Source organism: Lynx canadensis, chromosome A1, assembly GCF_007474595.2.
Source record: "Lynx canadensis isolate LIC74 chromosome A1, mLynCan4.pri.v2, whole genome shotgun sequence".
In the NCBI taxonomy this organism is placed as follows: Eukaryota; Metazoa; Chordata; class Mammalia; order Carnivora; family Felidae; genus Lynx; species Lynx canadensis.
This window is the reverse complement of record NC_044303.2, coordinates 136,751,561-136,823,649: the sequence shown is the minus strand read 5'-3', so window position 1 is coordinate 136,823,649 and position 72,089 is coordinate 136,751,561. Positions and strand designations below refer to the sequence as shown.

Below are 72,089 nucleotides of genomic sequence, written 5' to 3'. Positions count from 1 at the left end.
TCCTTGGGATGCTCTCTCTCCTCTCCTCTCTGCCTCTCCCCCACTTGCACAGGTGCTCTCTCTCTTTCTCTCTCTCTCTCTCTCTCTCTGTCTCTCAAAATAAACATTTAAAAAATAAAAATAAAAAATAAAGGGGCACCTGGGTGGCTCAGTCCGTCAAGCATCCGACTTCAGCTCAGGTCATGATCTCACAGTTCATGGGTTTGAGTCCCATGTTGGGCTCTGTGCTGACAGCTCAGAGCCTGGAGCCCGCTTCTGATTCTGTGTCTCCCTCTCTCTCTGCCCCTACCCCACTCGCACTCTGTCTCTCTCTCAAAAAATAAATAATAAAAGCATTTTAAAAAATAAACATTAAAAAATAAAATGCTTTGACCCCTTCCTGTTCGTCAGATAATGCGATAAGCACTTCACCTACAGCTCCTCACTTACACAGTAACCCACGCGTTTGGTACCATTTTTTATTTCCATTTAACAGAGAAGAAAACATGCTTAGAGAGAGCTTAAATAACTTGCCCAAGATCTTAGAGCAAGTAACTGGTAGAGGCAGGGTTCAAACACACATATCCTCTTAACCACTATAATGAAGTATCCTTCAGACCCAGGACTCAGGATTTTCTCAGGCACTGCTGAAAACACTCCTTATATTTGCAGGATGAATGAAATGGGATAATTCTGCCAGATAAAGAAGGTGCTGCTCAGAGCCCTCCTGAGTGACTGTGTACGTGGTGAGAAGAAGAGGTGCATTAGCATCAGGCACCACCAAATCTTCCCCCTTCTTGAACAGCACGCACCCAGGGTAAACCCTTTGCCTTAGTCTTCACGCACTTGACGCAGTTACTGACCCATAGTCCTCATTCCCAGCGAGTTTTCAAGAGACTGACAGTAATTTTCTCACACCATCCATGCCTGACAATTGATTTCTCATGGTTATTTGCCAAAGCACCACTACAAATGCCATTAACTGGTAATAAAACTAGCCAGCCGTTTCTAAAACCCAGTGCTGGTGACAGCTCTGTGGTCCCTGGGGATCCTTGTTTTACCGCATCTTGCTAAAGCAAATATTTCTTTTTGATGTTAAATGCCAAAAGAGGAAACGTATCTTTTGCTCTTCCCAAAATTTATAGAACTATGAGAGTCAGGAGTAAAGAGACAGCCTTTTAAAAATCACAGAAAGTATTCAGGATTCCTGACTCTAAAAAACGACCCATTAGCCTCAATATATAAATTGCATACATTTTCCAGATAACACTTCTTTTAAAAAAAAAAATAAGTAAGAATTTAATAATCATTCATTAACCATCTTTTGGGTTCCTGACACGGTGCTACACACCGTAAATACAAGAAAAGGTCACTGTGCCTGCCTTCAAGGTGCTTATAATCTAGTTATGGAGACACGACCCACATATGAAGCAACTTAAGAATAAGACAAGGCAAGACACAGTCAGTTGTGAGACGGAGAGGTACAGAGAGTGGGCACTATCATGCTCAGAAATGGAAATGGTCAGCCTCATAGGAGCCATCAGAGAAGAAGCCCGCCAGTTCTCCCACTCGCTAGCCCCTGGCCTTATATACATCCCTGGACCTCAGTGCTCAGATCTGTAAAATGGCAGAGCTGAGCCACCCGTACAACAAATTTGTTTTGAGCACTCACTGTAAGCCAGGCACTATTTGCGGTTCTGGTGATACAGCGTTGAACAAGATAATGGCCCCACCCTAATGGATTTTATGGTCTGGCGGAGGGAAAGGGGAAGGCAGATAGATGAATGTATAGATACATGACATGGCAGGTAGTGATCAGGACTGTGAAGAAAATCAAGAAATCAAGAAAATCAAGAAAATCAAGATAAAGTGATAATGAGTGACAGGGGGCCACGTCAAGAAGGTAATTTGGGAAGGGGTCTCGCCCATCAAGTCACATTGGTGGGTGGGCGTGGAAGGTGTGAGGCGGCGACCCAAACTGGTATTAGGAGAGCGTTCCTGGAAGAACGAACAGCAAGACAAGGCCCTGAGATAGAAATGACTCGAAACGTTTGAGGAGCAGCGTGAACACCAGTGTGGCTGAATCACGACGGGGGCCTGGAGAATGGGAAATGAAGAGAAGCCAAGAGCCAGACCATGAAGAGCCATAAAAGCCAAGGTAAGGAGTTCAGGTGAGAAGCCCGGGAAGGCTTAAGAATGTGTACCAGAGGATCCAAACCATCTCTGATCTGAAGGGCTGGGACCTAAGCAAGATGGTCCTGAATGAGTAGGATCTAGAATGAAGGAGTCCAAATGCCAAGTATTCACATTTCAGATGGTGTGGACCCCTGTGCAGATCAGGAGTGATTTAATTAAGGAAGTAACCGGGGCGCCTGGGTGGCGCAGTGGGTTAAGCGTCCGACTTCAGCCAGGTCACGATCTCGCGGTCCGGGAGTTCGAGCCCCGCGTCAGGCTCTGGGCTGATGGCTCAGAGCCTGGAACCTGTTTCCGATTCTGTGTCTCCCTCTCTCTCTGCCCCTCCCCCGTTCATGCTCTGTCTCTCTCTGTCCTAAAAATAAACGTTGAAAAAAAAAAATTTACAAAAAAAAAAAAATTAAGGAAGTAACCAGGCTAAGGAGAAAAAATACCAGGGGAAGAAGTCTGGAGACCAAGCAGGGTCCCAGGTATTTCATGGGAAAACGGTAAAATATATGGTGCCTCTGACCTGGTGCCATCCCTCTTCTGTCCAAAAACTCCCAATTTGGTGCCCTGTTAGGGCCTCACAAGGCCTCATTGCTCTAAACACCAACCAGCCGTTCAAAATGCACTAGTCCTACGGTTCATGGCCAGTGTTAGCTCTACTATAGGTAACAGGTGGGTGCTAATGTTAAATAAATCCATGCTAATTGGTTAGTGCTTCTCAAATTTCTTCCTTTCTATTTACTATTTCTTCCGAAGGCAGGAGAGAGAAAACACGTCGCTCCAGAATGTCTGCAAGATATAAAGTGAAGCAGCCCATCACAAGCAAAACGCTTCACTGAAGACTTGCACTTTATCTTAAAATTAGTGTGAGTGTTCCTTCGATTCCAGATTTACTTATAAGAACCCAATAACAATGTGTTATATTGTCCAAGGAGCAGATATGACCCTGGAAGAATATATGCCACATCTGTCCTGTGCTTTGCCAAATGCCTCGCACATCATCCCATATCCCCAGGGCTGGGGAAACTCACCTTGAAAAACGTGAATCACTAAACCCAATTAAAACACTCTCCTCTCTTCGAAGGACCCCGCGTAGTTGCCAATATCTGGGGTTTCAAGGATCATCACTCATTATTAGAGGCAACATACGAGGTAGAGGGCTCCTAAAAGCAGATTTGGATGTCTTCCTAAATGAAATCGCTAATGCCACCCTTATTCTACAGTTGTCCATCTTATAAAAGCACATTACTAACGCAAGCTGGAAATACTCTGCATCCCAACTATCTCTGAATCTCAGCGGACATTAATGGGAATAGCATGTGCCATATAGCCATTCCAGAGCCATTACAAAGACTGAGTAAATCCTTCAGTGCCACATGCTCTTAGGAAGTGACGCTCTCACTATGAGTAAGAAAGCATTCCCAAAGAAACTGGCACCTCTCCTGTCACTTAAACGGTAGTTTACAGCATCTCGGTGGGGGAGGCGATGTTTCTCATATTGTGTTTGTTTAATATTTGACAATATCTTGGCTCATACTGTGGTGGGTTTGAGATAAAATGATTATTTGTATATACACAGTTGCCCACACAGATGGGAAAAAATGTTTATTTGGAGGGGGAGAAAAAGAAATTAGAAGGAAAAAAAAACCCTCCATGATACATGCATCAATACTACTATGATTACACAATGCTATATTAACAATATTTTGAGGGAGTCCCTCTAAATAACCATCCTGCCTTCCAACTCAGAATCCACATAATTACAGCTTTCTGGCTACCAGAACAGGAAAGGATGCCATGTTGGATGCTGCCAGTGCTGGGGGGTTGAGCAGGCTGCTGCTGCCACCCAGTGGGGACTGCCGAAATGGCAACCGCAGGAAGCTTCAGCTACTTGCAACTAAACAGAAAATTTATGTACTTTCTAAGTAATTCCTATTTTCAATTCTCACATTCGCAGAAATTACAATAAATAACAAACACGGGATGATTTATGTAATTCTAGCTTCATTGCGTAGTACAAAATGTACTGAAGATAAAATACGTATAGAAATATTTCGTTTTGTCATTTTACCCACTCCTTAAATATCTAGTTTATGTTGTATTTACAGTATAGTTATTTTCTTTTTTTATTTTTTAATGTTTATTTATTTTTGAGAGGGGGGAGGGCAGAGAGAGGGACACACAGAATCTGAAGTAGCCTCCAGGCTCTGAGCTGTCAGCACAAAGCCCGATGGGAGGCTCAAACTGACGAACTGCAAGATCATGACCTGAGCCGAAGTCAAATGCTTAACCGGCCAAGCTACTTTCTTTTAAATTGGGGTCTGATAAATGGTTTTTATTCTTGATAAAAATGAATATCCCAAATCCAAAGACATTAGTGTTTTTGCCTTATGGTGCAAAAACACATCAATCTGTGATGACAGTTTTTGTTCTTTATTTTTTTAAGTTTATTTATTTTGAGAGAGAGAGAACACAAGTGGGAGAGGAGCAGAGAGCGAGAGGGAGAGAGAGAGAATCCCAAGAAGGCTCTGCACTGCCAGCGCAGAACCTGACATGGGTCTCGAACCCATGAACCATGAAATCATGACCTGAGCCAAAGTCAGAGGCCCAACTGCCTGAGCCACCCAGGCACCCCTATTTTTTATTAAGCTAAGCGTTGATTTTAGGTAGAATCCTCCAACTTAAATATTTTAAGAATGCTTATAAGTTAGAGAAATCTTTGTTTAACATAAAAATAAGTTTTCAAACTGGATATTATAAGAGTATCCTAATGATGGACTTCACAAATTAACAGAGGTAAATTCAAGGGTGGATTAGTTGGGCAAGTTTCCGGGAAACCAATCAGGATAGTGCTTAAAAATACAACATTTAGTGGGGAAAAAAACCTGTTTTGGAACATTGCATGAAAGATACTACCATTCATATAAATGTCAAAAATGCACAGCATCATTCCATATTGTTTACAGATTCATAGAAGTATATACATATGGGCTCGATTCACAGCCAAATTGACGATAGCATTTCCTCTGGGGAGAGTGAGGGGAAATGGGCCTTCACCTTTATGTGTAATATTTTATCTTATTTAAAAGATACAGAGATGGAGCCCATCTCTGGTACAGTCAGTTAAGCTTCTGACTCTTTATTTTGGCTCAGGTCATGATCTCATGGTTCGTGGGATCGAGCCCCGCGTCAGGCTCTGCACTGATGGCACAGAGTCTACTTGTGTTTCTCTCTCTCCCTCTCTCTCTCTGCCTCGCCTTCTCTCTCTCTCTCTCTCTGTCTGTCTCTCAAAATAAATAAATGAACTTTTTAAAACAAAGAAATAAAAAGAGAGAGAAGATATGAAGCAAATATGACCAAATATTCAATTTTTTTTTTGTTTCATATGATGGTTCCACAAGTGTTTTTCATTATCTTTTCCTTATTCCATTAAAAAAGCAAAACATAGTGCTCAAATTCATTGCAAGATCTTTGTTACACTGAGTATGGTATGGAAGTCTGGGATCAGAGCTAAAAAAACTAAACTAAACTAAACTAAACTAAAAACAGGGGTCTGAAGTGTCCTCCTTAGTCCACAGAGTGCTCAGCTTTTCCCCTAAATAAATTCAGGTCAAACACTTCAAGAATACTTGGTTTGAAGGTGCATCAGTTTCTACCCAGGGCACTGTCATGCCTCCTCCAACCCTTATATTAAAACATTCCTCTCAAAACTTAAGGGAGACATAATCATCAGCTTTTTTTTGGTCCAGAGCAGCCTGCTGGTATCCTGAAGCTCCTAAGTTAACAACTTAAATATTCCAATGATAAATTTTCAGAGGCCAAATGAAGAATAAAACAGAAGGGCAAGTGTTTTCCTCTAATACTTGTACTCCTGTCACTCCTAAACATAGCAGATTTATTAGGAATGGGAACTTGGCACACACTGATGGAGGAAATTTTTATTTAATTCACTACCATAAATTGCAAAAAAATATATGTGTTCATGCATTTAGAAACCCCCTAGAGGGAGGTCTAGAAATAGAAAGAAAATAGGGTTTAAGAGAAATGTGTTTTAGGTTATTCTCTGTGTAAGAACCTAAGCCTTGCCCCAAAATAAATGTAGTCTAGACTGCAATCTAGTGAGAATCAAGACCGCAATCTACCTATTCCTTCTGCTTTCACAATAGAACCACTCACAGTTGTGATGAGAATCATCCCAAATTATAAGGCGTAAAAACTGGCACTGCCTCACATATTATTAATCTATTTGCAGATGGCACCACATTTTACAACATGATCCCATTACAAGAAATGCTGATTCTGCAAACGCTCTGCTTGCAAGCGAGAATGGAGCAGTTAGAAGTCACGGCAATGCTGTATTTTAAGCTTTCCAAAATGTACACTAAAGCAAAAGTCCTTGAAGGTTGCAGAAAATAACTCCCTCGTCTTCAAACCATTGCAAAACTTTTCAGATCAAACGTGGACATAGACCGATAAATATCTTTGTTGGTTCTCTAATCAGAAACAAGTACACATAATTATTTCATAGAGTAGGAACTTAAAATTTGCTAATATGTTGAACAATTAGCAAAACATAGCCTGCAAAACTTTAATTGAGATTCCTCTGGCATAAAATAAAAAAATACTGGCTATGGAGTTGCCAAATCCAAAAACAGGCAATCTTACTGACAAGAGCAAGGCTGTTGGCAGATAATAGGTTCATCCTCAAAAAAGGAAAGATTCAAGAGTCCAATCCTTAGAGGTTTCTTTTCTCACACCTTACACATATGAGCTGCACTAAGTCTACAAGTTTAACATGAAAGCCAAAGTGACCAGTAAATTCCTTATATTTATATTTAATGTTTGGACAGATGGAAAGCTATCATATTCGATTCAACATACAGCTACTGAGGACCTGCTGTTCGCACAATGTTTTTTGGTGAGAAATATATCTGGATAAATCTTACCAGAATTTCATTACCTCCTTCAGTAAGTCTCTCCAACTGTATGCTTCCATTTTGTCTGATTTTTTTAATTTAAGTTTATTTTATCAGTATTACATAATACATGCTCGTCACAACAAACATGGAAAATATAGGAAAAGAGAATAAGGGGGAAAGCCATTCACAGTCCCACCAGGTAGAGACAATTATCAAAATTCATGGATTCCCTCAGAATATTTTTTTCTCATTCTGTAAAGATTTCTCATTTCCAAATCACAGTGAAAGGAACTTGAGTACTTTATCAATTTTGTTTTCTATTATATGCCTTAAAGACATAAGATATAAATATAACCTCACTACAAACTGGTATCTGACACAACAGAATAACATTTGCAAAATGTAATGTTGTAGTGACAATAATGAGGCTGATTGCTACAGACATGTTAAACTCTGAGTGTTAAATGCTTACATCTTATTTTTTCAGAACATTGATCCAACAACAAAGATAGACAACAGCAGCTGAAAATTTATCTCATTCAATGTTCTAAGATAAAAGAGCTAACCATTCATTCCATTATTTTCTGCAGATAAATCCTTTTTTCATACTGAAATCTGATAGCAATTAAATTATGATATTTTCCCAGGCTACTGTATGAAGAGGAAGCTGAAGGCCATCACTATACAGCATACTGCAACATAAAGACTCTTCTGTTCACCAATTCTGGAGCATTTCCAAAATATACCCAACAATCCAGTTTTATTTCTGTCCAGGAGGCTGTGTGCCAAGGATGGGATATAAGCACAGGAATATATAAGCAGCAAGATTACAGTCAACCGACTCTGAAAATTAAAAATGGCAGACATAGTGAGGCCGGCAAAGCCCCAGTCACATCCCCTTCAGAATATTTTGTTGAGAATTTCTTCATAATTTCCGTTATGTAATATATCCAAGATTGTACAAGCCAACTTTATAATGTATGACATCATAAAGCAACTAGACCTATCAGATCACTTTAAGAACACATTGCCCAAAAGTAGCAAACAATCTTATCAAGTACACATGGAACATTCTCCAGAAGACACCATACATTAAGCTGTAAAATGAGCCTCAATAAATCAACAAGATTGAAAATAGATTATGTTCTCCAACTATAGTGGAATGAAATAGAAATTGATGACACAAGGAAATTTGAAGAATTTGTAAGTGCAGAAATTAAATAACACACTCTTAAATAACCAATGGGTCAAAAAAGAAATCACCACAAAGGAAATTAGAAAATAACTTAAGATGAGTGAAAATAAAAACACAGCATATAAAAATTTGTTGAATGGAGATAAAGCAGTGCTCAGAGGGAAATTTATAGTAGTAAATACCTATATTTTTTTTAAATTTAATTTCAGATAAATAAATAATCTTCAATTGTAAGGAACTGAAAAAAAAAGAGCAAACTAAACCTAAAGCAAGAAGAAAGAGGAAATAATAGAGCAGAAGTTATTGAAAGAGAATAGAAAGACAACAGAAAATCAATGAAACCAAAAGCTGCTTCTTTGAAAATATCAACAAATTGACAAATATTTACCTTGACTGACCAAGAAAAAAGAGAGAACTCAAATTTCTAAAATCAGGAATGAAACATGAACTATAAATTACCCAATTTAAAAAAATGAAACGATTATAAAGAAATACAATGAATGATTGTATGAAACAAATTGTATAAAAGAAATGAAATGGACAATTCCCTAGAAACACTCTCACTACTGAAACTGACTCAAGAAGAAAAATACACAATCTGAGTACACCCATAACAAGTAAAGAGATTGAATTAGTATCAGAAACTACCCACAAAGCCCAAGACCAAATGGCTTCAATGTTGAATTCTATCCTATGTTTAAAGAAGAATTAACATCAGTATTTCACAAACTCTTCCAAAAGTTTGCAGAGTAAAAAACGCTCCCCAACTAATCGTATGAGACCAGTCTTGTCCTGATACCAAAACCACAGTCATGGCACAAATACAAACAAACAAAAACAAAGCTAAAGACAACATCTCTTATGAATAGAAGTGCAAAAATCCAACAAAATACTAACAAACTGAATCCAGCAACATATAAAAGGGATTATGCACCATGACCAAGTGGGAGTCATTCCAAAAATGCAAGGTTGGTTTAATATCTGATAATCAACCAATGCCATACACTCTATTAACAGTAAAAACCTAAAACCACATGATTATGTCAATTACTGCAGAAAAACATTTGACAAGGGGTGCCTGGGTGGCTCAGTCCCTTAAGTGCCCGACTTCCGCTGAGGTCATGATCTCATGGTCCCGTGGGTTCGAGCCCCGCGTCGGGCTCTGTGCTGACAGCTCGGAGCCTGGAGCCTGTTTCAGATTCTGTGTCTCCCTCTCTCTCTGACCCTCCCCCGTTCATGTTCTGTCTCTCTCTGTCTCAAAATAAAACGTTAAAAAAAAAAACCATTTGACAATGAGGGTGATGGATATATTTACAGCATAGATTGTGATTATGTTTCCATGTGTGTATACTTATCTCCAAATACACCAGGCTGTATGCATTAAATATTTACAGCTTTTTGTTAGTCAACATTACCTCAAGAAATTGAAAGCCAATTTCTCTTTCATGATAAAAAAAAAAAAAGAGACTCAAGAAATAAAGATGGAAGGGAACCTCTTCAACCTGAGAAAGAGCATCTTTAAAAAAGCTACACAAACATCACACTTAATAGTGAAAGACTGAATGCTTTCCCCTACAATTAAGGAAAAAAGAGATGTCCACTCTGACCACTTCTTTTTTTTTTTACGTTTATTTATTTGTTTTGAGAGAGACAGTGTGTGCACGCGAGTGGGGTAGGGGCAGAGAGAAAGAGAGAGAGAATCCCAAGCAGACTTTGCTCTGTCAGCACAGAGCCCTACACAAGGCTCCATAGCATGAACTGTGAGATCATGACCTAAACAGAAATAAGTAGTTGGACACTTAACCAACTGAGCCACACAGGTGCCCCTGACTCTGACCACTTCTGTTCAGTGTTGTTCTAGAGGCAAATATATCTGGGCAACAGAAATTAACAGCATCAAGACTGTAAAGGAAGAAGTAGAACTATATTCAGAGATAACATGATCTCATATGCAGAAATTCCTAAGGAACGCAAAAGAAACTCCAAACATAATAAAAACCACAGAATCGCAGGCTTTTATAGGGCAAATTTTATGGTATGTGAATTATTAAATTGAGAACATTTAGCATATAGTAATTTTTGAGCAGACTCAACAATGACACCATCGCATAGATCAATGACACACAAAGGGATTTGATATCTTATCTATCCCTGGATCATGTATTCATCTTTCTCAATTAAAAAATACTGAAGTCACTCAGGATGAATTATCTTATTTACTCCACTGGATGTCTCTTTCAAACTGAAAGGGCAATATATACTTGTATTGCCTTTTATTATGCACCAAAAATTAAAAAATTCCTAGAAGTACCAAATAAAAACCCTATAGTATTCTTCTCACCCATGACCCTCCCTCCTACCACCACCACTCCTTGAAGACAATGAATATTAATAGTTCAATGTCCACACTCTTCCCCATGTTCATCTCAATGCACACACATGAAAATATTCACACAAATAAAAGGTTTTTTCCTCTGATTTTTCTACATACATTTCTCTCCCACTTACTTCATGGTGGCCTTTCCTAATGGTCAGTGCCTATAAACCATAACTCCTCCTTGTTAAAGCCACACAACATTCCAGAAATATGGACATACCACAGTTAATCCAAGCACTCTCTGGTGACAGGATTCAAATTCTTTCCTTTTTTTTTTTTTTTTTTTTTTTTGGCATTCAATGTATTTCTTTACACATATACTTACAAATCAATTCTTTTACTTATGTATGATAAAATTGTCCAATCCAGATTTTAAAGATGCAGAAAAACATGACTTTGCTTAGCAAGAAAGAAAAAAAAAAGGTCATTATGTTTCACTAAACATCCTGCTTGGTGGAAGGGGGGAAACATTTATTTCTCAGTTCTGAGTCACAGCCCTGTGAATAGGTTAGATTTTGTTTGCAAATACATAAACAAAATACAAATTACAAGTGCTCACCAAACAAGGCGTCTTGTAATAGGGGCAAAGGGTGTGTCACAAGAAACACATTTCCTGGTGCAGGAAAATGAGCTGCAGAGGAAGGAAGCAGCCCAGGGAAACAGTGCTGGACCAAGCTTTATGCTTTGACTGCAAAACTCCCCTGACAACAACGAATCCAACAGGATTCCTGGGTTCAGGGCTCAGGTTAGGTTTGTGGTTAGGCTTAGGTTAGAACCATGAGTCATTTCAGACCACTGTTCCCCTTATTTACTGCTCTACTTTGCGCCTTCTCTTGGTTGACTGGAACAGTTTTTTCAAGAAGGAAATGTGGATGCTGTGATCCCCCTGCCCTTAGCTATCTAAAAATAGTTTCCTATTGCCCTGCTTCACAAAAAGACAACTTGACTTATTTTAAATGTCTGGGTCACAGCCTTTTCTTCTTCCAAATCCTGTACATACAGCAGCCTTAAAAGCCTTCCAGCTAACAGTGTTGCTGAAGACAACCTATTTTCGTTTCTTTGCTAGTGTCATTACAAGATATGAGACATCCTCATATTTGTGTGAGCATGTACACAGAATATAAACATAGTAAACTGAAGAAGCACTCTCTGTCATTAAAATGCCAGCAGCTAAACTGTCTCATCTGATATATTCTCAGTTTACTGATGTGAGAAGACAAGGAATGAACTCCACATGAACTATGCCTACAGCAATATGACCATTACATCAGTAGTTGTGAGTCTGGAAGGCACCAAACAGTAAGTCCACAGCAAATCAGCCCGAAGTGACAGCTTAGAGATTTGATTTGACTATTCTCTGGCTTTATGTCATTCAATGCCACCATCGGAAGGAGCCGTCCTACCCACAGTGTTCCAGAAGGCCTCATACCCTTTACTTTTGGGCATCAGCTACTCAGTTTGTGAGAGCACCACCTACTGGTGCATTAGAGAAGCATAATTTCTTCGTCCTCTTAAACTGTGGATTATTGGGACCTGCCCAGTGAAAGGGGATATAAAAACATTCTTCCTCATTCTGGCAGGTTCCCCCCACCACCCCCAAAAGGCTCCTCTTCCCTTACAGTCCCTTGACAAGTGCAGCAAAAGTGAAATTTATGGAAGGTAAATAAGAAAACTCAAAATCTAAAGGGAGGTTCACCAAAAGACGTGAAAAGACAGAAAATAGAGCCACTCCTGAAATTTCAGTTTCAGGAACTGACAGCGGACTTCAAGGTACTGCAAGTGGCGTGAATGAGCAGAAGCAATTGTCTTCTGCCTTTGTGTTACTCTGTGGAAGTTCCGGTTCCAGAGAGACACTGCTGTATTCGTCTCAGGTCACATTCTCACCTCTTGGCAGGTAAGGATACTGGTTCTTGACTGACATTTTGCTGTGCTGACTCTTGTGGAGAGAAGACAATTCCTCCAAAGAGTATCAGAGTGCTTTTAGTCAAAAAATGCTCACTGTGTCTCTCCAATTTGTAGTTAAATTGCCTTTTCCAAGAGGACGTTTTTAGGATGTTTTAAACTTGTGTAATTCAAAATTTTCTCTCTGGATAGATCTACATACAGATCTCTTCTGTTTTTATCTGAAATACAGGGAGCCCCCTTCAGCCCATGTACTTACATTTTATTCCGTCCTTTACTATTACTTTTAATCCTTAGTTATGCTATCCTCCCTAGGAACCCAAAGTAGTCGTATGGTAGACCTTTGCTCTCACTTCCATTTTCTGTTTCCTTTTGCTTGTGCTTTTTTCTGCATCCTAGAAGCACTTCTCAGATCTGTTCTCCACAATGTCCTATAATTTTCTTAGGGACCCTTTGGGCTCTTCAGAGATACAAAACTTCTATGAGATTCTAGGGGACTGTCCCCTATCCCTTTGTTCTACCGTAATTTTTATTTATTTGTTTAATGATTACTTATTTTTGAGAGGTGGGGAGGGGCAAAGAGGGAGACACAGAATGTGAAGCAGGCTCCAGGCTCTGAGCTGTAAGCACAGAGCCCGATGCAGGGCTCGAACTCACCAAGTGTGAGGTCATGACCTGAGCCAAAATCGGATGCTTAACCGACTGAGCCACCCAGGCACGCCTGCAGTAATTTTTAATGGACCCAAGTTTTGTTTTGTTTTATGTTCATTCATTCTCAAATGAGGCAGTATCTTTCCAGATTCATTGGTAGCTAACAGGCAACCATTTGCTCTTGACCCCACTCTGTCTACTTAGGTATCAATCAAATAACTTACCTACATCTGTAACTGAAGGATAGACCAATATGCCCAGTTCAAAGCTGATTTCCCAGTCATTTTGAGCAACAGTCTGCTAGTGAGGTAGTATATTTTTCTACTGCCACTGCCCAGTTCTCTAATAACTTTCAATGAGATATAAAATCATATTTCCCGGAAGTACCACCTAGTATCTGGGCCCTGTGTTTTAGAAAACCCCACACTGGCCCTCTTTTGATTATATCCTTCCCCGCCAGGAAGGGAATCTGTGAGACCAAGGGCATGTGCCCTCCTAGAGCCTTTCTAGACAAGGATTAGATGTTCAGAATCCTAAATTACCTACCTGAACAGCCTAAGCCTGTCCTACAGGCCTCATCCACAGGCCCACCCTCCTGATGGCAGACCATGCTACAAGTGTGTGCCTTTCCAGGCCCAACGAATGGCCAAGGGCAGCTATTTGCAGAGGCTCTGGACCTCCTGGCTGGGAGCCTCATGTGTTCAAGGCTGCTTGCAATGCAGGAGACAGCAGTAGGAAGAGAAGGGGGACAAGCTGGAGGCTAATGGACTTTGGGCAAACTTTCTCCAAATCACCAATATTTCAGCATGGGATCCAAGGAGTCTAAAAACTCTATATTTGAACCTGGAATTCCAGATTATTTTGAAGGTATATTTGTCAAGGTAAATAATAGAATTTACTTTATCTTTATTTACAGTTTTGATTCAGACATATGGTACATAGACTTGCATTTCTGTTCCTTTGGATCCTGCAGATATTAGGGATGGTCTAATAGCTGGCTTCCAAGCCTCTTCCTGCCTCTACTCCACCGTCCCAGAAGCAGCTCTATTTAGACACAGGTTAGTTCCAGAGGCTCTTTATAAGTCTGCCAGGAATCAAAAAGTAACCAAGAAGGATACAAGCCTGCAGCCCCTAGATGGATGACCATTAGCGTATGAGGTGGTCCTATGAAACTTTAAAATTGGATATGCTCTCCGTGCTTTACCTACATCCCATCAGGCATCTGTGTCTAAAATTGAGTTGCACATTATATATCTACATTGAAAATCTGTACAGACAGATTTCATTCCCCCGCCCCCTAAATTCCTTACTCCCTTAATACTTTTTCTTTACTTCCTGTTCATTATTGTCCATTGCACAGGCATAATGCTTTAAATATTCTGTATGATGTGTTCCTCATCCGTCGAAAACATTCTATTATTCAACAATCATCTCCTATTTACATGTACAGCTTGTCCTTTGCTCACCATTTTGAATTTGTGAAATTATCTTGATTTTCATTTCCATCATATTCCTATGCCTCCTCTCACCAGAAAGCTTAACCCTCTTTGCCTTTGCACTTTCAGACGTGGCAGTGTTAAAAAAAAACTTTTGTAAAACATCTCTACAATCAGCCAACACAGCCTATAGGATGCTATACCACAGAAGGTTGAAACCAAAACACCTGCTCACAACTTTTTTTCTTCCACTGCTGACCAGCAAAACTGACGTGGCTGTGTGTGTCTGTAGAAATTTATAATATAATGGAGTAGCAGTTAATTCATAGTGCAACTTGGATTTAATGGGGAAAAAATCTGATTTATTTTTGTCTATGATGAATCTGGTCTTCCTACCATAATCTCCCATTACTGGTTAGCAGAGGGAAATTAACTAAATGTCCAATTTCAAGTTCATTTCAATCCATTAGATAGTGTCAGCCTCTTAAACAAAACAAGCAACTACTTGGTCTCTCAGAAGGCCTCCCCTTTCCTTGGTTCTCCGGGGAAAGGATGTTTTTATGCCTTTCTTTGCTTAATTGCTTACTCAAATATCTTTTCCAAAAAATGATCCAGATTTTCATGAAGCCCCAAAAAATTTTCTTTGGGAAATGGAAAAATGTGTATTTGAACACCCAGCTGGCATTATGCCACAACTCTACAAACAGCTACAGTGGGTATTAAAAGTAACAGAAGACCTAAGCACCTTCATCTACCGATGAGGAAGTGACATCCCAGTGACATAACAGTTTTTGCCTTTAAACAATTCCTAAGTCTTTTTTACCTCTCACTATGTGGCTCTGGCACAGCAAACTCAGCCAGAAACTAGCACTCCTTCCCTTCTGTGTTTTTTAAGTTTTAATGTTTATTTTTGAGAGAGAGACAGAGTGTGAGCGGGTAAGGGGCAGAGAGGGAGACACAGAATCCGAAGCAGGCTCCAGGCTCCGAGCTGTCAGCACAGAGCCGGATGCAGTGCTCCAACTCACCAACTGTGAGATCATGACCCAAGCCAAAGTGGGACGCTTAACCGACTGAGCCACCCAGGTGCCCCTAGGCCTTTAAATAATAAATTTAAACCTCTAGTCCTTGTTTCATATACTGAGGATATATCTCTTGACACGTTACCAGGTAAAGTGAAGATATCAGCTGCCCTACCCTTCCCCTTCTCCTCTGTCCCTCTACCATTCCACTCCCTACCTTTTGTCAACCATGCAGTTTGCTTTAAAAAAAATTTTTTTAACGTTTATTTTTTTTTGAGAGAGAGACAGAGAGTGCGAGCAGGGGAGGAACAGGGAGAGAGGGAGAGACACCGATCTGAAGCAGGTTCCGGGCTCTGAGCTGTCAGCACAAAGCCTGACGCGGGGCTCAGACTCACAAACCGTAAGTTCATGATCTGAGTCAAAGTCATACACTTAACCGACTGAGCCACTCAGGTGCCCCAACCACGTGTTTTTCTTCCAATGGTCAATTATACCCAAAATTCATATGATTTTTAATTGTGCATTTATATTTAAGGATAGACTAGGTAACCACCAAAAATTTTGCCTGCTGTTTTAAGTGTAGGTCTGCTCCCCTATTAGGTCTCTCCCACCAATAGCACAATTGACAGTGTGTGTGTCAGTGGACCTTGACGACTACTTGACTTCACTTTAGGGAGGAAAGCTGGGGCACTAAATATGGGCATCTCCAAATGCCATTTGGGATTTAGACTGTAAATACTTCAATTGCTGTGGTAAAAAAGCCCATGATGATATACAAGGTATCATGATGTCAGACCAGCACTGCTTGATACCCCACTTCCCAATGTCCTATAAAACAACCAGCAACAAGAAAAGTACTATATTGGTAATAATACTGTAATCATAAGAAAAAAAAAAACATTCATGGAAGTACAGCTGCATCATCAGTAGAGATCAACTGAGTAATAAAATCAACTGTGGGTTTCATCAGACCCACAGTCTCTAACAGAAAGTGGAAGGCTCTGCCTTACTCTACTGTTAGGCATAGAAAGATTCCACTGACCAAAAAATAACGGACATCCCACTGCTACGCACAAACTGTCCTTTGAACTGGTGGGTGCCAGGTCCTTCCATTCCCTCTTCAGTCATGTACACTATTATACTCGTTCATCAGTTGCAGCCACTACCAAGACTGAAGAAGGTGGGGCGACTGGGTGGCTCAGCTGATTGAGTGTCCAACTCTTGATTTCGGCTCAGGTCATGATCTCATGGTTCATGATATCAAGCCCCACCTCGGGCTCCATGCTGACAGTGTGGAACCTGCTTGGGATTCTCTCCCTCTCTCTCTGTGCCTCCCCAACTCATGCTCTCTCTCTTTGTCTCTCAAAATAAATAAATAAACTAAAAAAAAAAGTTTAAGGAAGGTAACACTTCTGCCTATGCTAAGCCAAGCCAGGTGATCAGCATCACCAAAACACATCCTACAACCCACACGCACTTGGATGGTCCTGAAACAACATCCCAAGTACACAGTCAGGGATGAAGCAGATGCGAGAGAGAGAGAGAGAGAGAGAGAGAGATCCAGGTGTCATGGGCATGATACTTATTCAAGAGTCCTTAATGAAGTGACCGTTTTAGTCAGTTCAGTCTGGTCCAACAAACTACCAAAGACTGGGTGGCTTACGCCCAACAGAAATTCAGAACTGGGTTCTCCCAGTTTCGGAAGCAAGTCTGAGATCAGGGTGCCAGCCTTCTTCCAGGTTGCAGGCTGATGCCTTCTAGTTACATCCTCACGAGGCAGAAGGGGCAAGAGAGCTCCTGCGACCTCCTTTCTAAGGGCCCTGTTCCTGTTCATAGGGGCTCTACCCTCACACCTTACTTACCTCCCAGAGGCCCCACTTCCTAATACCATCACATGGCATTATGATTTCAACATATGAATTTTGAGGGGACGCATTCAGTCTACTGCAGTAATCAGGCATTACATACAAAAGAGTTAGCATACCAGAACTAGAAAAGGAAAGAAGTTTCAAATAACAAAAATCACCAGCTGAAACATCTATAGGAGATGTTAAAACCCACCAAAGCCCCTTGGCTTCAGTAGATCTCTCCTCGGAACAGTTGTTGCCTAGAAAAGATAAGCCCCCAGACAACATGCAATGTCCTCTTTCTGTTGCAAGAGGGCAGAGAAGGACCGGTCTCTTCAGTGCTAGCTACAGGACTTTAAGAGAATAAGACGACTCAAACCACACCAGTGTTTCAAGGCCACTGTTCAAAATGATGACCCTCTTCACAGCAGATTTATGATGAGGTTAAAAACTTCTATGAACCCAAAGACTGGGCCTGTTTTCCTGCTCTTCCTATGTGAGTCAGACTTTAATGAGCAAGAATTGGTGAAATAAACATAATCAAGGCCTGCCAAGATCTGTAATTCTGGAAGTGGTGAATCTTAAGGCTCTTGGGCTTGGGGTGGGAGGGACTTGTTAGGAAAGATATGAGGGGAAGATTTCCTGCTTCCTGGCTGTGGTACGATCTTCACATCTGAGCGTGATAACTTTACTCCCTTCTTACACACATAAGATTGTAGCTATAGTCCCTTTCCTTAGAATATCTCTGAAGGGGTTCAGAGAATGCCAGTCCAAAATATGCCACTCTGGTATAAGGATTATTTTGAGCTTGAAGGCAGTGGAGAAGAAACAAACACAATAACAACTCTCTGCACACCCCATATCTACCAGAAAGGGCAGGACGATACTTAATCACCAGAGACAACTCTAGACTCATCAATCCAGAGATGGCATCAAAGGGATCTACATAATAACCTTGCTAAAAACAACCTTATCTTCCATTATTTTCTCCTATATATTTACCTTCCCACAATTTGCCTTCTCTAGAAGCTCAAAGTTCTTTTGTGCTTGTCACTTCTCTACAAATTCATCGCTCTTTTGCTAAGAAGCTGTATTAGCCCAAGTTCTTACCATCCTTTTGAGGTATTCATCGTGGAGTCCTCCCATGTGTATGCTCAGATGGACGCATTAATAAACTTCTGACCATTTTTCTCCTTTAATCTCTCTTTTGTTGGTCTCATTTGCAGAACCCCAGTCAATGAACTTAGGATGGGTAGAGAAAATTTTTTCCTTCCCTACATCTCCCTCCCAACTATCATATCCCTCATGCTAAACAGAGTTGATCATTATCATTTCCTCACTAAATCTCCAGCCCAGAACTTGCAGCCCTGTGCCCAGGGCAAGAACATGGCTCCTGAACAGCCCTGCATAGTGTCAGTGGCAGGGTTCTCGGGCACCCAGGTCATCTACATGAAGCTATCTGCACGTGCGGAATCCAGAGTACAGACCACAGTACTGCTAATTTCTTAATGTTGCATTTTTAAAATCCATCTCTTTAATTTTATTTCTTTTTCTTTGAAAAATTATTATTTACTTTTAATTACACAAGTGAGCACAAATACATGCCCACAGTAAATATATTAAATGTTACATGTAGTTGCCTCTTTCCCAGAACCCCCATCCCAGTCTCTCGGCAGAGGAAACCACCATTACCAGTTTGGCCTGAATCCTTCTAGCCATGTTTCCATGCACAGATACTCATAGTCATACTTATGAAAATACATAGTTTCCTTTTTGTTGTCGTTAATTATTACCCTATAGAAATGACATCAACCGATCTGTGACTTTCATTTTGTTCACTCAACGGTAGGTTTCAGATACTGTGCATGCAACTTTATAGACCTGTAGACCTACCTCATACTCTGCACCTGTTGTATAACAGCACTGTATGTTCACATTGTTTTTCACAAGCATTCCCCTACTGAAGGCTATTTAGGTTATTTCTAATTTTTTTATTATTATAAACAATGGAATAGAATAGATATGTATTGACGAGTATTTTGCTACAATAAATTCTAAAAAGTAATATTTCTGGGCAAAAGATATACACATTCAAAAGTTTAATATGATTTTCAACCTCTCTCAGACTGGCTTTGGGAATGATGAGGAAGGGGTGGTTGACATGGAGAAAGGTCTAAGAAGCCCAGCTACAACAGGTGAAAGACAACTCAGACTCCCATGATAGGCAGAGCCTGCCCCCTTGAGCGAAACTGAGAGGGGCTACACCACGGATTTTTTTAAAACCCTCCGTGGACAAAGGCTACTCAAAGCTGATTTGATTGAGTTGGGCACGGCCATGGAGGTCATCAGGAATGATGCTGCTGGCAGCAACAAACTTACCTCCGCTCTGGGATCCATTCCAGCACTGCAACCGCAGCTCCTTCTCTGAGTGATAAAGGTAATCCTGGGGGAATAGATGTGGACACCACCTAAGTCCCGAAGAGGAGGAAACAAGGGTTTTCTCCGTGTTTCACTCAAGAAGTAGCTGAGTCATGGACAACATGCAATGATCCAAGTGAAGTGAATACAGCAGCTAACCTTCTAGAGACACTAGATGAGAGTATACAGACCTCATGCACACAGCCTGATGCAGCTCATCTAATCAATGTCCAGTGCTTGGCTGCACTCTTACAGGTAATGAAACATGCCATTGTAAAACTAATTAAACTATCAAAATACTAAGTAAATACTAGTCAAAATACTAATTAACACCAATTAAAGTGTCAAAAGGATGCATAAGCAATCAGCTGCACACTCAATGGAATGGTATTTCATCTCACATTATGACTCAAAAGTGGACATTTGTAGCCAGGATGGGAAGGGCTCCTTACCTGTAACTATTTTTTCCAAATGCATGCCCTCCACAGCTCCTGCTGTGTTCCAGTCATGGAAGTATAACAAGCACAAACCAGTAAGGGAACAAATTGTGGACTGGTATCCTACCCACATAAAGGCTCATGATTTGGGCAAAAGGCAAGTTTTCATACAAGCTCAACAGTAGCTTTTATCCAAGATCAGTGAGATGGTAGACGTGGAAGCTTAAGCATAAGTGAAAGTCCACCATTAACATAAAGAACATTCTGGGCCATCTCTGCCTCTTGATGTTAGCTGGTCATACGATAAAGCTTACAGATTGGACTCAAGGATGTCCTCCCACTCACCAGCATGAAGAGAAGAATACACAAAAGCTTCTTGGCTCATCTACATCTACTTGGCATACAATCATATTGTTTTTGAATTCTTGCAAGTGAAGCTAGAAAGGATTCCAGCTGCACAGATTGAACACATACAAACCCAGAAAGTTAACACTCATCCCATGAAGATATTCCATTCCTTCCTGTTTAGTTGCACCATCTGAAAGGTGGCTCAAAGTTCAGAGAGTTCTTTTTTGTTTTGTTTCAGTTCAGATACTTCTGAAGAAGACTGTGGCTTGGAATTCCTCAGGTAGAATCCTACAGCTTACATTCCACCTGTCTTCATACTAGTTTATTAATAAAAGAGAGATAGTTCCTTTGGTATCCTGGCTGTGGTTTGCAGAGTTTCTTGGAAATGTAGATCCTTGGTATATGTATTAGAGCCTGGGGTCCACAATAACCAGACTCATCTGCTTGCATTGTTGGTTGCCATACGAAAAAAAATCTAGAAGTCTCTTCCAACTGTGTCTGGTATTTTCACCATTACCATCCATAACCATAACTACTATCTTTGCTGTAAGCATTTTTGCCACAAACATTTTCACTGCAAAACTAATTGGCCATGAGGTAATTTTGCCATGAAAGATAAGTGGTTCACAGTTTGGTTTCATTTCCCCATTGACAGAGTTCCAATTTTTATATTATATAAACCGTAGCCAGCCTTCATAATTGTCTATACCATGACAAGTAGATGTGATAATCTTAAAATAGTGATAACAACTACATATATATGGACTTGGTAGAAAATATGATGATAAGACACACTGGAAGTGTGGAATAAGAGAGTACAAACCAGATCACATACCATCTAGAAAGTAACCTACCAGCTGCAGTGGTAACAAGTTCAGTTACAAATGAATTACAACACTTAACACTTTCCCATAGAACTTTGGAATGTCTAACAACAGACAAGTAACAATAAGCCAAAAAGGAACAAGTATGGAAGGCTTTGACACACAATACAGAGCTCAGTTACAAATATGTGTGCCAGTATTTGAAAAATTGATACCTCTCTTAATGAAAGAAGTTAATAATTAAGATTTTTAACTTTTTTTCATGTTTCATTGTGTCCTCTTTAACGTGTCTCTCTTATTTTTCATTCTTATATCTTCTACGGGAAAACTGCCTTAGAGCCAATTAGTTACTGCAAAGACGCCTGTCGCAAAGATTTTTACAGCAAAACTAACCTGGAACCTATCATAACAACCAAAAACGTAACATTAATTTGGTTGGGCAAGGCAAACCCTGCATTTGCTCAGGACAAGGAAGCTGCACAGACTATTGAAATTAAGGGAGCTATCACTTTTTTGACTCTTCCTTCACTCTAACATACAGATGTAGTGGCAAGAAGCTAGTTTTTTCCCAATGGGTAAGGATACACCACCTTTCAGTTCAACTGACTAGCCTCTCTCTCTCTTCAGAACTAGCCAGTGGCTTTAAATGAGGGCTACTGGTGCTGGAACATAACTGGCTACTTTCAGGATGATTCTGACTATGGATACCTTGTGGGATGGGCCCATTTGGAACGTGAGATCATAACTACTATCCTGATACTAACAAGCCAGCTATTTGGCTGCCAGATTCCAGGACAGCATCAGCCATATGGATGGGCTACCCCAGGTGACCACCATCGGCGTCTCGGTCTGATGCTGACCTCTGAAGTATCCATAGGAGTGACAATACAAAAGATTTGGGGCCATATACCGCAGGGGGGAAAATGCACAAGAATGGATCATAAGGGGATTATTAAAACCTAGCCTTTAACAAAATAATATTTTTTAATATGACAATGGACCTGACTTTTGCTTGCAGCGAAGTGGTTTTTAATTTTTGTTTGGAAACATGGTAGGTTTTAAGATATAGTTACTTAATATAGTTACGGCATGTTAGATAACATAAAATAGTGCTGCAGCAATTTCTAATTTCTAAGAAACAAGTGGTAATGTAACACAGAGTTTGGCAAACTAAGGCCTGCAGGCCAAATCCAGCCCATTGCCTGTTTTGTATAGTCTTTGAACAAAGAATGGCTTTTATATATTTTTAAATTTTTAAACGTTCATTTATTTTTGACAGAGAGAGACAGAGCACAAGTGAGGGAGGGGCAGAGAGAGAGGGGAGGACACAGAATCCGAAGCAGGCTCCAGGCTCTGAGCTGTCAGCACAGAGCCCCGACGTAGGGCTCGAACTCACAGACGAGAGATCATGACCTGAGCCGAAGTCGGACGCTCAACCTACTGAGCCACCAGGTGCCCCGGCTTTTATATTTTTTAATGCTTGGAGGAACAATCAAAAGAAGAATGATAATATTATGACCTGTGAAGTTTTTATGAAATTCAATTTTAGTGTCCATAAATAAGGTTTCTACCAGAGCACCACCTCACTCATTAGCTGATATATTACCTATGGCTGCTTTCTTGCTACCGCCGCAAAGTTTAGTGGTGATGACAGGAACTCCGTGTTCCACAAAGCCTAAAATATTTACTGTCTGGCCTTTTACAGGAAAGTTTGTTCATCCCTATTGTTAGAACATCAATGTAGAACATTGTATAGGCCCTTTATATAAAACAGGACAAGCCAAAATGTGCCAATTGGTTGCCTTTTTTAATAAGCTTAAAATAAGCAAGAGGCTCTATTTCATGGTTTTGGCCAACAATTGTCTAGAATATGTCCAAGTAAGGGTCTAATAAGAGATGTTACTTAGAATCTTGCACTGGACCACTTAACAGTTGCCTGCAGTCTCAAAGTTGCTCTAGTCTGCTCTGATAAGAGTTCAGGACAAATGAAGTTATAAAAATGGTTCTGACTCAAAGTAAACTTTTAAATTGACAAAATTTTAAACATACACTGACCAAATTTTTAGTATAAGTTGATAAAGTCGCCCTCCAGAATATAATACAATTTATAACCCCATGTGTGACACAGGATAGCTGTCTCTGTATATATCCATTTCCCCACACCTTGCAGCATAGCAATGTTTACTAATATGATTGGTGAAAAACGGTATCTTTAAATCTGTAGTTCTCCCAGTCTCTCTTCTCCACAGCGGTAGCTGTTCTTCTAGTCCTTTTGCTTAACTTGCAGTACCCGAATGACCGCATGTCTTCTGAAGAAGGGAAGCTTTTCATGGAGGGGCTCAGTTTCAACACCGATGAGCAGGCTCTGGAAGACCACTTCAGCAGCTTCGGTCCTATTTCTGAAGTGGTCGTTGTCAAAGACCGGGAGACACAGGGATCCCGGGGTTTTGGTTTCATCAACTTCACCAACCCAGAGCATGCCTCAGATGCCATGAGAGCCATGAATGGAGAGGTGGTGGGGACCAGGGCTATGGGAGTGGTAGATACGACAGTCGTCCTGGAAGATATGGGTATGGATATGGATATGGATATGGATATGGATATGGATATGGATATAGAAGGTCCAGAGACTATGGTGGCAGCCAGGGCGGTTATGACTGCTACTCAGGAGGAAATTACAGAGACAATTATGACAACTGAGATGAAGCTTGTGCACCTAATGTAGATACACAAGGAATAAAACTTCTGATCCAGGATCATCCTTCCAAATGGCTGTATTTATAAAGATTTTTGGAGCTGCACTGAAAAATCTGTTTAGTACATCAACTTCTATTTTTGAATTGAGCTCCCAAGGTAGCTTGTTACAAAGACCTTGTAGAAAGTTCCATATGTCTTTTAAAGTTTTTTCTCCCATTTAAAGACAAGTCCTGGGACATTTGTAGAGTCTGGGTATTTTTCTTTTTACCAGTTTTTTAGTTTGGGCTCTCAGGATTACGGGCTATGGCAAAAAATGTTTGGATCACTTTTTTTTTTCAAATGATGTGCATTTTAGGGACATTTTAAAAACCTGTATACAATGTTTATCATGATAGGAAGCAATTTCTAAATGCAGCTGCTAAGAACATGATTAGAGATGGTTTGGGTTTTGTTTTGTTTTGTTTTTTATTCAAGGTCACCACCCTGATACACAGAAGTTTCTTAGAACTTGCGAATGTCCTTTTCTTTAATAATGGAAGAAAAAATATTCTGTTGTGTTTCACTTAGCATTTAGGATGTCTTTCATGGAGCTGATTAAAAAGTTGAATGTGAAAACAAAAATAATAAATAAATAAATAAATCTGTAGTTCCCTTGAGGGTTGCTGAAGGGAAGGTAGGTGGGGGATGGGATTGATGGCTGATGGGCACTAAGGAGGTCACTTGGGATGAGCACTGGGTGGTTAGACATAAGTGATGAATCCCTGGGTTCTACTCCTGAAACCAATATTACACTGCATGTTAGCTAACTTGAATTTAAATAATAAATTTTAAAAATACACACATAGGGCACCTCGGGTAGGTCAGTCGGTTAAGCTGCCCACTTCAGCTCAGGTCATGATCTCACAGTTCGTGGCTTCAAGCCCCATGTCGGGCTCTGTGCTGACAGCTCACAGCCTGGAGCCTGCTTCGGATTCAGTCTCCCTCACTCTCTGCCCCTCCCCCACTCATGCTGTGTGTCTCTCTCTCTCTGTCTCTCAAAAATAAATAAACGTTAAAAAAACTACACATGTAAAAAAAATGCAGTTTCCTGGGTACTGCGACAAGGAGCATCTTCTCACATTTACTGGTCATGTTTATTTCTTCTTCTGTTAATTGTCTATTGATATCTCTGGCTTACTGAAAAATGGATATCATTATCTTTTAATTCATATTGCCCTAATTAATAGAGGAGTTCAGCATTCTTTAATGCTTATTAGTCAGTTTTTATCTCAGTATTTCATACTGCCTGTTTATATCTTTTGCCAGTTTTTCTAACATGTTGTGTATCTTGTTCTTATTAATATTGAATTCTTAAGATTTACTATTGTTTAGGGGTCTCAAAGTGCAGTCAGTTTTCAGAGAGCAAACACAATCTGATGCAAAAATCTAAATTAAAGTCGTGTCCAGGCCAGTCCTGGGGTTAGCACATTGCCCCTTGTCTGTGTTGTATACCCACAATAAAGCACAGAAAACTGCCAGATGATAAATTAGGTATCTCCTCCAGCAAATGCCACATGCCTCTTCTTTCCTCTTCTAAATAAGCTGTTCAAAGAAAGAAGGAAATTGATCATTAAAAACAGCTGCTGGTTTTATCAGCAGCACTCAGTAATAGCCAAAATCAGTTTGGGGCTCAGACAGCAACAGCATGTATTAAACATCCTGTGTGTGTGCAGTAATGCTGGTGTTTCCTTAAGAATATAGCAAAGAACTTTCTAGACCCTCCTAAGGGTGGGTGGGAAGGGGTTACTGATGCTCAGCAAGACCAGATCCTAGAAGGGGTCCAAGTTGAAGCTTTTAGAGGCTTCCACAGTCAGTCCAGGAAATAGGATACAGGTGATGAGCCCAAAAGGCAGGAACAGGGTCAGAGGTAGGAGCTAGGCTAAGGTTTAGGACATGGATGGACCTGGAAAGAAAGGGGAAGCAAGATAAGCCTCAGAAGCTTCCTGTTCCAGAGAAGAAGGTCCCCAACCAACTGTAAGAGCCACGAGACACCTTCCACGAGTCCTCAGGCGGAGTGGCTTACAGCCGTTAAGCTTTAACTCTCCCTATGCAACCCAGGGAAGCCTGGGCCCCTTGCCTGGAGACAGATTCATTGGCCCAGGGTGGAGGCCAGGCACCAGTATTTCTTAAAACCTCTCATATTAACCTAGAGCCAGGTTTGAGAATCATAGGCTTAAAGAGTTAAACCACTGGAGTCAAAGGAAGAGAAGTGGCCCCGATCTTGTATACGTTATTAACTCCTGTGCTCAGAAGCCCAGCCTGGATGGAGAGCGGTTCTGGGCCACCCATGAACAGGCCTGAGAGGGATATCAAACTCAAACACCAGAAGGGAAGAGTCTTTCACCTAGAATGATGGCACCATTAATTAATCTAGGAAGTACAACAGAAGTGACTGGTTTGAGCAGAAGATAATGTGTTCTGTGTGAGACCCCCATGAGTATGTAGGCTAATTACATGTCAGCTTACTTCAGTTAGAAATAGAGACGAATTGCTCAGGAGAAACCTCTGGGCTAGGAATGTGCATTAGGAAATGACCAAGAGCTGCTGTGAACTGAATTGCATCCCCCCAGAATTCATATTTTGAAACCCACAATGTGATCGTATTTGGAGATGGGGACTTGGGAGATCATCAGGTTGAGACGGAGTAACAAGGTGAAGCACTCATGAGGGTATCGTGTTCCTAGAAGGAGAGACACCAGTCAGCATTCTCTCCCACCCCTATGTGAGGACACTGTAAGAAAGCAGCTGTCGATAAGCCAGGAAGAAAGTTCTCACCAGAAACCAAGCATGCTGGCACCTCAATCCTGGACTTCTAGCCTCCAGAAGTATGAGAATATACATTTCTACTGCTTAAACCAATGTTTTGTTATAGTGTTTGTCACAGCAGCCCAAAGTGATTAACACAAGAGCCAAGGGAATGGAACCAGATTACACAGAAGGAGGTCAGAGAGTGAGAGAGAAATGCTTCTACAGTAGAACCTCAGGGAATCCTACATGTAAGAGATCCAGAGAAAGTACAAACAAGCCACCAGAAAGAAAACTAGAGATGTGCCAAGAGAGAAGAGATTTGAAGAAGACAGGATGCCATGTAGAATAACTCGAGGGAAGCCCTTCCAATCTGCAGTGAAGTCACTGGTAACCTCAGAGAGACAATTTCAGGCCAGGGAGAGAAGCATACAAAAGATTTCAGAAGAAGCTTTCTTTTTTCTTCGTATAGGGCTCCCTGCCTGGACTTGATCAGCCGAGCTATGGCGCTAAGCCTTTTGGGCTGGAAGGTACATTAGAAGCTCCATCTGCACAAGCTGGTCTATCATAATAGAATGGTCTGATGCTTGTGTTTGGAGTCCACAGAAGAAGCAAACAGTGCTTACCTCATTCCCAAAACTACTGGGGGATGGCCTTTTGCTCATGTCCTATGTTATGAGATGTTACCCCCATTGAGGCTGGAGGCCACCTTCCTACTCCATCCTAACGAAATGGGAGCCTGGACTCCTTTGACTCTCTCCTGCTCCCTTTCTTGGGGCTAGTTCTTACTTCCCTATACTAGCTTAGGTAAACCTCTGGTTTATACCTTGGACATTCCAATGCAACCAAGAGTGATAGCTATCTCTTGGAAGCCCTGAGTTCATGCTATCTTAGGCTGACAGCAAGATCAGAAATATCAATATGCCCCCTTGCACTGAGGATTTGGGGCCACCATCCCATTGGTCCTCATTGGTCCCCTTCCCTATCCCACTGTCCCAGGCCAGTTTACTCTTTCCCTGTCCTGCTTTTCTTCTACTGTGGCAGCCCCAAACATACCAGGGAGTTGAGGTCATGGCGCTGTTAACACAAGCACTCACACTTTGCTCCAAGGTGCTGTCCTAACTGGCCTTTCTGGGTGCTTGATGCCTATGCCAATATAAGAACACTTTCATCACTTTCTTTTTTAATAATGTGAACAGACATATCAACCCATTTTTCTCAATAACAAGTCAACAGAAAATATTCAAACACTTAACAGAGTCAATATGAGAGCTGTCTCCCGGCAGCAATAATCTTGCTGGAACACAGACATAACAAACCTATCATCTCCCTCCCACCACATCCTCCCACAGAGCCAATCGCCTGTCACTCCTGGACCCCAATGATCCCACCAATGAATAAACAATTAGACTTGAAGTAAGTTTCCGGACCAAGCTGAGCCCACGCTGCCTGTGGCCTGATCTGTGATGAATGATCAGGGAGCTTAGCAAATGCTGTGCGTCATATACCAGGGAACAATTTGTTGGTGTCAATTTTTTTTAAAGTGATTTGCAAGAGGGCTTGAAAAAAAAAGCCCACAAGGAGACATCACCACACTCCTTCAGTTTTATAGAATCCTTTGATATGCTCAGATGAAAGAAACAGAGCTATGTAATTAAGCCTGTGGACAATCCCCTGAGGTCAGATGGGTATTGAACCTTCCTTAGTGGATGCAGGGGAGGAGTTTATGGTATCTCAGCCCTGTTTGCAGCCAACTCCAAGGATAGTTAGATGAGCCCTGTGTCTCTTGCCACCTGTCCCCCACAAATAGGGCAGAAATGAAATCCAAACCAGGGCCTTGCCGATAACCTGAACACCAAGAAAGGATATGATCATCTCTGGCTCTGGCAAAACTATTAACCTGCCTCAGTTTCTCCACTGGGATTAAGAATGAATGCAGCTTGGAGTAGAGGCAACATATTTCTGTACTGATGCCATTCTATGCAGATGTGCACCTGTTCCTAACCACTCCATTCCAAGAGAATAGCCACGAATGGTTAACCCATTGATCGAAATGTAAGTATCTTCAAGAAATGATAATGGGCCTCCTTCTCAAAATCTGGATGCTTCTAACTACCTCCATTAGTCAGATTATACTTTTTTCTTCAGGTCCTGGGTATTGATCTTTTATTGTCACATCTATTTTTCTTGACCTATCCCATAATCCTTAGGTAGGTAAAAGATACAATATTATACACAAATACAGATAACATGGCCCAGGTAGTCTGCCTTACTAAACCATACTAAACTATACACACAAACCATCTATTCTTACCATCTCAGGAAGTTCAGCATGGGGACCAAAGACTTGCCAATTACTTTTTTAGTTGCCTGGGACAGAGCCTCATTAGTGGAAAAAGTGATTTGAGTGATGGCAGAGAACATGCCGCTCACTGCCCACAGGTAACTGCTTCCAAGAGTCAGAAAGAGCCAATAAAAGACAGTGAGAACACGGAGTCCCAATCCTGATTTTGTCCCAGGTTCACTCTGACACTTTGTTCTCTCTCTACCCCATCTTCCTCCTCTGTGGAATGAGAACACTGTCTGCCTCCCAGGGAGGGACAGGTTCTGGAGACCCTAATGAGGGATTTGGTAGCAGTTGACAGCCGCCCTGTGTGGAATATATATGTTTATTAGCCCACATCATCCGCCTCCCCCCTGGAGACATCACTGGGCAGCTCCAAGGATAGAGACACCTACAGACCTGCCAGTTCTGTGAGAACCCCTGCATGATCTGGGGGCCACTCATTGTATTATCACTGTTCAAAACAAATAATGTGTGTGCTTCTATTTCCTTTAATGGTAATTGACTTACTTAGGATATTTAATAAAATCCAGACATCATTGCCTCATTACTGGCTCACCAAACACAGTGAAATTCATTCTATTAATACTGCTAACGTTTTGTGTGGAGTTATATTTTGATTCAGGGTGGGGTAAAGAGAGGCATAAGGCCAGTGGAAGTAAGTGGGGGTGATCGGTAGTGGGAAATGTTCAGCTCTTAGGCCAGTCTTTTAACTTGGTTGTCTACACTAGTCATATTGCTTTAGTCACTTAAAAGAAATTGTCTCACTTGGGTGAAATTCCACCTACCTTGGTTCACAAAACAATGTTCTTGGAATCACCTATGGAACCTGCATCAAGTATCCAGGAATGGATTGCATCCTGATTACAAGAACCTCACCTCTGATAGCTCACCATGTCTCTCCTCTTTTCCTTCCCTATTCCTTCTTCAGAAGTAGCAGCAGAAGACAGTCAGTGCTGGGAATTATAACTGCATGATGAGTTCTTACTTCATAGTGATTACTAGGAGGAAGGGTGAGGTTGTTTTCACTGTATTCATGGTCATGATCAGAAACCCAGGAATGACAATCCTGCCCTGCAATCAAATCTTCTCTCTAACAGCAAGATTTTAAGAAGGTAAACACAACACGCAGTAGCAGAATGAAAATCAAAAACCAATTAATTAATAGTGTTCAAATGCCTGACATTCTGAAAAGAGGTCTGTTAAAAATATTGAGTTAGATGGGGCGCCTGGGTGGCTCAGTCGGTTAAGCATCTGACTCCGGCTCAGGTCATGATCTCTCAGCTCATGAGTTCAAGCCTCATGTCGGGTGCTGTGCTGACAGCTCGGAGCCTGGAGCCTGCTTCAATTCTGTGTCTCCCTCTCTCTCTGCCCCTACCCTGCTCGTGCTCTCTGTCTCTCATAAATGAATAAATGTTTTAAAAAATTTAATAAAAAAGATACATTGAGTTAGAACAGGTAGATTCTGGAGGCACCTGAGTGGCTCAGTTGGTTAAGCATCCGACTCCTGATCTCGGCTCATGTCATGATGTCACAGTTAGTGAGATCAAGACCCACATTGGGCTCTGCACTGACAGCACGGTGCCTGCTTGGGATTCTCTCTCTTCCTCCTCTCTGCCCCTCCCCCACTCACACTCTCTCTCTCAAAATTAATAAATAAACTTTCTAAAAAAAGAAAGAACAGATAGATTCTGCTTGAGATCTTAACAGGACTTAATACCCCCTCTCTAAATTTGAATTTAGGGAGTAACAAACTCAGATGTGCTTACTGAGAGGGATAAAGAGATGAATAACATTCAGGACCCCCAGGGTTCAACTATCCAACTTCTTAGTTGAAAGAGAAAGAAGTGACAGTTTACCCATCTACAAATTAAGGTGAATGGCAAAGAACAAGAGAGAGGTGAGGGACCCAAAGATGGCACCTTTCAAGGCACATTGTCCCACCCACCAGTATTTGGGACTCTGTTCCATCATCAGATCAGCAAGTCTTCAGCCCTCGAGGAGGTAGACAGAGGTCAGTGCTCTTGAGTGGGGTAAAGAGGGAGCAGTGTCCCTTCCCCTTCAACTAACATCATTACTGTTGTTTTCATCAAGACTAGACAAACATTCCCACATCTGTGCAGCCATTCCAGGAAACTAGTGCTTATTTACTGGGCTTCTCCTATGTTCTAGGCATAATGCAACACCCTCTACAACCCAAATAGAGCTCTCTTCACTGGGTATAGCTTAAGACAAGCTTATTAACTTAGACAATACGTTCAGGATGCAAGTGGGATTGGAAGGGTTCATTGAAACTGGTTGGAGAAGTCCCAAAAGCCTTGGGAATAGAGCTTCACACACTGTAGAACAGACACTCAGATTCAGGTTATGGGGGAAAGTCTAGCTAAGAAACTTATTCTGGTACTTAAAGGGTGAGTAGCCTAATGTTCCAAGACAGCTACTTGACCTCTTGCCTTGGCATCTGCATTAAGGAGAGTTACGTGATCAGATTTGCCATGTTGGACAATTGCTATACCTGCAATGTGAAGAGGGATTTGGAGGAGATTATGACTGTGCCTTTCAGTCAGCCATTGAAATAAGTCAGACAAAAGATAATTGTGATCTGAGCTATGTCAAGCTGCGACCAGCATAGCTTAGGTTGTAAGTTGCTTTTGCCAGAATTAGTTCAACAGAGGAAAATACCAATGACATATTAAGTGACAACATGGAATATAAAACTAAATATAGAATTAAGCTGCCACATTCACCTACTTGGTAGATTAACATTCTAAGAACATTCCAATTGAAGAACAACTAGATCCCAGATTGAATGATATTCTTATGTTGTTATGAAAAGAAATACATAAGGTCTCCAAGGATCCATACATGCACACAAAAACAAACATAAATATGAGATCTGTGTGCAAATGGTTAGCAGTGACTACCCAGGAAGAGAAGGGTATTGCCTACAGCAGGTGGCCACAAAGATACAGAGCCTTGGGCTAAGACTAAGGTGGGGAAATGGAGCCTCAGACTCCCTTCTATTGAGCCCAGGCACCTGACGAAGTGAAAAGTTATGCCAACTGTGATATTAAGCCAACTGTGAGGTCAGAGGACACACAGTGTGCACACAAGATTGCCCTCACTTCTGATACCAGTGGTAAATACTCAGGGTTTCCCTAAACACCCTCCATTTCAGTAATTCTCCAGAAGGACTCACAGAGTTTACTGAAAACTGTTATATTCACAGTTATGTTTTATTACAGGAAAAGGATACCAATTAAAATAAACCAAGGGAAGAAGCACATACAGGAAAAGTACCAAAGGAGGAGCTTCCATGATCCTCTCCCCATTGGAGTCATGGATGCGTTACTTTCCTGGCATCAGCGTGTAACAATACCTATGGAGTACTGCTGTCCAGGAAAGTTCATATAAGCTTTTCATATCTAGAGCTTTTATTTAGGCTCAATCACATAGCCCATGTGGCTACCTTTAGTCTCCATTGCCTCTCTGAGGTTTACTCTCTAATCCCTTCAAGAGGCAAAACTGATACCACATGGCCCAAAGCTCCCATTATAAATCACATTGTTAGCCTATCTGCTAGCCAAGGCCCCTAGACAAATAAACACACTCCTATCAAGCAGGACATTACAAAGCTCTAGAGATCACCCTCCAGTAGCTGAAAGAAAAGGCCAGATGTCTCTTTAGGTTAATTCTTCACTACACAGGAAGGTTAAAGCAGCCCCATGTCACTGGTACCCCTTAGCCCCCAGCATCTTCAATTTAGGCCAGCAGAATTAAGGTCAAGCAATAAGCTCACAAAGTGAACCAAGCACTTGAGAAATTAAGCCACCATGCATGAGAGCCAATAGAAACAAATAATAGCTTTAGATCAGTAAAGCCTGCAGATATTCAAACTGTCAGAATAAGAATAGATATATAGAAAATATTTAAATTAGAAAAACAAATGAATAAATCCAAAATATAAATAAGAAATGAGATACTAAATGAGCATATAAAAATATGAATGACAAGAAAAGAGCTATGCAGGATACACCAAGAAGATCTAAGTGTTCTAAAATAGGCCTGGGATTTGTTTGAATCAAGTAGGGTAAGCAATGCAGGTACAGAAATGACTGTCATGAAGGAAAAAGTTGTTATTCTCACCGATCCCTAGAAACAGGAGGCACAGCACACCGTTCAGTGCCCAGCGTTGGTCAGGAAGTAGGGGGAGCAAGGGGAAAACATGGGCAAGAGTGTTTATTGTAGTTACCATGGAAATGAATGGGCAAGGCAGGGTAGGCAGGCTTAGGACTGGCCATTTTGAATAATGGCATTGGGTTCTAGAGTGTAGGGGCTGACTCTAGTTGTCTGGCACCTGACACTAGCATGATTAGGGCAGGGGGATATTGGCCCTGAGTATGAGGTGGTAAAGGGTGTGGGCTCTGGATTGGTTAGTTTGCTCACGAAATGACTCCAAGAGAGTCATTTACTATCTCTAAGATTTGGCTGAGCCCTCTCTAAGTTCAGTATCAGCAAGGTGCCAAGATGTCGAAGTATCAGCAAATTAAAAAAATTTTTTAAATGATCAATACAGTAATTAGACACTAATGTCTAATACGAGTATGAAGAAAAAGAATAAAGAAGATTGAAAAGAGATAGTATCTGAAGAAATAACGACTGAAAAATGTCCAGTACTAGTGATAACTGTGACTCCACAAATCCAGACAACACAACATACCCCCAAAAGGGCAGAGAAAAAAAAGATATCCACACCTAAATACATTGTGGTGAAAAAGAAGCAGAAAGACAAGACAAGACACTGAAAAGTAGCCAGAGAACTGACAAATTACTTTCAAAGTGATGGCAGTCTGAGAGCAAATTTTTCAATAGCAATGATGAGTAGTTAGCAGGGAGAAAAATAACTACCAACTTAGAACTGTACTCCCAACAAAACTATCCTTCCAGAATGAGAGTAGGGTCCTGGTTCCAGACAAGATGGAATAAACACATTTGACTCGGTCTCTCTCACCAAATGCAGCTCTCAACCATGGACAACATGCATGCAGCAGTGCTCAAAGAAATCTAAAATATAACTGATTGCTAACAGGAAGCCTGGGTAAAGAGGTCAAAATTTTAAGAACCAAATGGTAGTGATTTTCCCACTTTCCTTCTTTCCAACAGCACCTGGCCTGGACTCAATAGCAGCCCAAAGTTGGCTGAGGAGTAGAAAAAAAGCTAAGAGAAACCCTCTCTTTCTGGTCTGAGGAGTAGGAAAAGGGAACTCAAATAGAGTAGAGGAAGCCATGATCTTTTATTCTTTTTTCCATTCTTTCTCATTCCAGCCCTCAGGGTGGTGTGTACATTTATGACCAGACCCTTACCATTTCACTCCATGAGGATTTGGACTTGGGGAACCAGTACCATGAAGATATTCCAGATGCTTTTGCTGTAAATAGTAAACAGTGTTTGTGTCTCACCCAGGAATTGCATGTCTCCTATCAGAGTGTGTGTGTGTGTGTGTGTGTGTGTGTGTGTCACACTCCTCACAGCTTCTTACTTAGCAATAACCTTTAGTGTTTACATTAGAAAATAAAAAAGCTAAAAATTTATGAGCTAAGCATTCAACATAAGAAAGTTGAAAAGAATGGCAAAATGAATCCAAGTAGAATGAAGGTGATTTCACTTAATTTAAGAAGCTACTGATATATGCATTGCTGTTTTATATATCAGTTAGAAACAAAAAAATTAGGCACACCTGGGTGGTTCAGTCAGTTAAGTGTCTGACTTTTGATTTCAGGTCAGGTCATGATCTCACAGTTGGTAAGATTCAGCCCTGCATAGGGCTCTGTACTGACAGCGTGGAGCCTGCTTGAGATTCTCTCTCTTTCTCTCTGCCCCCAACCTCAAAATAAATAAATAAACTTAAAAAAAAAAAAGAACGAAAAAATTATCCTTAGAATTTCTTAGTCACAGTTTTTCCCATATATCATTCAATTTTTTTTCAACTTCCTGTTGTTAATGTCTGTGATTTTCCCACATGGTATTGTGTTGATGTAGCATTTCTTTAAATTTTTTTAATCTTCATTCATTTTTGAAGAGAGACAGAGACAGAGACAGAGTGCAAGTGGGAAGGGGCAGAGAGAGAGGGAGACACAGAATCTGAAACAGGTTCCAGGCTCTGAGCTGTCAGCACAGCGCCCGACGTGGGGCTCAAAACCACAAGCTGTGAGATCATGACCTGAGACGAGGTTGGACGCTCAACCAACTGAGCCACCCAGGTGCCCCTCAGTGCAGCATTTCTTAAGTGAAGGTACCACTATTGCCTTAGGGATACTGTTCCACTCTACAAATCTGATGCACATGCAGAAGAATGACAAGTATGTTATAACTGCTACCTATCCAACAACAACTAAAAGCCTCGTCCACATTTCAGTTATATGAAAATAAGAAAAACTGTATATGTCAGGATCAACAAAATATAGAAGATAAGGTCAGAAGTTAGTGAGCTAGAAAAAAACAATAGACAACATTAACAAGGCCAAAAATTACTTCTTTGAAAAGACTGCTTCGTTTCTCTGGAGAAATTAATCTGGACTAAAATTAAAGTTCTGGGATGCCTGGGTGACTTAGTTGGTTGAGCATCTGACTCTAGGTCTTAGCTTAGGTCATGATGTTGCAGTTTGTGAGATCAAGCCCCACATTGGGCTCTAGACACTGACAGTGCAGAGCCTGCCTGGGATCCTCTCTCCATCTCTCTCTGTCCCTCCCCTGCGCACACTCTCTCAAAATAAATAAATTAAAAAGTAATAAATTAAAGCTCTATATTGGTAATGAAAAGTGAATATAACTGCATCTATAGCAGAGATTGAAGAGATAATACTATGAGTAACTTTATGACAATATAATTTAAATTTTAGATGAAGTAGACAACTCATAAAAAAAGAAAACTAACATTGAATCAACAAGACATTTAAACCCTTAATATTTCCATAAATATTAAAGCATTGTTTAATGTTTATTTTTGAGAAAGAGAGAGAGATAAAGGAAGGGGCAAGAGAGAGAGGGAAACAGAGGATTCAAGCAGGCTCTGCAATGTCAGCGCAGAACCTGATGTGGGACTCAAACTCACAAACCATGAGATCATGACCTGAGCTGAGCTGAACTGAGCCACCCAGGTGTCCCAATATTAAAGCTTTTAAATTATTAATTTAAAAACTGCCTACAAAGAAATCCCCAAACCCAGGTAGTTTATAGGAAAGTTCTATCAAATTTCTAGGAAACATTGCAAACTCTTCCAGGTAATAGAAAAAGAGAGAACACTCCTCAATTTAAATTGGCAGGCATAGTTTCAATATCAGAATAAGATGTTAAGAACCAAATAAGATATAAGAACCAGATGAGAATGGTATAAGAAAGAAAACCTAGGGGCGCCTAGTTGGCTCAGTCAGTTAAGCATCCCACTTCGGCTCAGGTTATGATCTCATGGTTAGTGAGTTCGAGCCCCGCATTGAACTCTGTGCTGGCAGCTCAGAGCCTGGAGTCTGTTTCAGATTCTGTGTCTCCCTCTCTCTCTGCCCCTCCCCACTTGCACTCTGTCTCTGTCTCTTTCAAAAATAAATAAACATAAGGAAGGAAGGAAGGAAGGAAGGAAGGAAGGAAGGAAGGAAGGAAGGAAGGAAGGAAAACTATAAGCCAATCACCTTCATGAACATAGGTATAAAAAATGTCAAACAAAATATTAGCAAATGAAATTTAGAACTTAAAAAGACAAAACATCAAACCTAAGTTGTACATATGCCAGGAATGCAAGAGTGTATTAATGCTAAGATCTAAAAATATGATTCATTTTTACCAGATTTTTTGATGACAGTATGATTTCAATACAGTGTTTTATTGGTTTCAAATGTACAGGAAAATCTTCCAATAGTTCTATACATTAGTAAGCGCTCACCATGATAGGTGTACTCATAATCCCCTTCACTCATTTCACCCATCCCCACACCCACCTCCCCTCTGGCAACCATCAGTTTGTTCTCTATATAGTTAAGTTTGGGTTTTTGTTTGTCTTTTTATTTGTTTTGTTTCTTAAATTCCACATATGAGTGAAATAATGTGGTATTTATCTTTCTCTGACTTATTTCACATAGCATTATACCATCTAAATCCATCCATGTTGTTACAAATGGCAGGATTTCATTCCTTTTAATGGCTGAGTAATAGTCCAAGTCCATTCATCTCCAGATGGACACTGGGTTCCTTCCATACTTAGTTATTCTAAATAATGCTGTGATAAACTTAGGGATGTATATATCTTTTTGAATTAATGTTTTTGTTTTCTTTGGGTACCCAGTAGTACAATTACTGGATCATATGGTAATTCTATTTTTAATTTTTTGAGGAACATCCATACTATTTTCCACAGTGGCTGCACCAGTTTGCATCCCCACCAACAGTAGATCCTTTTTATTTTAGCCATTATGACAGGTGTGAGGTGATATTATATTATGGTCTTGATTGGCATTTGCCTGATGATTAGTAATGTCGGGCACCTTTTCATGTGTCTGTTGGCCAACTGTGTGTCTTCCTTGGGAAAATGTCTATTCTGTCCATTTTTTAATTGAATTATTTGGGGTTTTTGTTGTTGATTTGTATAAGTTCTTTACATATTTTGGGTATTAACCCCTTATTGGATATATCATTTGCAAATATCTTCTCCAATCCAAGAAGTTGTCTTTTAGTTTTGTTGATGGTTTTCCTTTGCTCTGCAGAAGCTATTTATTGAGATGTAGTCTCAATAGCTGAATTATGCTTTTGTTTCCCTTGCCAAAGGAGCCATATCTACAAAAATGTTTAAACAGTTGATGTCAAAGAGATTACTGTCTGTTTTCTTTTGGGAATTTTATGGTTTCAGGTCTCATATTTAGGTCTTTAACCCATTTTGAGCTTATTTTTGTATATGGTGTAGAAACTGATCTAGTTTAATTCTTTTGCATGTAGCTGTCCAATTTTCCTAATACCATATATTGAAAAGACTCTCTTTTTCCTACTACATATTCTTACCTTCTATGGTCATAAATTAATTGACCATATACTCGTGGGTTTATTTCTGAACTCTCTATTCTGTCCCACTGATCTATGTGCCTATTTACCAGTGCCTATGTACCAGTACCATACTGTTTTAATTACTACAGCTTTGTAGAAGATCTTGAAATCTGGGATTGTGATACCTTCAGTTTTGTTCTTCTTTTTCAATATCGCTTTGGCTATATGGGGTCTTTTGTGATTCCATACAAATTTTAGGGTTATTTGTTCTAGGTCTGTGACAAACGCTGTTGGTATTTTGATAGGGATAGCATTAAATCTATAGATGCTTTGGGTAGTATGCACTATTTAACAATATTAGCCCTCCCAATCCATGAGCATGGAATATCTTTCCATTTGTTTGTATCATCTTCAATTTCTTTCATTAATGTTTTCAGCATACAAGTCTTTTATCTTCTTGGTTAAGTTTATTCCTAAGTGTTTTATTATTTTGGGTACAACTGTAAATGACATTGTTTTCTTAATTTCTCTTTCTGCTACTTCTAATTAATCTTATTAACAGATTAAATTAGAAAGAAATCATTGCAATAGGTTCAGAAAAAGCATTTGACAAAATTCGGTATGTATTTACAATCTTTTAAAAAATCTCCTGGCAAATTAGGAATAAAAGAGAACTTTTTAAATCTACTAAAAGATATCTTCCTAAATGCCACTGTATTACTTTAATGAAGCATCACCTTTATGAAAAAGAACAAGACAAGAATATTGATTACTGTCATTTTCTTTCTTTGTAAATTTAAAAAATTTTTTTTTAATGTTTATTTATTTTCGACAGAGACAGAGACAGAATGCGAGTGAGTTAGGGGCAGAGAAATAGGGAGACACAGAAGCAGAAGCAGGCTCCAGGCTCCAAGCTGTCAGCACAGAGCCTGACGTGGGGCTCAAACTCACGAGATGTGAGATCATGACCTGAGCCAAAGTCAGCGCTCAACCGACTGAGCCACCCAGACACCCCTGTAAATTTTTTAAATGTTCATTTATTTTGAGAGAGAGAGAGAGCAGGAACAGGAGAGAGAGAGAGAGAGAGAGAGAGAGAGAGAGAATCCCAAGTAGGCTCCTCACTGTTAGCACAGAGCCTGACACAGGGCTTGATCCCATAAACCATGAAACTATGACCTGAGCCAAAATCAAGAGTGGGTCACATAAGTGACTGAACCACCCAGACGCCCCTCATTAGTGTCATTTTCATTCAGCATTGTGCAGCACTGTCTAACCAACAGTTAGACCAAGAATAAATGAGTGAATGAATGAATAAATGCAAGATATTAGAAAGAATAAATTTAAACTGTCATTACTTAGGATAAGATAATTATCTATCTAGAAACTCAAAAACTCAACAGAAAAAATATTAGACATAATAAAAGAATTTAGCAAGAAGCCTGGCCAAAAGATCACTACACAAAAATTATTTACATTTCTTTACACCAGAAACTAAAATCTAGAAAACATGACTTTTTTTAAGTTTACTTATTTATTGTGAGAGAGCACACAAGTGAGGGAAGAGCAGAGAGAGAGAGAGAGAGAGAATTCCAATGAGGTCCCAATCTCATAAGCTGTGAGATCGTGACCTGAGCCTAAACCAAGACTTGGACACTCAACCAAATGCACCACCCAGACACCCCAAAACATGACTTCTAAAAAGATTCTAAATGCACGGGTTACAAAAAACAAAAGATACTTAGAAATAAATCTGAAAATATTAGGTGCAACCTATATGGAGAAAATATTTAAATTTCATTGGAAAATACTAAAGAAAGCCTGAAGAATTTGTGAGATACATCATGTTTATTAATAAGAAAACAATGTCATAAAGATGTCAGTTTACTCCAGATTAATTTATAGATTCAATATAATTGATCAAAATCCCAACAGATTTTCTTTTTTTTTTTTTTAATTAAGAGAACTCAAAAAGCCAATGCTAAAATTTACTTATGAAAACAAAGATTCAAGAATAACCAATACACTTTTGAAGACAGTAAGATTAGGGAGAACTGATCTAGTAGATAGTAAGATTTACTATAAAGCTTTAGTTATTAAAACATGTGTGACATCAGCACAGAAACAGATAACCGATAAAATAAACCAGAGACCCCAGAAACAGATCTATGCATATGTGGAATCTTGAGTATGTTACAAAGATGGCGCTGTAAGTCATGAGAAATGGATTCCTTTTGTCTAAATGAGAGTGGAACAATTGCTTAGCCATGGGGTCGGGGAGTAGGGATGAAACAGCATTTCTGCTTCTCAAATCCATCAATTCCACACAGATAAAGGACTGGAACCTGAAAGACCAAACCTCAAAACTATTAGAAAAAAAAGGCAGGAATATATCTTTCTGACCTTGAGATATGAAAAACTTTCTCAAACAAGACATAAAAAGCAGTAACAAAGAAAACAGAAACAGATTTGTCTACATTAAAATTAAGAGTTTGTCTTCATCGGAAAACACACACACACACACACACACACACACACACAGTGAAAAGACAGGCCATAAATGAGGAGAGGATATTTTCAACACATACTATGCAGCAAAGATTAGTATTCAGAATATATGTTTTTTAATTTCTTCAAATCAATTTTTAAAAAAGACAAAAATCCAATAAAACTGGAGAAATAGCACAAATAGGAATTTCACAAAAAATACAAACTGACATATGAAAAACACTCTAATTAATAACTAAAGCAATGCAGATTAAAACCACAATGAGAGAGCATTTTACACCTAGTGGATTAGCAAAAATTATGAAGTTTAACAACTCTCAATGTTAGAAGAGGAATATAAATTCATGAGAATTCTCCTACACTGATACTGGAAGTGTAAATTGATGCAACCACTCTGAAAAACATTTTGACATTATCTTATACGTCGGTATTTAAATTTTCTAGTAGCCATGTTTAAAAGGTAAAAAGAAATGGGCACCAGGCATTGCTCAGTAAATAGAGCACGTAACCCTTGATCTCAAGGTTGTGAGCTCAAGCCTCGTATTGGGTGTACAGCATACTTTTTAAAAAAGGAAGGGGTGCCTGGGTGGCTCTGTCAGTTAAGCGTCTGGCTCTTGATTTCAGCTCAGGTCATGATTTCACGGTACGTGAGTTAGGGCCCCACATTGGGCTCCACACTGACAGTGCAGAGCCTGCTTGGGATTCTGTCTCTGTCTCTCTTTCTGCCCATCCCTCACTCACTTGCTCTCTCTCTCTCTCAAAATAAATAAACTTTAAAAAAAGGTAAAAAGAAATGAAATTAATTTTAATAATATATTGTATTTTACTCACTATATCTAAAACATTATCATTTCAACATGGAATCAACATAAAAGAGTTATTAATGAAATATATTCTTTTTTCATAATGAAGGAGGTCTGAATATACCACTCTAGGGTCATCTGCCTGGCTCAGTCAATAGAGCATGCAACTCTTAATCTCAGGATTATGAGTTTGAGCCCCACGTTGGGTGTAGAGATTACTTAAAAAAAATTTTTTTTAATCCTTAAAATGTATATATACCACTCTAAAACACGCCACTTTGGCATAAGAATTATTTTGAGCTAAAGGCAAGTAAGAAACAGCAGACTAATGAAGAGCTCTCTTCCCTCCCCTTTTCTGCTTAAAAGTAGGGCACAAATATCCCTTGGTAAAGGTTACATAAATTTCTGTTTGTAAAGGAGCCTACCTCCCCATCTCCTGCACCACAAAGAGGAGAACAATTCTTATCTCAGGAGACAACTTGAGACTGAGCAACAAATCTTACTAACCAACCCTTATCTAGGATATATTTTCTAGTCTTCTTCCCTCAATTTACCGCTCCTTGTAGTCCAAACTCCTTTTATCTTTGTCTAGTCATTTCACCATAATTTACCACCCTTTCTTAAAAAGGTTTACAAGACCCTGGCTCTAACCATCACTTTGGGTTTTGATTCGTTCCGGTGAAATGCCCATGCATGTAAAAATATTAGCATCAAAAAATATGTATGCCTTTTGTTAATCTGTCTTCTGTGAATTTAATTTATAGGTGTTTAATCATACAACCTAAGTGGTAGAGGAAAAGTATTTTCACCCCCCTACAAAATCCTCTATGTATTGTACACTTATATAGCACATTTCAACCCAGAAGCTAAACTTGGAAATGCTTGATCTCTATTTAAATTTTATAAAATTAATAGTTGAAAAAGTTTTCCAATAACTGCATCAGTTTTCAGTGTCTAAATTAAAATTAAATTAAATATTTTAGTTCTTCTTTCATGCTAGCTGCATTTCAAGTGCTCAGTTCCTACATGTGGCCACCTTATTGAACAATCATAGTCTTTTATTTTTTTTGTGATCAGAAATCATTTTTTTATTTTTTTATTTTTTTAAATTTATTTTCAATATATGAAATTTATTGTCAAATTGGTTTCCATACAACACCCAGTGCTCATCCCAAAAGGTGCCCTCCTCAATACCCATCACCCACCCTCCCCTCCCTCCCACCCTCCTGAACAATCATAGTCTTACAGAACATTCATATGCCCTTTGAACCAGTAAGTCCACTCCTAAACAAATTTCCTACAACAGGGGTTCTCAAACTGCAAGCCTCAGAATACTTGAAGGGCTGGTTACAACACAGATTTCTGGGACCATCCTAGAGTTTCTGATAACCGGTGAGAACTGACACCACCATGTGTGGTATATACAGGAAAGTCTCCTGCAACTCTGTCATAGCAAAAACTAGAAATAACCTACATGTCTATCAACACAAGAATGGGTTTCTGTAAACTGTGGTATAAGCCCACGATAGAATACTACACAAAACTGAAAATGATGTGTTGTTCTAAAATGAAACAATATGGATCAAACTATATCCATTTTGAAAACAGAATGTTGAGGGGTGCCTGGTGGCTCAGTTGGTTAAGCATCCAACTTAGCTCTGAGCTGTCAGCACAGAGCCAGGAGCCTGCTTCGGATTCTGTGTCTCCCTCTTTTTCCACTTGCACTCTGTGTGTGTGTCTCTCTCTCAAAAATAAATAAACATTAAAAAAGAAAATGGAATGTTGATCTCTTTAATAAAGCAATTCCAAGAAGACTATAGACGGTGTAAATGCTCTTTTTATAGGACTCAAAAACAAACATTATTGGGACATAATTAATGAAACAATTTTTATTTTAAAAGCAAGGAAAATTTGAGATAGTGGTTCCCTCAGGGGCTAGAGAGGAGGGATAAGAGAGGATAGTCATAGGTGTTCATATTATTACACTTTATAAATTACATACATATCCTATTATATCATTTTTACATATCACAAATATGTAAAACATTATAAAGAAAATAAAATGTAAATAATACTGTAAATCACATAATCCCAAAAATGTTTAAAAAATAAATGTATTTATAGATACACAGAAAAAAAGTCCGGAAGAAAAAATATCAGAATGTTAATAATGGTTATTTCTGGGTTGTGGAGTTTGGATATATTTTTTTCTTTTTGTATAATTGTATGTTCTCTACTATAAATATGCAATGCTTTATAATTAAACAAGTTTGCTTCTTTTTATCTTCAACACATAAGGAATTCAACTTGTTGTACTCAGTTAGTCTCCAAACCCTCTGTTCATTTCTGTACCACCACAGTACAAACCTTAAAAAAGACCCATTTCTGGGGCACCTGGGTGGTTCAGTTGGTTGGGCGTCTGACCTCGGCTCAGGTCATGAACACGCAGTTCATGGGTTCGAGCCCCGCGTTGGGCTCTGTGCTGACAGCTCAGAGCCTGGAGCCTGCTTTGGATTCTCTGTCTCCCTCTCTCCCTGTCCCTCCCCTGCTCGCACTCTGCCTCTCTCTCTCAAAAATAAATAAACATTAAAAAAAAAAAGATTCATTTCTGAGGGGTACCTGGGTGGCTTAGTCAGGTAAGGGTCCAACTTCAGCTCAGGTCATGATCTCATGGTCAGTGAGTTCAAGTCCCACATGGAGCTCTGTGCTGACAGAACCCAGAGCCTGCTTCAGATTCTGTGTCTCCCTCTCTCTCTCTCTTTGCCCCTCTCCCACTCACACTCTATCTCTCTCTGTCTCTCAAAAATGAATAAACGTTTAAAAATATTTTTAAAAAACCACATTTCTGTTTGCTATAATACATATCTCAGATGCCTTTTCACAATCTTATTAATAATAGTAACAGTGATAGTTGACATAGATTAAGGACATGTGCTCTCATGTTCTAAGTATTAAGTAAGTAATTTTGGTTAAGCCTTACAAAAATCCAAGACCTAAGTGTAATTGGTTTTCTCATTTTACAAATATACAAAAGGAGGTGAAGTTCTTCCTTAAGTAGCTTGGATAAATTGCTTCCCCAAGTCCGCAAAGCTTAGAAGGTGGTTTTCCATCAGTATCAGCAAAGAGGAAAGCAAAAGTTTGCATTTCATATCTAAGTTCTGTTTTAGGCCTCGTCTTCTCAGAAATAACTTGGTGAGATTGTTCTACATATCAACAAAAAGTGGTGAGAGGACTCATGGAAAGTGTATTAGATTTCCTGATCTAATAAATTTGAAAACAGCAATTGTAATTACTGCTGATGACAGAACTTCCTGGAGAAAATCAGTATCTGTCTCAATGAGCAGAGCTTGGCTATTCTCAGTATAATCAAGACAAGCAGAAACCTGGATGACATCAGCAGTGGTCAGAGTCAAAAGAGCCCTCAGCGTCATCAGGCCTTGGGACTCCTCCTGTCTGGCTCAACTTCCAAAGAAAACAGCCTAAAATGCATTTGTCATGCTATTAAGTGCTAGAGAAAATCTCAGTGACTATTCCCCTCACTCTCCATGTCATATGTATTTCATCATTCATGCTGAGATAATCAGTTATCATACTTGACAAATACAAAGGAAAATAGACGCTATTGATTTCTCCTGACAACATCATGCTGGGATACTGAGGCCTTAACGGTCCACAAACATTACTTTTAACCATAAGTGTCCTGAGTCATCACCAAACATCTTGCTTAATTTTATTCTAATAAAATCTCCAAATACATCACCTTCTCTACCAAACCTACTATGAAGGCCTCTTGGGAGATTCCTATTTTTGCCTTTTTTCTGTTTCTACCTTCCTCATACCACAATAATAACTTAGAGTATTTAAAAGCCCCAACTTCTACCCTAAGTAGACAAAAAATGTCTATTTAGCTTCATTTTAAGAAAGTAAGCATCTTATTGGAAAGCCCAAGATCTTAAATCCATGATGGCAGCAAAAGGTGGGTACATCTGTAAACACAAGACTGCCTGAATTTGGATCTCACCAGGCCCAGAGTGACCATGGAAGCTGACAGCTTGGGCCAGCTGCCAGGAAGGGCAATACCACACCTCAGTCCAGCAGCTTAGGACAGAAGATAGCCTAGGCAGAGAAAACAGTACCCAATAGGTCCAACTTAATCACAAGGGTCCTTAAAAGTGGAAGACAGGGGCGCCTGGGTGTCTCAGTCGGTTAAGCGGCCGACTTCGGCTCAGGTCATGATCTCACGGTCCATGAGTTCGAGCCCCATGTAGGGCTCTGTGCTGACCGCTCAGAGCCTGGAGCCTGTTTCAGATTCTGTGTCTCCCTCTCTCTCTGACCCTCCCCCGTTCATGCTCTGTCTCTCTCTGTCTCAAAAATAAATAAACGTTAAAAAACAAAATTAAAAAAAAAAGTGGAAGACAAAATTGGAAGAGGGAACCAAAGAGACGGCAGCATCTTATTGGCCTTAAAATGAAGGAAAGTGGGCTGGGCACCCCAGTGGCTCAGTCAGTTGAGCGTCCAACCCCAGTTCAGGTCATGATCTCACAGTGTGTGGGTTTGAGCCCCATGTTGGGATCTGTGCTGACACCTCAGAGCCTGGAGCCTGATTCAAATTCTATGTTTCCCTCTCTCTCTGCCCCTCCTCCGCGCGCTCTCTCTCTCTCTCCCTCAAAAATAGACATTAAAAAAATTTTTTTAATGGAGGAAAGGGGCTATAACCCAAGGAAATGATTGTCTCCAGAAGCTGAAAAAAGTAACAAAATGGACTTTGTGAATTGACTGTTAGACTCTGCCTACAAACATTATCCACACTTTCTTGTGAGCCATGCACACAAACCACTTGAAACGAGCATTTCCCACCACCCCATTTCCTGTTGTTTTCTTTGTTTCTCTACTTCTCCAAATTTTGTTCTCCGAAGCAGAACAAAAAGGTCTTGCTGTAGCTGTTGGTCCATGCTAAACACATCCCTCAGGGACCTAGAGAAACAAAATATCCTTGGCCATGTGCTTAACTCCAAAATGCTACATTTCCTCAACTATCTGATTTCTCTGACTTTGAAGAACCATTTGGAAGTATTCTCTCATACAACAAATTAAATGCATTTCTATTATGTTCTGAACATTGTGCCTATCTCTGGGATTCCAATGATGAGCAAAATAAACAATGTCCTTGTCTATGTGAAGCTATTGAAAGAAATAAACAATTAATCACATAAAAAAATCAAACCAATACTTACACATTGTTTTATGTACTTAGCACACATTAACATTTTATTTTCCCAACAATCCTGGAGGTTGTTATTATGCCTTTATTTCAAAGGGTAGGAAAATGAAGTTCAGAGCGGTTAACTATCTTGGCCAAGATTATCCATCCAAGTAGAAGTGCAGCTAGGATTCAAACCCAGGCCATCAGTGTTCAGATTATGTGTTCTCAGCCTTTTCAATATATTACCTCTTTGTGATTCTAAGAATACAAACATTGCCTGTAATACCCATTTTTCTTTTGCTGCAAGATCTATTTCATATAGAGTGATAGACCAGAAATAAGATTATCAGACAGCATGACAAAGAAAAAAATAATCAGGGTCAAATGCTTGACACCAGAAGCCTAACTTAGTTTCAGAGGAATCTGAAGAATCAGTTATAGTACTAGAAATTAATACCAGTATTGGAACCCACTAATCAGACATCAGAACTTTGTACCATTTGCAAGGGCCTTGCCCCAGAGAAGTGTGAATCCTTTGCAGATGACAGTTCTGGATAAGCCTTCTCTGGCCCCAAAACGGATTCCTGACCTCATCAGAAAAAGATTCCACTTATCACATTCTCTCCTAGTGCAAGAGCCTTGATCTCTGCTACAGATTTAACCTACAAGGAAATACAACTGCATTTATAGTATGAGCTCTCTAAGAAACCTGCTCTTAGCCAAAGACCCATTTCCTCTCCTCTCAAAACTCAAATATGAGCAACACTATGGCAAGCAGTACCCAACAGCATCAGTTGCAGGTGAAGTCTTAAGTATCACTGTGAGAGGGCTATTCCAGTGTATATGCCCCACTCTGTTGGAGAACTTTTCCCCTAAGAACATACTCAGCTCAGTCTGCAGAACATGCCAGGGGGTGTCTCAGAAGGAAAGAAATAGAAAAAAGTGATGAGACCCCTCAATTCTCCAGCATCTGCCTGACAAGGCCTAAGAGACCTCCAACTAGCTCCCTATAAAAGAAATGAACATAGAGGATAAAGGTAAAACAGGATTACCAAATAGAGCTTTGTCCCCAACCTTTTCTGAGAAACCCTGGCTGGGCAGACTGGGCCATATTTCAGAAGGTCTTGCTTTGGCTAGTTTAGATTGACCTAAGCAGCCAGAGTCAAAAATCATTTGAGTGGCTTCCTTGTTCCATTGTCTTTAGGCCCATACACTCTCTTAGTCTTAAAGATCTCATCAGGGATGAGAAGAGACAAGGAAACATAAACCTGCAGACAACTGTACCCCAAAGCAGGGAGTCTTCCCCCAAAGCTCCTCAGTATTGATCTAAAGCTACCTACCCTAAAGCCTTCCTAGAGCAGAGAGGAAGAGGAAGCCTCTTAAGAGGCAGAAGGCTCCAACCTTCTGCATGAAGAAAGGGAGCATTCCACAGAAAACAGTTCCAGCTGGAACATACACAAGAGACAGCCTCATGGAGAAAGTCCAGGAAGGAAAAAGAAAAAACCCAAAGACTTGAACAATTAACAGAAGTGGTGAATTTCTTCCCATCTCCTCCTTTACTCGATTTTCGTGAATAATAGTAATAAAATTGAAATGAAAACTGTAAAGAAAATTTCAGCACCCAGGACAGTGCTCATTCAACTACTTGGATGGACGCATGCTCCCTTCTCCCCACCCAAGAAAAGCCAGGCTTCCAGAACAGATTCAGAATCCTATACCTACACTAGGTCAAAAAAGCGAGTGAAATTTTGGGTGCAGTTAGCATTAAACTCTCTCTTTGTTTTAAAATGGGGCACCCTATTTGGCAGTCTACTTCCAGGCACCTGACTGCTCTTTTTTTGCTAAGGGGACAGGAATGGTCTGACAGTTGCTCTGATGCAATAATAAAGTTTCTCTGTTATGTTCCACAATGTCTGGAAACAAATTCTATAGAGACCAGTCAAAAACACACAGTGCCTAGGAAATTAGGCAGACTTGCCTTTATTCTTTGGCATGGTTAAACTTTATTGAATATTTATTGTGTTCAGGTACTGTTCATATGTTTTAGCTCATTTAATCCTCCCTGGGTCAACAAGTCAGACCAAATGGGGAAGAAAACTGCCTTCTTAGTTACCAAGAATCATGATCTGAACAGGTAATCCATGGCTATATGAAACAATCTCATTTTATTTTTGTTTAATGTTTATTTGTTTTTGAGAGAGAGAGAGACAGAGTGCATGCACGTGCTAGTGAGGGAGGGGCAGAGACAGAGGGAGACAGAGGATCTGAAGCAAGCTCTGTGTGGACAGCAGAGAGCCCAAGGTAGGGCTTGAACTCATGAGCCATAAGATCATGACCTGAGCTGAAGTCAGATGCTTAACTGACTGAGCCACCCAGACGCCTGAGGCAATCTCATTTTAGAGGATTATATTCAGTTCTTGGTGCCACATTTTAAGAAAGTCTCTACCTGTACTAAGAACACATCTCAGAAAAAGTGGCTCCATCTCCTACATGAAAGAACAGACAGGCTAAATCAGAGCCACAGTGGCAGCACATTGACACTGGTATTCAAACAGAATCTTTACCTGCCTTATTCTATCTGATTATGTCTACTTATACCTCCTCTATCTCTGCAAAAGAAGAATTCAAAAAGATTCAAGGCAAAACGCCCACCCCTGGTTTATTTATGAAATATGGGCTGTCTCCACTGAGCCTGCATTGGAGGAGGAATTACTTTTCTCTTTTCCTGAGGGACATCATTAGCATAGTGATAATTAATGAAAGGCAGCAGCCAGAGTTTGGTAAATTATTAATGGCTTCAATCATCCCGAGAGCAGACAGCCCCTGTGTGCAGTTGTCCTTGGTGACAGCATGGAAGTGCTCTGGGGAAACACATGATGGACAGAAAACCAGCGCAGAGTGTGTGTGCTTCTGCACGCACAGATTCAGACTTCTTACCCAAATAAACCGGGTTTTCATGCAGAAATACTCGTGGATTAAAACTGGGAGCATGTCCCTCTGGCATATGGTGAATGTTATCAGATCCTCCTTATAGAATGCCTAAACAGAAATTAGGCCTGGTCCTGGGGACCTGTTGAAAAGTTGAGGAGGAGGAGGCAGTGGATCTTTTACAGCAACCACAGAGATTAGGGGTTAGAGGGTAAAATTGAGAACTCATTAGGAGATCAATGCCAAAGTGTAGTTGGAGAGTACATGCAAAATAGGTCATTGGAGCCAAAGGGGGTTGGAAACAAATGTCAGAAGCTAAGATACACAGATAAAAGGAATTCTAGGCAACCTGAAAACATGAGAGTGAAGAGTATCATATAGGAACAGGTAAAAGAAGAGATGACACAGACAAATTCCAGGGAGGAGGGATTCAAAGCCACTGTATGAATCTTTCTCCCTCCATAAGTTTATTTATATGGGCCCCACTTAAACAGAGGCTTCTTGTTACATAAAATCATAAGCTCCTTGAGGGTGGCAATTTTTACTGTTTTCTTCTCTGCTATATTCCTAGAGCCTGCATAGCACCAGACATAGAGTAGGTACTCAAAAATATTTGATGAATAATGAAGAAAGAGATGAATAAATGGATACAACTATCTTACCATGTTAGATATTAGATAAAAAAGAAGTATTGAGGCCATTCCTTTCATCTTGGGTCTCTGCGCCTTTCACAAATTTCCAACATCACTATGTTGGGACTGAGCATCTGGAGGTTGACAACCCCTAAAGTCTGCAGGAGCCACTGTGGGGAGGGCCCAGGAAAGAATTTGCCATTTTCAGTGGAAAACAAGTGGCAGCAACTAACAAGATGACTGTGTACTTTGGATCTGGATTTGCTGAACCTTTTTTTTATAGTAAGACACCAACTGCTTAAGAAATAAGGATGTTTCAATTAATCCATTAAACAGATGTGAAAAGGAGCATTTTAAGATACAATGTCTGAAAAATGGATCAAACTCTTGAATTCAACATACTTGATATGTTTGTAAATAAATTTATGGCATGGAAAAAAGTCTTGATAAATATTTTTTAATAAAATCACATCAATTGTTACTTTGAGTAACAAAGAATTTACTGAACAATTCATTGAAGATCAGAAACAGAGGTTTCCTTTGGGGCGCCTGGGTGGCGCAGTCGGTTAAGCATCCGACTTCAGCCAGGTCACGATCTCACGGTCCGTGAGTTCGAGCCCCGCGTCGGGCTCTGGGCTGATGGCTCGGAGCCTGGAGCCTGTTTCCGATTCTGTGTCTCCCTCTCTCTCTGCCCCTCCCCCGTTCATGCTCTGTCTCTCTCTGTCCCAGAAATAAATAAAAACGTTGAAAAAAAAATTAAAAAAAAAAAAAGAAAGAGAGGTTTCCAATATATACCACTACCCAGCAAATAATGGAATAAATGCTCATTTGATATTTATGTTCTTTCCCTAAATTCCTTTTCCAAATGTGTTCTCCCTCAACCCTTCCCCCGCAACACAGCACAAAGGCACTCTTGCTCGCCGGCTCTATCTGTATCTCTATCTCTGTCTCTAACTCCCTAAGTGAAAATTAAAAAAAAAAAAAAAGATTCTATTACTGCATGTATAAAAACAAAATGACTGCTCTTATAATCATAGTGTGACTTGAAGAATGAGAGATGCCACTCCCACATGGTATCTCAGAGTCCTTGGTGCTCTTCCACCCTTTGGGGTGTATGTTGAGCCTTTGAGATCTCCAGCCAGAGGCAGGCTTTACCAAGTGTGAGGTAGATAAAGCTATTCCTAGTGTCTCCCCTTGGGGCTCTGATACGTCGGCCTCTCTGCAGTCCTCAAAAGAGAGAAGGTGAAAAATCCACCATAACAGAAGCAGAGTGAAAGAATGGTCTCTACCTCTCAGGAGCATTTGTTTTTCATACCAGTACCATAGGACAAAGGACTATGAAGGAAGCTCCATTTGTGGTAATTAGGTTAGTTACTGAATAGAACCAAATCTATGAATTAGATTCATAGGCTCAGGACTCAGAGGGAAAAGATCAAGATGAAAAGGAGAAGAGATATAGTTCACATAACACATATATATGAGAGATTCTATATTTATACAAAAGGAATCCCAGAAAAAGAACTAAATGTACACCAGAGAAATAATAAAGAAATGAGAGAAATATCTACACTTCACCTAAGAAAATCTTTACTCTTTCAGTCAAAAGGACTCAATGAGATTCAAGAAAGAATATGGAGAAAGACCACCTACACCAAGGCACCCTGGGTAACATTTCTGAAGTTCAAATATATAAAATAACATCTACTCATATATTAAAGAAGAAACAAACATTTATTTAAAAAATGACAATTATAGTAAAAGGTGTCCCTTTCTTAGCCCAATGCCAGAAAAGAGAAGAGCAACAGCATGAGAAGAACTTTCTATATCTATGTCTAAAAAGTATGTTCCCTGTGAGAGCAAAAAAAATACAAATTCAAGTATGCAAGGATTCAGAACCATAATACCCAAGTACCAGTCCCCAAAAATTCACCTGAAGAAAGAGTCCAATGAAGTGGGAAGAAGAACTCAACAATTAGGACCAGTTATAGAAGAATCAATGATGAGTAATAAACCAATGAAATTTAGAATTAAGTCAACAAAAGCATTGGTTGCTATATGGTTGACAACTTTTATACAAATATTAACAAATTCTCCCTAAAGTAAAAATATAGAAAAATATAAATATAGAAAAGAAAAACCTGAAAAGATACAGCTAGCCTCAGAAAGGAAGATAAGGATTCCAGTGGACCATAAATTCAAGGTCAGGAACAGATTGAAGCTGGGAATTTGCTTGACCCAGGGTTCAGACGCTGGCAGTGGCAGCTAAGAGTTTGGCTTCTACAGGGTAAAAGGACTAAACCTGTTCCAAAACAGAAGCTGGAGTGGAGTTCTTCCAATCATGAAACAAGACTACATTTGTTTTAATTGCCTTAGAAGGCTGCCTGGGTCTAGAGCTTACACCAAGTCATAAACGCAGGGAAGGAGGACAGGTCTACGGCCTACGAAACAGAAACTGAACACATAACTGGCTGAATCCTGGAGTCACTGCTCGGAAAACAGCCAGCAAAAAAAATTTTTTTTTAAAAAGGAGGAGGGCACCTGGGTGGCTCAGTTGGTTGAGCGTCTGTCTTCGACTCAGGTCATGATCTCACAGTCTGTGGGTTCGAGCCCCGCATTGAGCTCTGTGCTGACAGCTCAGAGCCTGGAGCCTGCTTCCTGTCCTGTATCTCCCTTTCTCTCTGCCTCTCCCCCATTCTCACTTTGTCTCACTCTGTCTCTCAAAAATAAATAAATGTAAAAAAAATTTTTAATAAAAAAAAGAAAGAAAACAGCTGGCAGGAAAGCCATGCAACCCTCTGACTATCTGCGATTACCACTTACCAGGAGACTCAAACCTCCACTGTAAAGCCTGGCTCTAGACTGAAAGCCTGAGAGGCTTAGGAGAGGTAACACAAAAGATTATTCAAGTGCTACTTTGGTTTTTAAATGTAGCCTTTAATTAATCAAAATTACAAATTCAAAAACTTAGTCCTTTCTTGTCCTATTCCTAGATCTTTTTATATCCTTTCTACCTACCTAGATTTAAATTAAGCCCAACTGGAATCTCTCATGTCTCATCTTTCTCCATTCATAGTTCTGAGGTCATTTAAAAATCATTAAAGAAATGGAGTTAGTCACCAAAATTTCCCACTGACAAAAGACTTGACCAAACCTCCACAGATAATCCTTCTTTACAAACTGCTTCAAAGGACCGGGAAAGTAGAGAGAAAGCAAACTCTTTAATGTATTTTTTGAGGCAACTTAGCCTACTACCAAAATTGGACAATGATAAAGACAAGAAAATAAAATTACAAACCAATCTTTCTTAGAAACATAGACATAAACGTTTTAGTTTATAAATTAACAAATCAAAGCCAAGATGTGTTATAAAATGCGTCACAACTAAGTAGAGTTTATCCCATAAAAGGAAAAACACCATTAGAAAATCTATCAATTGGGGCGCCTTGGTGGCTCAGTTGGCTAAGCGTCTGATTCTTGATTTCAGCTCAGATCAGGATCTCATGATTCGTGAGATCGCCCCACATCAGGCTCCATATGGAGGCTGCTTGATATTCTCACTCTCTCCCTCTCTCTCTCTCTCTGCGCCTCTCCCACTCATGCTCTTTCTCTCTCTCTCTCTCTAAGTAAATAAATAAACCTAAAAAAAAATCTATCAGTAAATATACCATGTCAAGCAGACAAGGTGAACTACCAAGCAGCACAAGCAGCATGTGAGGAGAAATTCATGGTGGAAACAAGAGCAGGAGCAGGCATGTGGTTTTGCACTGCATGCCCAGGGTATAGAAGGATCAGATATTAAATCGTTGGGTTGTGGGAAGTATCAGCCGCACACCTGGCTGCTCAGGGACTATGGCTGTAGGACATGGCGAAAGCGTGGGCTCCAGCCCTGATCGTCCACCTCAGCACTCCACCAAGACTGATTGCTCCACCACTAGCATGTATCCATGGAGCTCTGCAGGAGGGTGACCACTTCTCTAGGCTGTAGATTAAGTCAGATTATTAATAGATTAAGAAAAATAGGGGCGCCTGCGTGTCTCAGTCGGTTGAGTGTCCCACTTCGGCTCAGGTCATGATCTCCAGTTCGTGGGTTCCAGCCCCATGTCAAGCTCTGTGCTGACAGCTCAGAGCCTGGAGCCTGCTTCAGATTCTGTGTCTACCTCCCTCTTGCTCCTCCCCTGCTCGCCCTCTGTCTCTGTCTCTCAAAAACAAATAAATATTTTAAAAAATTAAGAAAAATAGAATTGTATCAGTAAATGCAGGAAAAAGCTCTACAAAATTCAGTACTCATTCATGTTTGCAAAGCAAAAGCTTATCAAACCAGGAATTAGAAATAAATTTCCTTAATTTAAGAAAGAGTATATATATGTATTTATATGTATATATATATATATATATGTATATATATGTATATACATATATATACATATATACTTTTTTTTCAAGAGAGAAAGAGAGAGCATGGAGGGGAGATGGCCTGAGGGAGAGAGAGAGAAAATCTTAAGCAGGTTCCATGCTCAGCATGGGGTCCAACAGGGGGCTGGATCCCATGACCCTGAGATTATGATCCTGGCCAAAATCAAGAATTGAACACTTAACTGACTGAGCCACCCAGGCATCCCCCTCTTTTTTTCAAATTTAAGAGCATGTATTTTAAAAATGACCAAACAGGGATGCTTGGGTGGCTCAGTCAGTTGGGCATCCAACTTCAGCTTAGGTCACGATCTTACAGTTCATGAGTTCCAGCCCCACATTGGGCTCTGTGCTGACAGCTCAGAGCCTAGAGCCTGTTTTGGAGTCTGTCTCTCTCTTTCTCTCTACCCTCCCCTACTCACACTCTGTTTCTCTCTCTCTCAAAAATAAACATTAAAAAAATTTTTTTTAATCGAAATTGCTATCTCCTCTTGAAAAACTAAGGGGCACCTGGGTGGCTCAGTTGGTTAAGCATCCAACTTTGCCTCAGGTCATGATCTCACAGTCCATGAGTTCAAGCCCCACGCTGGGCTCTGTGCTGACAGCTCAGAGTCTAGAGCCTGCTTTGGATTCTGTGTCTCCCTCTCTCTCTGCCCCTCCCCCACCCATGCTCTACGTCTCTCTCTGTCTCTCTAAAATAAACATTAAAAATTTTTAATAAGAAAATAAATAATAAAAAATAAAAATAACCTAACAAAATAATTTCCTATGAAACTTTAGAAAAATTGTCATTGAAGTCAAGAATAAGAATGTCTACCATCACCCCTATACCATTGACATACTAACAGACATAGTCAATGTAATAAAATAACAAGTATAATTATAAGAATGAGAAAGGAAGAAAAAACTCTCCTTATTTTCAGATAACATGATTGTCTACATAGAAAGTCCAAAAGAACATATTGAAACACTTAGAACCAAGAGGAAAACTCAGGAACATTACAGGATATCATCAATATATAAACATGTACATAGCATTCTTTTATGTCAATAAACCAATTATAAAATATGATAGAATTAAAAAGCATACATGTCAGCAACAAAAAATTAGAATCCAAATAAATCTAAAACTTAAAAAAGTCTAAAACCTAGTAAATCCAAAACATATATGAAGAACATTATTAAAGTTATTGAAGGACATTTTTAAAGATCTAAATAAGTGGAGAAATCATACCATGTTAATAAATCAAAAGATGAAATAAGCTCAACATTTCAGTTCTTTCCATCATTAATTTGTAAGTTCAACGCAAATCCAAGCAAAATCCAACAGACCTTTTGTAAAACTTTATAAGCTGATACTAAAATTCATATGTAACCATAAATTAACAAGAATAAAAGTATTCTGAAGAACTGTGTATGGGTGAGAGGAGGGTTGTTCTACCAGATGAACCAACCAGGAACCAGTCTGAGGCTTGCAGCTGGCCTCAGTGTTGTTGGAAGCTGGCCTGGTGCTTCGTGTAGGCCATACACCATCTTACAGAAGACCACCTCAAACAAGGTCACTCATCAACCAAAATAAACTGAGTCAAAACAAAGCCACTTGATAATTTTGCATAAACACAGATAAAACCTCCATAGAACGCACAACATACCAAGCATTCCTGTCTCTCACTAAACAAGTGCCTGCTACTTCTTTACCAAGTATCATTTTGTCCTCCCTCTAGCTTCCTCTCCCTATAGATAATATTTATGGAGATATCCAATCATAGAATTGTCCCCACTTTCTGAAGATATCCAATCCAGAGTTACTCTCCTGTCTCTCAGGCCTTCCCCAGAATTATTCAACAAAAGCCCACATCCTACAAGAAGGTGTCTGTGTGAGTGTTTTGTTTTGTTTTGTTTTGTCTTTCCACACTGTCTTACTGAGATGCCACATGGGTCCCTAACCCAAACTGAAACTAGTAATAAACCTAATTTGTTAACTGCAGGTATGTTCCTGGAGGTGCCGGCTTGAGGTTGCTGACAGAGGTGTCAATGCTCAAATACTCTGTAAATAGTATGTGGTTGTGGTGTCCAAATAAACTAATAAGTCAATGGGACAGGATAGAGTTTAGAAACAGACCCACAAATTAAAAAAAAAAAAATCCTGAAAATTCACAGAGTTGGTATTATACATCAGTGGGAAAAGGTATTTATCTTCAATAAAGATGAGATGAGACTATGACTCTCCCATATAAAAAAATATGAAATCTCATATCACCATACACAAAAATTATGGGTTAATAACCTTAAAGTGCAAAATTACAAATCTTAAAGAAAATTACAGGAGAACCAGTATTATGTCTTTATGATTTGAACCAGTATTATGTCTTACACTTAGCACAAACATGGAAGGAAAAAAATTAACTACATTAAAATGTATAACTCTGCACAGCAAATGATACTATGGTGAAAAGATAAGCCATAGATTAGGAGATATTTGCGACATTATATAGCCAATAAGGAAGTAGTATTCAAAATATATAAAGAACTTCTACAAATTGATTAGAAAAAAACAAACAGGGGCACCTGGGTGGCTCAGTCAGTTAAGGGTCCAATTCTTGATTTCAGCTCAGGTCATGATCTCATGGTTCATGAGATCAAGCCCCCAGCTGGGCTCTGCACTGATAGTGCTAAGCCTGTTTGGAATTCTCTCTCTCCCTCTCTTTCTGTCCCTCCCCTACTCACAATCTCTCTCTCTCAAACTCTTTCTCTCAAAAATAAATAAACATTTAACAAAAGAAAAATGCAAACAACCCAACTAAAAAATAGGTAAGGTACATGAAGAAACAAATCACAGAAGAGAAAATATGAATAAATATTAAAATATGGTCTTCTTGAGTAGTCAAAAGAATGCAAATTAAAATAACAATGAAATACCATTGGCAAAAATGATATCAGATTCGCAAAAGAAAAATTTTTTTAAGTTTTATTTATTTTTGTAAGTAATCTCTACACCCAACGTGGGGCTCAAACTCACAGCCCCAAGATCAAGACTCACACACTCTTCTGACTGAGCCAGCCAGACACCCCAGATTGGCAAAATTTTTAACTTAACCATTCCAAGCATAGGTGACCCTGTGGAGTAATGGGAAGTCTTGCACAACACCGGTAGGAACATAAATTGGTACAGCCATTAGTTCTCTAATTAATTTAGAGAGCAATCTGGCATTATCTACTAACATTGAAAATGAGCATACTGTACAACCTACCCAGCAATTCCACTACTAGACCCTAGATAAACCTACACAAAGTAATATGGAGAGAGAGAGAAACATGTATGGGTAAGAAAGTAAGAGAGAGAATGAGGGAGAGAAAGAGAACAAAAGAGAAGAAATGATTCCTACTGGCTCTGGGTATCCAGTTCCTTTCTTCACCTATATTTCCTGCCCTCTGATCACTTTATAACAAAATCCCTCTTTAGAAATAAATTCATTAGAATTGGCTTATATGGGGGCTCCCGGGTGGCTCAGTTGGTTAAGCATCTGACTCTTGATTTTAGTCCAGGTCATAATCTCAGGATTGTGAGATCAAGCCCCATGTTGCTCTCTGGGTTAAGCATGGACCCTGCTTGGGATTCTCTCCCCCTCTCTCTCTGCTCCTCCCCCATTTGTGCTTACTCTCTCTCTCTCTCTCTCTCTCTCTGTCTCTCAAAATAAATAAACTTTTTAAAAAAGTAAATCACATTTTAAAATAGAGTAACAGGAGATAGAAAGATAAATAAAAATTAATCAAGGAAGGTTCGCTTCCACCCCTAATAGTTGTCAAGAGAGTCTTCCAAATGAGGATAGCTTGTCCTAAGAGGGATTCTATTGATAAAATGTCCCACAATGTATCAAATATAGACTGCTTGCCTCACAGAATTTTCATTTGGTCATCACAGGAATAGACAAGTCACTTTACCATTAAGGTCTCTGTTTCCTCATTTATAAAATGAGATTTAATTAAATGACCTCAAAGTTTCCTTTCAATTCTGAAATTCTGTGATCAATCCCAAAATGAAGACAATGTATAAACTAGGTTTGTAAACTCTACAGTAAGAATCAACAGCAAACGCCTAATAAACTCACAAAGCCCAAACTGCTCCAGAACCTTAATGTTGACACTATAAATCACGAAAGAAAACAGAATGTAGAAAGCGGAAGCTCAAACACCCAAAACCTCACCTGAGATACAGGAGCTCAATCCATCAGAAGTGTGGCTTTAAGATTTTAGAGACTTAAAAGTATTTTCTGGTGTAACGTTTCCAAGTTAAAAATGTTCTCCACTGGGGCGCCTGGATGGCGCAGTCGGTTAAGCGTCCGACTTCAGCCAGGTCACGATCTGGCGGTCCGTGAATTCGAGCCCCGCGTCGGGCTCTGGGCTGATGGCTCAGAGCCTGGAGCCTGTTTCCGATTCTGTGTCTCCCTCTCTCTCTGCCCCTCCCCCGTTCATGCTCTGTCTCTCTCTGTCCCAAAAATAAATTAAAAAAACGTTGAAAAAAAAAATTAAAAAAAAAAAAAATGTTCTCCACTTACACCTTTACAGAGGTTTTTAGTCCTTATGAAGCCTGCATATGTGTTCCTCTTTGGAAAGCCCCAGCTGGGTCCTAACCACCAAAAAAAATTTGAAAAATGAGAATACAAAAGGAAGCAAACTATACTGTGTGTGGAAGCAACTAATGTATATAAATTATATACATATAATTTATAATGTAATTATATTTATTTATATTTTATATTTATATATTACATTTATATATTTAAAAATTTATTGAAATATGTTTCAAATATATTATACATACACATAATTTTAAAATTATATATGATATATAGCCATATATCATACACTATATTTAATTATATATACTATACATTATATATGTAATATATGTAGTTATATATTTACATATATAGTTATATATAGTTACTAAAAATATGTAACTATATAATTTATATATTTAATATTAGTATTATTTACTAATAATATAGTATACATTATAATTTGCAATAATGTATTATTATAACTATACATAGTTATATAATTATGTTATAATTATATACTTTGTAATTTAAATATAACTCTCATATATAAATAAAATTTGTATGTATAATATGTATGTATGTAATTTTAAAACAATTATCTTCAAATTCCAAATGCTTAGGGTTCTCCACAAGATTGTTTAGTGTTTAAGAAATCGAAAGTTAATTTTTTTAATGTTTATTATTGAGAGACAGAGACAGAGCACAAGCAGAGGAGGGCCAGAGAGAGACAGAGACACAAAATCCGAAGCAGCCTCAGGCTCCGAGCTGTCAGCACAGAGCCAAACAGGGGGCTCGAACCCACGAACTACGAGATCATGACCTGAACCGAAGTTGGACGCTTAACGGAATGATCCATGAGCCACCCAGGAGCCCCAAGAAATCCACACTTTAAAAAATTGAGGTGATTTTAGGTTTATTCTTTCTTGTTAAAGCCTGCAGTGCACGTAAAGCCAAAATCAACTTGGGCTGGAGCATTATGCTTTATTTCCCAGTCGCTCAAACACAGAATGTTAGGTATGATCAAATAATGTAGAATGAAGTCAGTTGAAATATTTCAACTGGAAAGGGCCTCTTCGATGTCTTGCATGTCTGCAAGATTGCACAAATTGCCCAAGGTTACACAGCTAATGAGTGGCTGAGCCTTGACAGGAAACCAGGCGTCCCGCTTCCATTGCAGTGTTGTCCTGTGCTTGCCTCCCTCTGGTGAAGCCACCTCTGGACTGGAATCTAGGAAAACCTAGAGAAGCTCCAGGTCCCTTATATATTCAAAACCTCAGCCTCCCCCCTGCAAGCCTCTGTGCCTGTTCCCTTTCTCTGATATATACCATCCTCCCAGCCGGTCAGACACCAGTTCCATAAATTGCCCTGAGTTCAATAGTTTCCACACCTTTAGATTTTCCAGACCAGTCAAGTTTCCCCCAAAGTTCTAACATCTCAAAACAGAAATGCCTAATTTCATTTTGTTAATGGAAACATTAGGAAAACAACTGCCACCCATTTCCACTATCATTTTAGCACTGAAAATGTAGAGAGTATATGCTTGAAAAAAATGAATTTTATTATATATTAATTGTACTTCAATAGACACACGTAGGTAGGCTCTTAAAATGTAGGTATGCTGAACCGGGAATTAGATCAAATTGGATATATTTAGCTTTGGTTTCTCTGCCTCCAGACCATTTTACCACAGTTGAGGGGAAACACCATCATGGACAAGAAGAGTTTGGGAAAAGTACTGCTTCAGACTCTTCCAGGACAATGTCTCCTGCAATCCTCCTGTCCATCCACATTACCCTTATCCATCCAGGCCTTCATCACTTCTTCTCTGGACCACTGCAGTGTACTCCTGCCTGCTCTTTCTGTACAATGTTCCCCTTTCTGGTCCCTCCTTTAGTGGAGTATCAGAATGAGCTTCCTAGGGCACAGCTCTGATTATACCCTAGAGCCATCAGGAATAAAGCCTTGGCCTCTTCACCCACAATCGTACCAACCCTTATCTCCTTGTTCACCATTTTACACCCCATGGACTCAGCACTCAGGTTATTTCTAACTGCATTCTTTTCCTTGTGCACTTTCAGTCACACTATTTCCTACACCTTAAACAAAATTTTCCCCATCTTCCCATTTTAAAATATTACACATTCTTCAAATAACACTCAAATATCATTTTTGTCTACAGGCCTTGATAATTCACCACTGTGCCTCCTAAATTCATCTTCCTCTCTTTGTAGTCCTTAACATATCACTTCCTATGGTGAATCTGTCACATTCTAGTAGAGTTTGCCTATCATCAATTTGTACACTGTGTATATATAATTAGTAAATAGATAATTTGCTTAACATTCTTCTCAGCAGATGAATTTATATCCTACTTCCCTTGGAAAACAGAAGCCATGAAATAACTACCCCCGACGTCCTGCCAAAACATGTATAAAGTCCCCTATATCTTTACATATCATGTGCTCTCTTGCCTTCTCCTTCCTTCCCAAAGCTATCTTTTTCCTGGCTCTGAATCCCACCTTCTCATCCTTGACAAGAACCTCACTTCATCCATTACCTCTTCTTTTTTCTAAAGGTTTAACCTCCTTCTTGTTGCTGATTCCTCTTCTCAGTAATTCAGGGAACACCAGTTAGAACTATTTAATAAACTATTCTTAAGCCAAAATAGTTGTGCTGATAGACCCTCAAGACTAGAGTAGCTACATCTACAAAGGCAAGGGAAACAAATTATAAACACACATTAGCCAGGCAAGAGAGAATTATGTTTATCCATCCATCCATCCATCCATCCATCCATCCATCCATGAAGAATATTGAATGCTGACACCAGAACCACCACCCTCCTTATGCTCAGTCTTGATTTCCCCTGAGATACTCCTAATCTACAAACATCTGTGAATTCCACCTGAGGGGACCCAAAAGCCTATTTACAGGGAAAGCCACTTGGACCTCTTCTTATCTGCTCTTCATTTTCTAAGAACCCTTGGCCTCAATCATGTCAACATAAATTCAGAGATAAAAAATTCAAAGAATTTATCACGGCTTATCATTTTTATTTGTTTCTTATTATCTATTCTCACAAAAGATTATAAATCACTTGATTGTAGACCCCCTAAGAACAAGGATTCTGTCTATCTTGTTTATCATTGTGTTCTAAATACCCAGCACATGGAAGGCACTCAAAAAAGTACAGAATGAATGGGACTATATATAAACAACTAGCTCAGCATTGCAGTGGTTCTAATGTTGGACACTCAGCAGAACCACCTGAGAACCTTATTTAAACCACGCATTCCTAAATAGTCTTCCCTAACTATACTTCCCTGTCAAAGAAAAACCACAGTTGGACAGTAGTTAAAGCCATATAAATAGATTTTGTTCAGGACTACCACAATAGGGGAAAGAAAGTACAGTACAGGGCTCAATTCCTAATATTAAACGGGCAAGAAGTAGGGGAGTGAGTCAGTGGATGGGAAGTTACCAATGGGAAAAATCAGGGGTCAGGGAATTCCAGTTACACGACCGGACATGATCTTCACTCAAGACAGGCCAGAGTGCTCAGACATCCCCTAAAGAACGGTGGAAAATGAGAAGGATGGGGACTCTTGGTAAACTGATTTAGCAGGGTTTTTGCTAAAACTGGATTTTATAAGGAAGTGCACAGATAGGCCCAGAAGAAGGTTCAGGAGCCTGACTCAAGTCTGATCAAGAAAGAATCTTTGTCAATATCCACAATCAGATGTACCATTATCAGCATTGGAAGGGGGGTGTGGGTACCTAGGTACAACATGTATCTCTCACAGGCCTCCAGATTCTGTCATAGGGTGAGGGGCGTAACATCAGCAATTACTGTAGGAGGGGTAGTGGTTGTGTGTAGTTGAGAAAATTCCTCTGGTTAATTTTCACTCATCACCTCTAAACCCTGTGAGAACCACTGCTCTAGAAACACCGCTCTTATGCCTGTAATATTCTCTGGATTTTTAGCTATAGATGCCTGTCAACTCTCAGACCCCTGATCCTTCAGCCAATCTTAGAATATCTCTGGGGCTCATACGTGGGTGACTGCACATGGATAACTACTTTTCTCATTAAAATTTTTTCAATATTTAACATTCTTATCCTCTACCACAGAGACCTTCAGTCATTAAACATACTAAGGCATTCTATTTGAAGAGGCGGTCTAATACTGATTAAATGAAAAGGCAAGGTTACTTCTACCAAGCCACATCAGATTAAATGTTTTCATTATTAGTAGAGAATGTCATTACCACCATGACCTTAAAACTTGGATCCCCAGACAAAACTTTTGGAAGAAGCCTTTAATACCCAGCCCACAGATTCCTCATCACCAGTTCCCCATAAGTCCATATCCTTCAGTCAAATTAAGCAAGAAACAAAAGGGTGACCTAGAAGTAGGGGTGAAGGAGTTAAAGGGGTTTGGAGCAGAGTTCTTATTCCTGTCTTTGAACAACAAAGTCCTCCAGCAGCTCTTCCTTTTGGGAAAACATTCCAGGCTGCAATCAGAAGCACTTCTCAGTATTATCCCCGGGGATATTGCCTGTGCACTAATCAATGATTAAAGCAATTTCCTGATCTTATTTAAAAATGACACAAATGGGAACAGTTGAGGGACTCAAGAAGGTGGTCAGGATTTTATCTTAAATATTTTCTGGAAAAGCAGCAGACAATTAAACCATTAAAGAACTCTAGGCAGTTTTTCAAGATTAAAATGTAACACATTTCAGTCGCAACTAAGCCTGTCATATAGGAATTCAAATTGCAATGTGACCCCCCCCAGAATACATTGGCACCCCAGTGAGTTCATTTGTATTAAAGAAGTGCTTCTGGGGAATGTGGGAGTCTAAACAACCTGTTCAATTGCCCAGAGTGACATGGAAGGATAAAGGAGAAAAAATCTTGGGAGTCAAAGGGAGTAGAGCTGAAATCACAATTTAGGATTATGTGATCTGATCAACATGACTTCCATCATCTCTCTTAGCCTCTGCTTCCTCCTCTGAAAAATGGTAATAATATTGATCTTGCAAGATTACTAAGGGAATGAGCCATGGTAATAGTAAGAATAAGAATACTGCCAATAGCAATTGTGTATGAGAATATTTCCTATCAGCATACTCTATCTCCCCAGGAAGCAGTGGAGGGATGTTCTTTTTTAAGGCTTATATTATGCAGCAGCCTCTTGAGTTTGCATTGGGAAACTTTAAGTACCTGTTTTTCTCTTGATGTTCCTTCTTAAATGTTGTTTACTCTGGTTTAAACCCTCAGAAATGTGACCTTGGGTAAGTGCTCAAAAACATTTAAATGCTACTAACCTTTACCTTTAAGATTTTTATGTTTCTTGGGTTGAATCTACCCCCATCAGTTTTCATTTGTTCCCCTCAAAACTAGTTACTAAAATGACTAATTTTCCTTTGAACAGAGAATTTTTCCAAGTTTATATATTAAACAGTGGGAATGATCAGGTCTCACATCCTTAAAGTACCTAATACAGCTATTTCCCTTCCTTTGGATAAACAACAAGCCCTAAATAATCCATTTTTTATCAATGAATATTTACTAATAAAAGGATAACCAAAACAAAAGTCCCAATTTTTCAAACTGCATTTAATGAGGCTAAAGTCTGAAACAATTGATCTTTTATTGGTCTTATGTGAAAATTAAGGAGTTTTAATAAACAATGTCACATCAGCTCAATCCCAACCATCTCCAATTAACACAAACACATACACACACACACACACACACACACACACACACACCAACACCAACACCACCATCACCACCACCCCACCCCTCCCACACACACCACTGCAATCAAAGAAAAAGAGAGTACACCAAAGTTTGTGTGGCAAACTCCCAATTAATGATCAAAACTCCTTGGAGCCAAGGTGCTATTCTCCCAATAGACTGCTATTTCTAAAATCCATCTCTTTGAAAACAACAGCATGATTAATTCCACCATTCTCACTTACATTACTTACAACATAGAAACAATGATGCAGTAAGAGCAATTATTAAAAACACTTTATTATGTATAATTGTACATGCTGCAATTTGTGTCATTTGGGATTATTTTCCAGGTTGTGATGTCACCTACCAAGATTAACTAAATCTAATGTTCATCCTGCCACACCACATACAAAAATACAGTTTTCAAAGCAAAGTTGCCCTTCTCTACACAAAGATGGGTAAGAGTTTGTCAGATGAATAAGAATACTTTGCACATGTATCAACACCGTACAAGGCGTTATCCTTCACACAGTAACATTTAATGTATTCTTTTATTTGGGAACAGCAGGACAAGAGCCCCTTTAACTCTCAGAGGGAAACGCAAACTTTGTTGCTAAAGCCGAACTCCAGGGATGAAAGTGTGGTCCTCTCAAGGGAGGCAGAGGCAGTGGGGATTTATGGAGGAGGGTGGAAGCCTCATAAGCACTTCAAGAGGAAGGAATTGCAGGTGGTTCCTCGGGGACAGTCGCAAAGCTTCCCAATCCGTGCTCCTTTTCGCACTGCGCACCGCTCCCCAGCGTGGCACTGCGAACAACACAAGGTGCAGTCTTCCCACATATGCAAACCCAGGCTCCCAATGGCCGCATCTCCCCATCAACACAATTTCCGACTCCTGGGAGGGATAGGTGGAACCTATCACCATCCCCAGAGGTCCAAGTATAGTCAGGCCTGAAACACAGAGAGCCTTGTGCTTATAATGTCAGTGAGAGAACATAAAAGGAAATTATCGAACCCTTCCTACTTTATTTCACCTTTTTTGGGTGGGGGGCCACATTTTCTGGCTCCTTTGATAGTTTATCCAAAAGAAAGAAAATCAGACATTTTTGTAAGAAATAAACAATAGACCTATTTCTCACAGTCTCTACTCCCTGCTTTCAGCCTCCTCATCCCAAGGAAGGTGTGTGTGTGTGTGTGTGTGTGTGTGTGTGTGTGTGTGTGTGTGACAGAGAGAGAGAGAGAGAGACAGAGAGAGAGAGAGAGAGAGAGAGAGAGACAGAGAGAGAGAGAGAGACAGAGAGAGAACGAACACGTGCATGTGTGTGTTCCCTCAAGGAAAGTGACGAGCCAGGAATCAATAATTTTGACCTTAAAACATAGATCAAAAAAATTGGCAGTGCTCCAGAAGGCAAGAAGAAAATTGGAGGAACAAGATCTGAGTAGATTTAAGGGCTCTTCCAAGTCAGAGAATTCTTCATGAGTTGAAAAAAAAAAAAAACTCATCTTCAAGAAATGCTCCTTTCCATACAGACACCCAAGAGCTGATTCCTGGCACAAGCTATTGGGTCTTCTGAAATGGCCTTAGAGGCCAAGGACCACGTTTGGGGATGTAAAACAAAGGGAAGCCTACAGACTTCTGCAAACCCATTACCTGCAAACCTAGATGGATCTAGAGAGTATAAAGCTAAATGAAGTAGGGCAGAGAAAGCCAAATACTGTATGATTTCACTCATATGTGGAATTTAAGAAACAAAACAAACAAAGAAAAAAGAGACAAACCCCAAAACAGAATGTTAACTATAGAAAACAAACTGATAGTTACCACATCCTGGGGAAAAGGTCACCTATAAGACTCAAGGTGGTATATTTCCTCCTGGAAAAACATGGGGAAGGGGAACCCCAAAGCCTTACCATGGGGACTTGGCCATACTTCTTCTCATAGATCGGAATACTTTTAGTCTTGAGCTTCTTCAGGACTTCCTGTAGAGCTTCGATCTGCAACACACCGCCCCCACCCCGGAGCCGAAGTTGCCGCCTTGGCTGCAAGCCCAGCTCGGGTGCTCACTTCCCCTCCAGTCCTAGTTACAAGGAGCCCCAGAACCACACACACACTCCGCCGCGGGACTCCAAGGACAGAAAGGGAAGGTGCAGGGGTAGTAACTTAGCGAGCACGGTCTCTTGTACTGACCGCAAGTCCCTTAGCTGCTGAGGCTCCTGTTGCTCCAAGGGCCCAGGACAAGGGATTCGCTCTATAAACTGCCCGCAGGCAGTGGGGCTCCAGACGATTTTCAAATGGCAGCGGGAGCGCTGCCTTTGCGCTCATCTCCGCGCTCATCCCCGCGCACCCGGACTCTGGGAAGTGGGGGAGGGAGGGAGGGAGGACGGACGCGTGTACAGAGGGACTGGGGGCAACCAAGGGAGATCCGGGAGATACCCACCAGCTCCTTCTCATGGGAGGTATCCTCCACGGCGGAGTAGATGTCCAGGGCTCGGGGCTGGAGCTCAGCATCCTCCTGGGCACGGGCACCCAACAGCGGTAGCAGAAAAAGCAGGGCGGCACCCAAGACGGTCAGCGGCCGGAGACGGGGGCTCTCCATGGTGCTGAAACTCGGCGCTGCTGTGGCACCCCACGCTCCCGCCTTTTATAGAGAGCCAGAGCCCGAGTACAGGGAAGAGGGAGGGGGCGACGAAGGAAGTGAGTGTGGAGGAGGGTCCAGGTCAACCGTCTGTAGGCAGCGCTCCGCCACCGCCTGACATCAATGCCCGCTGGACACCAGGCACCCGTGAACGAAGCTGTGCGCACAGACAACAGGGACCCCGCACCCCTAAGTGCTGTCAGCCCCGCGGCAAGGGACGCTCCCCTAGGGGCCAGAGCTGAAATGGAGGGGCGGAGGGGCGAAAGCTGAGGGAAGGGGAGGAGGAGGGGGCCAGGAAATGGAAAATGCCTTGGAGGCAAGGCACAGGCTGTAGAGTCGCTCCCCATCCCTAGCAGCAGTGGCAAAGCAATCCACCTCACCAGCCCTGCTTCGCCTCTCACCCCAGCCTGTGGCAGCAAGCAGGAGGTGTTGCCTCCATGCAGGCATGTTTGCTGAGCATTTTACTAGACACTGATGCCAGGTAGGGGAGGCAAACATAGTACATATAACAAAGAGAAATCATGGCCTTCCCCAGGATGAGTTCACAGAATCTACGTGGTAATGAGAAAAGAAGGAAGACAGACTAACCTCAATTCAGGGGCAGTATGGAGGGTACAGAGAGAGCCCCATTCTGATTCTGGTCCTGGCTCCGCTGCTTACAAGCTGTGTGACTTTAGGCAAAATAAAGAATCTATCTGAGCCTCTCTCTTTCTCTCTCTCTCTCTCTTTCATACAACTGGAATTTAAAAATGCACCTTACAAAGATATCAAAAGGAGGAATGAGAATAGGTATGTAAAATACCTGGCCCTTAACACAATAAGCATTAAGCCTCCCTGCCTCTTTCTTTTAAACTATGAGGCTACCCAGGTAAGTGGTTGTGTGCAGTACTCAGTTTTTCCTTTGGGCAAACTCACCATCCTCATAACCCCTCTTACCCACTACCCACTTGTGATATCTAAGAAGCCTGTCTAGAAAGAAAGCAAAGGGGATGAAAAATGCAACTCCCTGATTATGGAAATATCTCTAGAGATCAGAAGTCAATGATGAGCCAGGTCCTTAGTGACCTGGGAAGACTGGTTTTTAAAAGGTGGGGGGTCCTTATGGCCTGAATACAAATCAAAGTTTCTGTAGGAGAGGTGATGTTTTCCCTATTTAGACCTAGAGGCTTATCACTCAGGCAGGCTTAACCCTGCCTGACCACCTGGGTTCTTTCACCACGTCATCTTTCTTTCAACTGCTCCTAACCCCATTCACTTTTCTCCAACCCCATTACTACCACCCCAGTTCTGGACAATTGCCCCAACCTACATCTTGCCTTCCTCCAACTCCACCCCATCTTCTCTTGCCTTCCTCTAATCCATAACTGACAACCAGGCAGAGTGTTTTTACCCTTAATATGCACTGATGGCTTCCCATCTTACTAAGCACTGAATCTAAATTCCTCATCCTGACTTACAAAGTACTACATGATCTGTACCTCTCTCCAATTTCATGTCCTACCACTCTGCTCCAGGCCCCTCCACTCCAGGCCCAGTGGCCTTCTCTGTGGTCCTCTAACAGGTCAAGCTCATTCCCATTTTGAAGCTTTTGCCCTTACCTTACCTGGAAAGGTCTTCCTGTGTTTCTAAATAGTCGAATACTTCTTGTAATTTAAATCTCAGTTTAAATGTCCTTGACCAGCCAATCTAAAGTATCCACCAATTTATGCTCCCACAGATTTATTGCTTGCCATGTGATGTGGGTCACTGGGATAATTAATACAAAATATGTGTCTGTTATTTCATTTATCAAGTATTTAATTGCTACTCAAATGCACCCTGGGAAGCAATTCAAGAAATACTATCTCTCCTGATGAGTAGCACACACATCAACAGCATCAAAGTATTTTTCTTTGGGATAAATCTAACTTGAAAATTAATCTAATACCTACCCCAGGTCTGCCTCTTAAACATACCTTTAGATCCTACACAATAAAACTTCAGTGACAGCACATTTTACTGTTTAAACCTTACAGAGACATATTGGCACTCATTGCAAAAGGATCTCCAGTAATGAAGGTATTCTAAATTTCAGAAAGAAAGTAAGGTTTTAGTCCATCCTTCTGCAAAGATGGGGATATTCCCAATGCAGTAATTTCTCTCATGTTGTGGACAGACACAATTTACTGATTTACTATGGACAAACCTCTCTTAACCACTCCTCCTAAGATAAAGCAGGCTTCCTATTTCTCTCTCACTCCCTCCTTCAAATTTTGAATAATTTCTTTTCCAGTATGGCCCAGAATAACACTTGGCCTTTTGGACTGTCATATTGCTCAAATACCAAACTACTTTGTTATCCATTAACCCCCTCTCCATCCTTCTGCCAAACAAGTCTTGTTCAACAGTAAACTTCCTCAGTTTGGGCCAGGAAAACAAAAGCAAAAATAAACATTGGAACTCCATCAAAATAAAAAATTCTTCACAGTGAAGGAAATAATCAATAAAACTAAAAGACAATCTAATGAATAGGAGAAGATATTTACAAATGACATATCTGATAAAGGGTTAGTATCCAAAATACAGAAAGAACTGATACAATTCAATGCCCAAAAAACAAAGAACCCAATTTAAAAATGAGAAGACATGAACAGACATTTCTCCAAAGAAGAAACACAGATCACCAACAAATGCATGAAAAGATGCTCAACATTACTAATCACCAGGGAAACACAAATCAAAACCACAATGAGATACCACCTCACACCTGCCAGAATGGCTAAAATCAAAAACACAGGAAACAACAAGTGTGGGGAAGAATGTGGAGAAAAAGGAAGCCTCTTGCTGTGGGAATGCAAACTGGTGCAGCCACTGTAGAACACAATAGGGAGGCTCCTCAAAAAGTTAAAAATACTTTTCTTTTACTGCCACGGTGGCAGCCATAAGTATGTTCAGGCTTCAAAAGAGGCGTGCCTCCAAGGTCCTCCACTGTGGCAAAAAAGGCCTCGTTGGACCCCAATGAGTCTAAGGAAATCATCAGTGCCAACCCCCATCAGTACATCCAGAAAATGATCAAGGATGGGCTGGTCATCCAGAAGCCTGTACTGTCCATTCCCAGGATCAGTACCAGAAAAACACCTTGGCCTGCCAGAAAGGTAGGCATATGGGCATCAGTAAGAGAAAAGGTACTGCCAAGGCTCGAATGCCTGAGAAGGTGACCTGGATGAGGAGAATGAGAATCCTGTGCCAGTTGCTCAGCAGACACCATGACTCTGAGAAGACTGACTGCCACATGTGTCATAGCCTGTACCTGAAAGTCAAGGGCAACCTGTTCAAAAACAGGCGGATTCTCATGGAACATATCCACAAGCTGAAGGCAGACAAGGCTCTCAAAAAGCTTCTGCTGAAAAGGCTTCTGCTGAAAAAGGTCCACAGATCAAGGACTAAGGAAGCACACAAAGTCTGTGAAGAGCACCTCCAAGCCAAGAAGGAGGAAATCATCAGACTCTGTCCAAGGAGCAAGAGACAAAGAAATAAAGCTTCCTCTCTTTTGTCTGTATACAGTGGCCTCAGCAATTACACAGGTCAATTATTCAATAAAGCAAACCCTTATCTGCCCCCCAAAAAAAATTAAAAATAGAACTACTATATGATCCAGTAATTCCACTACCGGGTATTTACACAAAGAATACAAAAACATTAATTCAAAAAGATACAAGCCACCCCTATGTTTATTGCAGCATTATTTACAATAGCCAAATTATGAAAAAGCCCAAGTGTCTATCAATAGATGAATGGAAGAGCACCTGGGTGGTTCAGTTGGTTGGGCATTCGACTCTTGATTTTGGCTCAGGTTGCCATCTCATGGTTTGTGGGATCAAGTCCCATGTCAGGCCCTGCACTGACAGTGTGGAGCCTGCTTGGAATATTCTCTCTCTCTCTCTCTCTCTCTCTCTCTCTCTCTCTCTCTCTCTGTCTCTCTATCTCTCTCTGCCTCTCCTTGCTTTCTCTTGCTTGCTTTCTCTCTCTCAAAATAAATAAACTTAAAAAAAATAGATGAATGGTTAAAGAAGATGTGATACACACACTCAGCCATAAAAAAAGAATAAGTTCTTGTCATTTGGAACAACATAGATGGGTCTAGAGAGTATAAACCTAGGTGAAATAGGTCAGTCAGAGAAAGCCAAATACTGTATGATTTCACTCATATGTGGAATTTAAGGGGGGGGTAAGGAAAAAAGAGACAAACCCCAAAACAGACTGTTAACTACAGAGAACAAAGGGAGGTGAGTGGGTGGGGTACA

The 72,089-nt window shown here is 40.2% G+C and overlaps 3 protein-coding genes, 1 long non-coding RNA gene and 2 pseudogenes across 4 annotated transcripts; 4 read left to right on the top strand and 2 right to left on the bottom strand.

Moving 5' to 3' along the window:
* Positions 1–7,727: 7,727 nt before the first annotated feature.
* LOC115505126 (protein kish-A-like) lies at positions 7,728–7,964 on the bottom strand. The gene has a single exon (XM_032594924.1). The coding sequence runs from the start codon at positions 7,944–7,946 to the stop codon at positions 7,728–7,730; it is 219 nt and encodes a 72-aa protein (XP_032450815.1). The 5' UTR covers positions 7,947–7,964.
* A 10,026-nt stretch (positions 7,965–17,990) lies between these two features.
* LOC115505066 lies at positions 17,991–24,604 on the top strand. Its single transcript, XR_004344147.1, has 3 exons — positions 17,991–18,002; positions 20,654–20,656; positions 24,454–24,604. It is a non-coding gene; the product is annotated as an uncharacterized LOC115505066 (long non-coding RNA).
* LOC116737715 (RNA-binding protein 3-like) lies at positions 23,821–24,423 on the top strand. The gene is given in 2 exon segments (XM_032594923.1): positions 23,821–24,040; positions 24,043–24,423. Coding segments are annotated over 2 exon segments (396 nt in total). The 5' UTR covers positions 23,821–23,835; the 3' UTR covers positions 24,234–24,423.
* Positions 24,605–50,570: 25,966 nt separating the features above from the next.
* LOC115505004 lies at positions 50,571–50,806 on the top strand (annotated as a pseudogene).
* A 14,708-nt stretch (positions 50,807–65,514) lies between these two features.
* CARTPT (CART prepropeptide) lies at positions 65,515–67,990 on the bottom strand. The gene is made up of 3 exons (XM_030302242.1): positions 67,609–67,990; positions 67,082–67,165; positions 65,515–65,977 (listed from the first exon to the last, which is right to left on the bottom strand). The coding sequence occupies exons 1-3, from the start codon at positions 67,765–67,767 to the stop codon at positions 65,870–65,872; spliced, it is 351 nt and encodes a 116-aa protein (XP_030158102.1). The 5' UTR covers positions 67,768–67,990; the 3' UTR covers positions 65,515–65,869.
* Positions 67,991–70,732: 2,742 nt separating this feature from the next.
* LOC115504889 lies at positions 70,733–71,322 on the top strand (annotated as a pseudogene).
* Positions 71,323–72,089: the final 767 nt, after the last annotated feature.

Excerpts from the sequence above, each read along its gene's own strand:
- CARTPT (XM_030302242.1), bottom strand. The coding sequence starts at position 67,767 with ATGGAGAGCCCCCGTCTCCGGCCGCTGACCGTCTTGGGTGCCGCCCTG. Across the intron at positions 67,166-67,608 it reads CCTCCCATGAGAAGGAGCTG|ATCGAAGCTCTACAGGAAGT; the intron begins GTGGGTATCTCC and ends GGTGTGTTGCAG. Across the intron at positions 65,978-67,081 it reads AGTATGGCCAAGTCCCCATG|TGCCACGCTGGGGAGCGGTG; the intron begins GTAAGGCTTTGG and ends TGTTGTTCGCAG.
- LOC115505126 (XM_032594924.1), bottom strand. The coding sequence starts at position 7,946 with ATGTCTGCCATTTTTAATTTTCAGAGTCGGTTGACTGTAATCTTGCTG.